At 40.6% G+C, this 72,089-nt stretch overlaps 1 protein-coding gene and 1 long non-coding RNA gene across 4 annotated transcripts; one reads left to right on the top strand and one right to left on the bottom strand.

Moving 5' to 3' along the window:
- Positions 1-29,358: 29,358 nt before the first annotated feature.
- NREP (neuronal regeneration related protein) lies at positions 29,359-50,927 on the bottom strand. Of its 2 annotated transcripts, XM_054186630.1 has the most exons (5): positions 50,795-50,927; positions 50,643-50,690; positions 49,125-49,187; positions 34,969-35,046; positions 29,359-31,054 (listed from the first exon to the last, which is right to left on the bottom strand). In XM_054186630.1, the coding sequence occupies exons 3-5, from the start codon at positions 49,125-49,127 to the stop codon at positions 30,929-30,931; spliced, it is 207 nt and encodes a 68-aa protein (XP_054042605.1). In that variant the 5' UTR covers positions 49,128-49,187; positions 50,643-50,690; positions 50,795-50,927; the 3' UTR covers positions 29,359-30,928. The 2 variants fall into 2 exon arrangements, with proteins under 2 accessions (XP_054042605.1, XP_054042606.1); XM_054186631.1 differs by lacking the exon at positions 50,795-50,927 and having other exon boundaries at positions 50,643-50,783.
- Positions 50,928-52,162: 1,235 nt separating this feature from the next.
- LOC128902876 (uncharacterized) lies at positions 52,163-57,736 on the top strand. Of its 2 annotated transcripts, none has more exons than XR_008463901.1 (3): positions 52,163-52,660; positions 53,362-53,536; positions 57,383-57,736. It is a non-coding gene; the product is annotated as an uncharacterized LOC128902876 (long non-coding RNA). The 2 variants fall into 2 exon arrangements; XR_008463900.1 differs by lacking the exon at positions 57,383-57,736 and adding an exon at positions 56,933-57,122.
- The last annotated feature ends 14,353 nt before the right edge of the window (positions 57,737-72,089 follow it).

Here is a 72,089-nt window from a genome sequence, read left to right as displayed (position 1 = left end):
TGTTTCTTCCAACAGTAGTCAATTAATTTCCCAAAGTAGCCTTCTGTAGAACAAATAAGAATTTGTGATATTCTTTTGTCAAAGATTAACATTAAACCTAAAACTTCCAGTGTTTCAAGAATATAGTTACAATATACAGGACAGTAGAAATTAGACATAAACTAAGTAATCTACTTGTGTTTCATGAAGAGGTAATGTTACTGCAGTACACATTCAGTCCAGCTCATTACCTTTCAGAAAGAGCAGGTCAGTAGTTCAGTGCTGTTAGACTACTGAACTTCCCCTTGCTCTTTAGTTGTTTTGCTTTCTCTAGAAATATTTCACGTCACACATGTTTTCAGAAATTCTGTGGTCTAGGAGGTGCTGTGAGAAACCTAAGATGACTTTGCAAGGTGTCAGAGGAGTTAGTTATGAGGTAGTTTAAAGTTCATGTTCTCAGCTCCTGAGCTCTCTCATCTTGAAACATAAATACTTTGGGGGAGGAATTAACCTGCTTCTGTAAGTATACATGTTTGTAAACATCTAGTGAACCAGCACCAGAGCTACAGAAATTCTGGTAAATTCTTCAGAGTCTGATTTACTCCAATAGGTTTAATAGGCTGGATCATGAATTAAACAGATGGCATGTGTAACGCATTTTCTCATCCATTTAGGGATGGTAAACGCTTGCTCTTCAAACAGTTCTCTACCTCTCCCTCTGTCTTCTTCTCCCCGCTTCACCTATTTTTTTGGCCAGAGCTTTTTCCAGATAATAAGAGATTTACTTGCCTATCATTTGTTTCACATGCTAAGATTGGGAAATATTTTATGTAATCTGTTTTCCCAGAAATGTGGTAAGGGCCATTAGAAACCTTGCTCTTCTATCTCTGCTTTGTATTCATTTGTGTTTGAATTGTTTTGAGAATTTTTTTCCATTTTATTGTGAATCTGACAAGCAGCAGTAGTTAAGTTGCTGTATACTTAATAGTGTTTCTCCCTAGCCAAAGCATTTGCTCTTTCGTAGATTGAACTCCTCGAATGTGAAGAGGCCCTCATTGTAGGTTTAGAAAGCACTTAGTTCATCTTGATGCTACCTAATGGGTTTAAAAAGCATTAACAGTCATTGGGTAGCTTTCTCATCTCTTCAATTTTGACTGTTGATGATCGGAGTCCATTTATATACTGAGTTTTTATAACTGGTTTAACTGGAAATAACGCATGACTGTTTCCCTGTATGAGATACTACCAGTGAAGGTTGGTCTTTTGGACCATTAAAAGACCGCACAGGGAAAAAGAAGTCACAAAATTCTAGTTCCTTTTTTTTTTTTCCAAGGCATTTTTTTAAGAAGGATAGCGAGTTATGGTGTTTTGTACAGGTTTGGTGTGTTTGTGTGTGTGTGTCTTCATATCCTCAGAACAGGATACTATTTTCACTTCTTTCAAACATTTAAATATGGCTCCCTTTTTACCAAACGCTTAAGTTTTGCTCCCATCCTCACATTTAAAGGTAGCACAAACAGGACTTTGTTGGTTTGGATTTCTTTGTAAACTAGTTTGACCTGAACATGTTCAGGCTTGAGCTTTGCATAATGAATTGTGTAGTCCTTAGTAAAGATCTTTGAACTTCCTTGGCTTCCCGTAGCTGCTCCAAAGAGGAGTTGCAAAATCCACAAACGTATTATTCCTCAACGGAAAAAAAACACCTTGCTGCATTGAAAAAAATAAGTAAGTGTCCTCATCACTAGTTGTTGTGTAATTTTCATTCTCAATGGGAAGATCTGCAGGGAAGTTTATGGAGAAAGGCAAGGATGTGACCCTTCTGATATACTCTTTGCCTGTTGAATGCTTATTCTTCAGGAGCCACATTAACTATTGCTTTCAAATAGTGTTATCATTACAACATTTTGCCTAATTTTTTTTCTCATTACTTCCATCAGGTCATACCTTCCTACCACAATGGAAGGATTCATTTGCAGGAGGATGTAAGGAGTTACTGGAAAGCAGCAGATGGAGCTCACGTGTTGTGGCAACAGTATGCAAACCTGGCATTCAAAGGCTCTTTGGTGTCTAGGGTATGTCTGCACGGCAGCCGGGTCTGACTGCAGCCAAAGCTGTGCCAAAGGTGGCAGCAAGCTAGATTTGTTGATACCAATAAGAGAGAAGAATTAGCAGTCATAGGTTCGAGTGCATGAGGCTTGCATAAAGCAGGGGTAGCTGGCCCGTGCTGGAGCCCTCAGTACTGACACTGCTGCTGATACCAGCTTTAAGTGGATTAAAGCTGTCAAAGCTTTTCCTCGGCTCTGTGCACTCACGCTTCTGCTTAGACTGTGGGCATATGCAGTGCGCTGTGTGTGTGCGTGTAAAAACATACGCATGACCCCAGTGTCACTTCCAGGAACTCCTCTGCCTGATTGACTTGCATAGCTGCTAACATGGTAATGTTATGATAACTACAGAATTGAAAATGCCAGCAGGATTTCTGGGCATTTTAATTCCTGCTTTTCTATACTGTGTCTTTAGATGGTTATTTGTCTGATCTTATCACTTTCAGAATTTCTTGCAGATCATTATTCAATCTTTTCTTTAAAAAGTTCCTAGGTATAGCTCTTAAATAAATTTTAAAAGGATCATTAAATCATTTACTTATTAACTGGTGTGAGGGGGAAAATACTGAAAATAGAGAGAATGTTCTGGATTGCACTGATAAGTGCAATGGATTGCATGGATAAAGGAGACATCAAAAGCCTAAAACCATTCATGGGTTACAGATAAAGTCTGCTATATGTGATGGAATAAGAAAGCCAGGGACTAGGTAGGGTAAAGGAGATAGGGACTACAATTCCTGATTGGAGCAAAATGAGGTCACTGTTTCATCAACAGAAGTAGAGCCCTGGGGAAGAAAGGCAGGTGTGCAGACAGTGAGGCTTCTCCTGCCAGAGCACTGATCTCCAAGGGAATTGTGCCCTGGGCGACCTAGGCACAAGCAATGCCAAGTGCACTGGAGTCCTGCAAGACGGTGACAGTGAGTATCTAATCCACCTAATGTCCAGGATCTAGGACTCTAACACAAAGTGATTGTCACCCACTTCAGTGTGTCCCTTTCACTGAGGGTACAGAGATCTAGAAGGAAGTCCCCCCATCTGCTCAGGATACAGGCTGAGGTGGTGATGGTAGCACCTCCTTTTGCCTTGTGTTCTGTATGAATGGGATTGACATCCTATCGCCAGGAGATTGACCAAACTTCCAGGCCATGAGCATCTTTGGTGAGAGCCTTTTCTGCTGTTCCACTCCTTTGAAGCCAAAAATGCAAAAGGCAGGAAAAAAAATGAAGCTGAATGAAAGTTTTATCTGTCCTTGTGATTTGGACATTTCAGTAAGTGTGAAGATGGGAAGGAATAACTCTTTTTTTCTCTCTGCTCCAAGGCAAAAGGAGGCCATGTTTACTTTGCACAAAGCTGAGTTTGGAAGTCCAGTTCTGCCTGTACCAGCCGAGGAGGGATGGAGACTGCTTTTGAAAAGAAAACAGCATAATTTGGTGGTTACAGCATGCTGTGCTTTAATTGAAACCATTTTTCCTTCAGTGCTCATTAGAGAAGGATTTTGTTTCTGGAATGGGCTCTAGATGTTGCTACCACTGCCTGCTTTGTCTTCCTGCAAGCCTTAGACAGTTATTGACACCTTCTCACCCAAAACTATGCTTGCAGGGGAGCTACAAGTGGGATGTGGCCAGTCCTCCAAGCCAGGAGATATCACTCGTTGCTACTCTGCTCAGGCCAGGCTGGTAGTATAGTAGATTAGTAGATATGTCAGCTATTTGTTTTGAAACATTTTATTGTGTCATGTAAAAAGAAAGGGTAGCATATAGAGAAACTTACCCTTGAGTGCCAGCTCAGGATGTTGTTATGTATGTTATCTTTAGCCTTACAACCTAGTTGTTACTGAGGGCTTCTTTTTAATGCAGTAAGGTGAACGTAACGGGAATTTGGGGCACAGCAAAATGCAGACATTAAATTACCGGCCATCAGCAGTGGTTCACACATCTCACCCTCAGGAATCACATTCAGAAATGGCATTGAAGCAGATGAAGGCTTCAGTACCAACTACATGCTTTCTGCTCTGCCATTCTAGGTCTTCTAAATGAGATTATGATGTAGATAATGAATGAAAGATCTTTTCTGAGGTGTTGTATGTGAACAACACTTTGAGCTGTCTCATTGTAACTTGGCTTCCTTTCTTGGCTTTTCCTACTGTGGATATTGTTCTTAATTTCCCTCAGTAGTGACAGTGTGCCGCACATAATAAGGCATTTCTGCCAATGCTAGCAAGAATGGAGGTACACCACTAGAAGTCAAGGTTGTAGGTAACACCATCACCATAAAGATACTATAACCATCTTTACTGCTTCTGTGTGTCTGCGGGTGATGTAATGGTAATGTATTCAGATGGTTCCACATACCCAACAGATGCAGGAGCCACCTCCTAGGGACAAAGCTTAGCTTTTATTTTTCCTTTGAGTCACTTCCAAAGAATTGCATTTGACTGAAGGCAATTCTAAATCAAGATTTATTTAACAGGGAAGTCAAGGTGGTGCATGAGAAGGCAATTTAGAATAACACAAATGTTAGCAGAAAAGATTATAAGCCTTGAACAGATAATGGACACGTTAGTCTTCTCTCTTCCTGTCTGTGGAAAAGAATCATCGAGTGCCCTTTCTGAATCACAGAAACAACTGAACTAGAACCGAGATTCTCCAGGAATGTGTTCTAGTGTGTAACCACTCACACAATGGTGAAAAAATTATTTCCTCTTACCAAGTTGAATAGTCTGCCCTCAGTTCATAGTAATGTAACATGCAATGTATTCTCTCTTTTTATCATAAAGACAGAAATTATATAATATACTTGGTTTGTGCAACTCTGCAGCATTTTTCCCTTGTCTCCACTCTCAGCTTTAATGTTCTAATTATCGGAAAACTTGGGTAGGTATGGAAAAGCACAAACCTTGCAATGCTAAGTGAGGGCTTTGACTTTGATCAGATTAGGAGCTTCAAGAACACATGTAGGACCTTCACAAATCCAATTATACAGTTTAACATGCCAATAGGAAAAGTTTGTTCTCAACATAAGCCTCACAGTCATTAATTCTGACATGAACCATGAATCTATTTTGTATTCTAATTCTGGTTAGTGTAACAGCAAATAACATCTCATTTATAAAAAATGTGTCAGATTTTTTTTAATTAATTTTTATCCAACTAAGTTCTTTGTTTCTCTAACAGAGTGAGGTAGAGGGTACTCAGACTGCATATGATTTGCTTCAGAATGAATTCCTTCTCCTGATTCTAAATTGCTTACTTCTGTATCTTCAGTGGAAGCTCCATTGTTTCATGTCTTATGAAAGCTGGATGGCTGACAGCTGTCTGACCTCCTGACACCGTCTGTTGTAGGGGTGTTTCTATCTGCTCTGCCATTCTTGAGCTAGGACATGTCTAGTGTCCAGACCAGAGACCATTGCAAAAAGCCCTTAACTGCTGCCAAATAATTCTGTCCCAGAAAGGACATAACCCTGTCAGCCTTGCTCTGATCCCAAGCTAAGGAGCCTTGCTCTGAGGGCTAATGAGATTAGGTGTGGCAGCCTACTGACACGGGCTTCCAGATTCAACCTCATATTTCATTTGCGGTTCTGGGGCATCTTACGTGGATGTATGAGCTTTTGAACTTCACCATGACAGAGCCTTATACGACATACAAAGGAGGATTACGCTTTTTCACATGTAGGAGTAATTAAAAAACTACTCCTTGCAATTCCACTTCTGAGTCCTTGCTGCTGAAGCTTATTTGTCTCTTTTCCATGGTGTTTGGCATAGCTAATATTTTTTTGCTTGGCTCAGAAGATGACAGCTACACAGCTGTCTGTTCCTGGGGTGCCAGTCCAGAGAGGACATCCTATCCAAATGCACACTAAAGGTCTCAAAGCTGCATGCAGATGTGGCCAACCCTATCCATACTGTGTACACGGAGTGTCCTGAGACAGCACAGCTATCCCACCAGGCTCTCCCAGCACTTGGCCTGCTCCTGACTTCTCTGATGCCAGCAGGCAGCCTTTAGAAGGGAGTCCTCACACATCCTTGCCACTGATCCTCATGGTCCTCTAGGAAAGCAGGGAAGGCTCGCAGGCAATATAGCACAGCATCAGCCTTCCCACGCTTTGTAGCCCTCATAAGGAAAGCAGACCGGCACCTGACCCCAGCCTTCACGGAGAAGGAGGCTGGGAAACCACACATAGCACTTTGTGAGCCTCACCAAATAAAGGGGGATGGATATGAGCTGTAGGATGGATACGGTTCTGCTCACGATGTTTGGCCAAAGCTTTTCCAAGGCACTTAGTAGCAAGCACGCAGTGGATCCAGCCCTCTGTCCTGCCCTGTGTTGTGTAGCCTAGTTGTCACACAGAGACTTCACTTGGTAGAGGGCTTCTGGCATGGTGAGGACTAGGGAGGCATTATTCAGCTGTCTTGGAAAGTGACTACTGCAAAGAGAGTATTGTAAAGGCTGGGTAAAGCTGTCTGTCTCCAACATACGTACTGACTGGTGGGCTCTCTAGGTGGCAGTCTTTGTGACATGTTGGATACTGCAACAGGACAGTGAAGATGCAGCCATTGTTCCCCTAGTGTAGCTGTCAGGAGATGATTACTCCAAACTCCCTATTGCAAAGCTTACATTCTGGGGTCGATTTTAAATATGAAGGTGTTCAGCCTTGCCCCCTTCCTGTTCTCTCCCTTCCACTGTGGTGCTACACAATAGGAGCCACAGACGCTTACTTTGGTTGCAAAAAAGCTGTTTATCTGTGTTAATTTGGTGCTGGGAGAACCCAGAATCTCCTCCAGCCTACTGAAGTGTTTCCACCACTAGGCTGCTCTCTTTTTCTTTTTGCTCTTTCCATGGAAATATTACCGTATAGTGGAGGAAGGGAGGAAGGTTTAACAAGACAATAGAGGATAGCCTTAACCAACATGACTTTCATTGTGAACATGAGAGGGTTCTTGCCTGGGAATCAGGACTCAGGGCCTACAAATTGTAGCTCATTATCTGGGGCAATGTCATACCCCTTAATTGACCTAGTACTTTCCGTATCTATCTACAGGTTAGAGGATGCCTAAGCAAAGTGCAAGAGACTGAGTTCAGGCCTCAAGAAACTGAAATAAATGGATTTTCAGGTGCCTTCATGAGTCACAGTTGTTTTCTGAGGTTTAAGCACTCACAGTACCAGTTTAGGCAGCTTAAACTCCAGTGTTTCTGGCTGGGCAGCTCTTGATATGTCCCTGCCAGAAAAATTAGCGTCGTGGATTGCCCTTCATGCTCTCACCACTGACTTGAAGGGAGCGTGACCTCAGCCCCTTAAATTGCCTTGTTTGGACAAAGGATTTACAATGCCTGTTTTGGAGGTGCCTCACAGAAGCTGAATACCTAGAGGCCTCATTGTTCTCAGGGAGAGGCATATTTGTAACTACAAACACTAAACAAGCAAACAAAACCAAACCAGTTTGTAAAATGCTAATTTATAGAAAACACAAAAATATAGCAAATATTTCACTCAAGCTTGAGCAATACTTCAGGGTTAAAACTGGGGATATTTCTTAGTGCTAGTATCAGACAAGAAATAAATCAGCCTACATTTGACCCAGGCTTATCAGCAGTAGTTACTGGATAATCAATTCAAACATTACCTTGTTAGTAAACAGAAATATTCTCGTCACCCTCTAGTGCATTCTCAGCCAGATATTACTCAGATAACATTTACTATTTTGCAATATCGTATTGACATGAGAAACAGATTTTTTTTGCATAACTGCAAACTGGTGCATTCTGCTTTTTCCAATAACTTAAGAATAAAGACAATAAATTCTTTTTCAGCATAACTTGACTGATACAAAACTGACCTTGAATTTTTTTCTTTATTTCTTCCACGTTCTTTTCTTTATTTTTTACAAGCAGAGTATTTGTCCTAAAAAAGTCTGCAGTCAGATTTTGAGGCTTTTGAGTAGTGTCTCTCAGAAGCCCTATTTTCCACAGAGGGTGGTACTTTCAGCCTTCTTCACCCTGTGTATCACATGTAGGAACATGGGCCTTAGCTATAAAATCAACCTGATATATATTTAAAATTTTCAAGCTGCATCAGTTTCTTGCAGTAATAATATTGTGTACTTGCCTTTATAAACTTCATACGATTGTTACAATACCAAGAAAAGTTGCCTGTCTAAATAAATACTTTAAAAAAACAGAAGAGGTGACTAACCCTATATGTGAATTCACTACATTCTCATCTGCATTGCTATATAAACATCTGATTTTCTGCAATCATATTAAAAATATATTTCAATAATAATAGATAGTGCTATCTGACTGGTTAAAATTTCAAGTTAATTAACAAGTTAGCTTAACATATGGCCAGTAAATGTCACAATTGCTCTAGCTTAACATTTCTGACTTTTGTCTGGCTTAAACCAGAACATGCAGGACAGTATGGAAAGTTTATATAGCAGCCCTTTGAACCAGTAAAACATTCAATCCAAGTGGAGTCAGCAGGATGGGGGAGACTCAAGTCTGTTCTTATTTTGTGTGTTGTTTACCAGGCTGCCTGTACTGACTGGAAAATTCATTGTACATTAACTTTAGATTCTGCTTTTCCGCCTGAAGAGTGAGTGTGGGCTGTGCGGCAGAGCGCGATGTTACTTTTTATATTCTCTGTCCTATAAACATTAAATACAGTGACTGTTTCTAATGATGGTGTTTCTGATGTTTCTTTTCTTCCTGTTTGTTTATTACAATTTTGGGAGATTTGTTTTGTTTTGTTAACGTTATGCTGTTGGAGCAGAAGCAGATAAAACAAGTTGCAGCAGTAAGCACTCTTCAGAAAATCACTTTATCTTTGAAATTGTTTTTCTATGGTTACTTTGTGTAGTTTTAGTGTCTTCCCTCATTTACTACTTTATCATTACAGTTTGTGTGCTAGGAGCTATATAATACTCAGCTCTGCATCTTTGAATAGAAATTACATAATTAAAAGCCCGGCAGCACCGTGTCCCATCTACGCATTCATGGCTGCTTTAGCTCCCTGATTTCTCAGCTGAAGCCTGCATGCATTTGCTGTTCAGAAACTCGGCATGCCCAAATGTGGCAGGTTTGCTGCGCCACAGCTTGTCTGTGTGGCACTTTGGGCAGTGTCCATTTGGTAGAAGTGCAGTGCTTTATGATGCGCTGGTTTGATCTGCCTGTGGAAGCAAGGATTTGCCCAGGTTTTCTGGGCATCTGCAGCTTATGCTCCAACCAGACACTCTGATCGCCCAGCCAGAAGACCAAAATCCACTATTGCTCCTAGACGTAGCTCCCAAGCAAGAAAAATCATGCATGCAAAGACATTGAAAATGTGGTAGACCTAGATGCACATTTCTGTTTACTAACTTACTGGGTAATAAAACTGCAAGTAGCAGCATTGCTTTTCTCCCTTTTAAAATATTTTCTCTTTGACCTAAGGTCTGTTTACATAGAAAGCTACTTCAAGCAAGTTTTTCCATAGATAGGACATTTCCCATGCAAACACAGCACAGCTGTACTACCTGGCTTTCTGCAAGTGAACAGTCTGCAGTGGAACCGGTTGTTTTAAATGGAGCACGTGAGTAAGTGCTTTGCTGGGACTGTGGCCAGGATGCTTGGAGCATTTCAGTACTCAGCCCTTGTTCTTTTTGGTCTGATAGTTTGTCAAACTCAAAATCAGCCAGTTGTGCATCAAGTTTGTAGTACAATTGAATTGCTCCATAACAAGCAACCAATAATTTTCTGATCTATTCAAGGGAGTTTTTCAAGGGCTGATTAAGAACTTATTGTGGAAACATGCCTAATTTTCAAATGAACATTTAAAAAAATAAGTTTCATGTGCTTTAAACCACTTGTAGTCATCTTAAACATATTGTGATTAGTTTGTTTTTAGAGGTGGGGAAAAAAATCTTTCTTCCTGATAGCAAAACTTGCTGTCCTATTTTTAGATGAAGTATATATGATTGCATAACGGTCTGTGATATTTTGGCATTGCAAAAATATTATCAACCAGAATACCCTGAAGCATTGGAGTCCTCTGCTTGCAGAGTGCTTGGAATGCAGCTGCCTCTAAATCAGATTGCATGACTCTGTAGGTAAGAAGACCTGAAAACAAATACAATTTGGAATTAGTCATGCATACTTGCTCTGGAGGATCAAGAGAGCAAGTGGGGTTGATAGGCCTCAAAAGACATATTTTTGAAGTCATCTAGTTTTCTTTTCCCAGCATAACTCATGAAGATTTGATAAAGAAGTGTAGGGAAAAAAATAAAAATCTCTTCCTCACTGTGGCTAAGCTAACTTTTTAGATGTCTGGCAAAAGCTGGAGCAATTCTTCCAGCACCATTTCTCAAAACCTCTGACTTTTGTTTAGCTTTCATGTCAGGTTATGTTAATGGGTGCTGGTAGTGGAATTTTTACCATTTGAAATAGAATTTCAAGTCAGACCAAAATGTCATATGGTTTAACATCGTAAACAAAATAAATACAGTGAACTAGTGGGACTGATGTGTGCTTACATAGATGCATTGTTCTCATGATGTGAAAAGTGGCTTAGTACTTATCTCTGATTTACCGAATGGAAAGTTGCAGGTAGGCACTATACTCTTGAGGCTGGCAAATGAGATTGGACTTTTGGCATCTCTTTCTCACACAGTTGCCAAGCTGGACAACTTCCTACATAACTGTTGCCTTTTTGGAAAATACTTAAACTATTTCTTGGAAAGTGGTTGAAGGTCAGGCAGAGTTTGTTCTGGGTTTTACAGTATTTATTATTGCATAAGAAGCTTGTGTCCTGCTTCTCATGGAGGTCTGTCTAAAGACTACTGATGAGATGGAGGCATGCTTCCTGACACAAAAGAAACTCTACTGGAGACAGTGAAGGGCAGTATTGCATATGGGTCCCTGTACTTGCTACGCATTTGTATTTACATTTGGGAAATACCTAGTCTAGAATGATCTTTAAAATCCCTCAAATATAGCCACACTGCTGGAATTTTGGGGCTTGAGATGGCATCTCTGATAATGTAGCTTTGAGACCATCCTGAGGAGGGGCCCTCAAGAGTGCAAACCAACGGTGACAGAAGATGATAGTAGAGGCCCTGAGGATACAGGCACAAGGAGGCCAACAGGCCTCCAGACAACAGGAGGCCAAGGGTGGAAGCACAAACGACTGGTCACTAAAGGAGTGCAGCCTGGAGAGCTGGGGAAACTGGTTATAGGGCACGACAAAGAACAAGGAATATGTATCCCACATGTAAAAATCCCATATATGGTAAAAACACAGGAGAAAACAGGGAGGTGTCAAAGATGGTCACAACCCCTAGAAAATGGGAATAAAGGGAGAAAAGAAAAAGAGGAATTGCTCCACTCCTGTGGTCATCTGCTAAAGACACCACTGCCAAAAGGCTTACTATTCAGCACATTTTGCCTGTGTAAAGTGTCTTTATATTGTCACTGGATAAAGTAAATTTGAACTGTACAGAGCACTGTGAGTGTGTGCGTGTGTGTGTACACACACACGTGTGTGTGTGTTTTTATGTGCCCGTTTTCCGCTCCAACCTGCCCACACAACGAAGTAATTGATACAGCAAGCGCTGAGTCAAAATACACTCAGATGCAACAACTCAGTTGAATGAATATGAGAATTTCAAACCTCCTCTCCACGCTCTCCCCCAGATTCTTTGATCTACTCTTAAAAATCCCAGGCCGTCAAAAAATGACTGCATAAATGCTTTTATGCACATAAATAGTCCCAGCAAAGTTAAGGCAACAGAGGGCTGCTCACTGTCCCACTAGAACATTTGATGGAAGACAAACACCTCCCTTTACCTGCACTTTTATTTTTGCCTTACCTGACTTTTGGATTTGTTCCTTGCTTGTTGCTTCCTGCCCCATGCATTTGTACATTACACAGAAGAGTGCAGTTTCAGCCCTGTAAATTATAATTAATTGACTTGTTAGAAAGTATCTGATTCAGAGAGTAATGGTCCTGCTGTAGAGAAAAAGAACCAATTAAAATAAGGAAGAAAAGTACTAGGGTATGTATTGGTATTTCTGTTTTATTTTCTCTTTTAAGGTTAGGGTTTGTCTAATGCTCTATTTTTGTTCAGCATGGATTTAGAAGATTTGTGGGTGGAGGAGAAGCAGTCCATACAATGCCGTGATATTCTTGGGTTTTGGCAAATTAATTTCTCACAATTAATTGAGATTTTACCTTAGAGAAGTGCTGTGATTTGGATTGGAAACTGAGAGATAATAATTAGAAAATTACCAGCTTGTGTTTTTGAGTATTCTGGAAAAAAATAACTTTTTGATATGGTCCGGTTTATGGTTTTTAAGAAGTACTCTGTGCTTGTACAGTAACTGCTCTCCTACATCATCACAATGCAACAGAATCACAGTACTGCAGTTCTGAGGTTGTCCCAATAATTTCACATTATGTTTACCCACAGTAGAAGTCCAAATTCTCTTGACTCAATCTGGAGAGGCAGTCAATAAACTGCCTAAAGTTCGTGGACAAAAGCACAGGTTGTTACATTAAATCCAAATTATGTCATTAGCAGACTGTAAACCTGTGTCTCTAATCTATTCGAAAAGTATGACCGCATATATGCTACTCAGCTGGAGGTGGTCTCCCCCATCTTCTTAAAATTGTCATTGCTAACAGTAATGCAGAGAAGATGTGAATGAGCATGAATGTGAAGGAAAGGTGTAGCACAGATACTCAGATAAAAATGAAAAAAAATTTACTTTGGTGCAGATCAGCTTCTGGGAAAATGGTTGTTTTGTGAAGTATGCAGGGCAGGCCCAGTGAATGACAAAATCTGATAAATTGTCACACATACCATATGTTATGGCCTTGGTTCAAAAGTTCCCCAGAGGCAAGTTTTGAGAAACAGATCACTGCAGGACTGGATGAATTTCCCTCTTTCCTACTCCTCCTGAGTTCTCAACAGACACAAAATGATTTGCAGAACAGGGTCAAATTTGGCAGTGGCTTTAGATTAAAACCAAAACCAAACAGAAAACAACAAAAAACATTGCTGGGAAACATAGATGTTGGGGCTTTTCATTTACATGCATCTCAGAATTAATGGCTGCTTTACTAGCAGTTTCACTTTGTGTTTTTAAATGGCATTGACATTTTAGTTAGAAATTATACAATTGCTTATAAATTCACAAATGTTAACTGAAAAGGTTCTAAAAAGGGTCAGCTTGCTGAAAATGGAGAGACTCTCTGAGTGAAACACAAATGATTTCCTGGCTGAACACTAAAGAGAAAAAGCCCTCTGACTTGAGCTGAAGTCACCAGTTTTAAGATTTTTATTTCATTCAGAATGTCCAGTTTTGCTGTCAATATCTTCATGCCAGACTGATACTGAAAGTATCCTCTGTCAAAACCTGAGGGGCTGATGATGGTCTCTTTGTAATGGTGACCTTTAGGATCCAGGATTTTCTTTGCATGAGATAAACATACACCACAGCAGTGCTCCTGTGAAGCTAGATCAGCAGTATTATCGCTTTCAGAAATCATGCTTAGTCCCCGCTTTTCATAGTGCTGACTCAGTGATGCTCATATTTATTAGCTACTTTTAGAAGTGTAAGTATTCCATCTGAACAATATCTTTAAGGAATAATGTCATGTAATATCCCAGAGTAGAAGTTACTTCTCTTTCATCTCTTATTTTTCCTCACCAGCTGCCACAGATGTAGCCCTGAAACCAGTATGCTTTCATAAAGGATTTCCAGAGAAACAATGACTTCTACTCCCACGAATGTAACTAGGGAGCAAGAACCAATATGCAGTGAATAACATTCGTTATAATTGAACTTTGCCTTTGACATCTAGCTGCACGATTGCATAGTTAGTCTGAAATACCTAGAAACACCAGGCTAATTATATTCCTATGAAGAGTAGCATGCCAAGGTTCAAGAAAATCCTGCTAGAATTTCAAGACAGGTCTGCTTCCTCCATACCGTGCTCATTTTCTCTCTGTTGCAAACTCTCAATCTTTACTGTCCTCTGTAACCACACCATCATTAAACAAAGGGGTGGGGAGGCACATAATCTCTTGACTGTAGAAATGGAAATAATACTTGTTTTGTCCTTTGCTGTAATTTAGGTACAATTCCTGGGAAAACGCAGAGTTCAGGGATTCTAAACAGCTGTTGGCTACATCATTGTATAAAGTGATCAAAGCTGCAGGTGAAAGAAGTCAGTCAGACATCCATTCAGGTCTTGTCAGTTCAGATTTAACTCAAGGAATTGTACTAAAAAACAATATAATGATTACTATATATTGCAAAGGAAATACTGGATGGAAATCTTCTGCTATAACCTCATTTTATATTTCAGACTGTTGGGATAAAATACTTTAAAGCTATTGTAGCATTCATAAAGATGAGCCGTATGAGAATTTGGAGAATTCCCTTCATAATTATGAATTGCATTTTAGCAATTCATTCACGTTGCAGCAGAATCCAGTAAGTTTAGTTTGATGCTAATGCATAGGCACTAAATCAGATCTGAGGCTAATTAGTTGAGTGCGCTGTCTCTTGGAGTGACTAGATGCAGATGCATTTGATAGCCGTGCGAAAAGCAGGCTGGTGGGAAGGTCTTCCCTTTTATCCCAAATAGCAAAAGAAGCTGAACTCATAAAGCGAAGTTAAGAGACACTGTTTGATGGTGGTCCTCTTATCTGCGTGAAAGTCAGTTCTGTAAACCTTCCTAAGTTCTTGGCTTCACCACTGAAGACGAATGCTTACAAAGCTTTCTTTAATGAAGTTCAGTAGTAGCTGGGTTGGCTCTAAAATGAGGAAAACCATACAAAGTACTGTAAGCGCTTAAAAATTCACAAAATGAGGAAAAGCTAAGTGATTGACATAAACTGCTTTCATGTAATATAGAAAACACAAATAATTCTTCGTGTCGAATTTTCCTTGTGGAAAGTCTGCAAAAAAAGAACTTTTTGTTGTTGCAGTTGTTGTTAAAGAACATTTTTTATTTCATTTCAGGACTGAATGTACAATTTCATATCTATCCATCATTTGGTACTGACTGACCCCCTAAAGATACTGGAAGAGCAATCTTCAGGATTAATGGTTCCCAGAAACAGATTTACACTTATGTATTCAGTGAAATGCATAATATATTATTGTCTTTTAAATGTATATGAGTTACTATAATCCTCATGACGATATGATATTAAGTAGCTGATGTGCCAGAGTTAATGGGTAGAATGCAGATGTTACGCAAATGCTTCTGAGATGTGATCTGAATGCTAACATGAAAGTAAAGTTTACTTTTGGACAGACAATTATCCTGGTGGCTACATGTGCCTTGACAAAGCATAAGGCAGCTTGAATGCCACCAGCTGCTCTTGGAGAAACTGTCCTTAGCGTGTTAAGTGTCATGTTGCGTGAGTCAGGAGGAGGCATGCAGGTACACATGTGCTCCCATGTCTCTTCTTCAAAGGGAAGGCAGCTATAGCCAGCATGTCAAGTGGTTTTTGTCCATATAGTAGCCTGTACTGCCTGGTGGAATTTGGAAAGGTGAAGGTTATTTGTAATAAATAGTCAAGTAGATAAGAGCTCCAGCCCCAACTGAAACGATTGCATGTGTCTTGCTTTTTATTGTTTATAACTTGAACAGGTACAAGATTTTGGCAGCTGGTACGGCCACAAAAGTTGTCTTTGGGAACAGTGTTTGGGGCCCCTCAGCAGCCTCACAGTAGACAGGTCTACCCAGTGGTCCATCCGCCATGGTCATAAGCTCCTAACCCATACCTGTGTCCCTGTTGTGAGCTCTTCCATGGTTGCATGCGGTAGAAGTAATTGCAGGAAAAAATTGACACATGGCTTTCACTAGGCACCTCTGTAAGCCCCTGGGAGCCGGGGTGGCTGGCAGGGTGGAGCAGAGGAGACCTGGAGCAGGTAAGCCTCGGGGCGAGCTGCGGTTTGGTCTGTGCTCATCTCCCTTGCACGTGCAGAAAACGGCAGCTGGTCCTGGCTGAAGGGGGAAGGTGGGGAACTGCCTGCGCTTCTTGGCAGCTCATCAGTCGGGTGAGTTGAGGGGAAAAACTGGCTTATTATCTGAGTAGGTGCCTTAAAAGAAACCAAACTTCTTTTTAATTAATTGTTTTCTTAAGGCGGTGAGCTAAAGTGAAAAAGTCATCGTTGAAACAACATAAATACTGTAGGTTGTGGAAATAATGGCAACTGGATGTAGCAGGTTTGATCATGTCAGTTGTGTTTCACTCACTGTTTGTCTTCCCCCTCACATTTGCTACCCTTAATGCATCTTAACTTCAATTAAATCACAGGGTCAGCGGTCCAGAAGCTACAGGCTGCAACTGCTTCTTCTGATGCTGTTATTAGGCTACATGCAGCCACGAAACTAGTAGTTTTAGCCCAGCCCCATCAGAGTGTGACAAGCAAACAGCCATGGTTCAGAGTTTTGCATACTAGTCTGCTTATACCCATGGAAACCAGTGCACTTTAAAATACACTAAGTGTTTTAAATAGAAAGAGAAAGAAAAGATTTGAAGTATAAAGCATTGAAGCCTTCGGTTTATTAACACAGTATTGTATTCCTGTTATTTCTTTTCCATTTGGGTAGAGAGAGATTGTTATAAGGAAAAAAAGCCACACACCTATCAAATCTTGTTCTTTCAGGTATTATTAAAATAACTAAAATTTCCCATTTGACATGAAAACTCAGTTAAGATGTGTTAAGCACCTCTTCTTAGGAATCTTGCATTTATGCCTGGGCAGTGACAGTAAAGTACACATACATAAGAGGGGTCAAGACCCATAGCTTCTCTACCCATTGCCAACAGGTTAGTGAGGCTGGTGCTAGAGAAACCCAGCTCAGCGGAGCACCTCACTAGTCCCACTAAGTCCAGCTACTGCTTGTAGCTGCTGCTGTGGCCACCAGCCAGTCTGCAAAAACCCTTTTTTTAGCTAATAAAAAGTGAGAGGCAAGTGGAAGCGGGGCACAGAGGTGGCACCTTTGGCAGGGCAGGATGCTGCTGCTAGTGTCCAGATGAGCATCGTCACCACCTCCAGAGCAGTCTTGAACATCTCCCCCTTGGCCATACTCGTGTTGTGGCCAGCAAGTGCCCTCCCTGCCGAGCACCTGGGACAGGCATTTGCCACTTTGCATCAGGGGTGGAGCCGCTGCGCCAGGGCAGGCATTTGCTGATGTCCTCCTGAGCCCGAGCTCTGATGTTTCTTCTGCCCAGAGCGACCATGGAAGAAGTGGCTCACTGACTGGGGCAAGCTGGTTTCTAATAGCCTGACCCCATCAGAGCTGGGCTGCCCAGGTGAAGGATGCAAAAGTGCACATGGAAGAAAGGTGTGCAGACTGTGCTTCCCTTTCTGGATGGCGTTCTTAGCTGAGCTGAGCAGCAGCCTCTTTTTCTGGCCACTGAGACCAGAAAGGTGCAGGGGTGTTGGGGTAAACATGAAGATCCCAGGAGACAGAGCAGCTGGGACCACGTTATATTAAAATCAAAAGTTTTAGATCATTAATTCTTCAGCCATTATATGTTTCTCACTAAGTATTTTTTTAAATTATTGCAAAGTGGAACGGAGGCCTGAGCAACCTCAGGGTCTCAAATCTTGCCCCTATCTTTCATCTTTTGTTCCTTTTTGGGTTTTGTTTTTTTTTGCTGTACATGAAATGCAAATGGTTGTTGGTAATTACTAGTCTGGGAAGGTGTCCCAAGAGGTTCAGCCTTCTGCAGCAGTATGAACTACCTGCATGGCTGTCACACTGGTGGGAAAAATTTGTGCAATTTTTCTTGAGTGTATTGAGATTTTCCATTATGTCATGTAGCAGTGGATGAGCTGTTAGAAAACACCTCCTAGCATTAAACCTAAAGCCCCCACCAGGATTTAGGCTCTTCGTTTCCTGCCCTAACTGTCATGGACAAGTAAACAAGATTTTTCCCCAGCCTCTTTGCAGCTGCCTTTTGTATACTTCAGGAGTGTTGTCACGTTCCCCTCACGTTAAATTAAACAGCCCTATTTCTTGCAGTCTTTCCTCACTGAGCACATTTCCTAGACCTCTGGCTATGCTCACTGCTCTCTGCTGGACTCCCTCCATCTTCTCCCCATCTTGAAGGAAGTGCCTTGCCCAAAACTGGATACAGCGGTTCGGCTGAGGTTTTGCAAATGCTGGCTGGAGGGGAACAAGTCCTGTATGAGCCCTGTAGGTTATATCTCTGTTTATATATTTCAGTACAGTATTTGCTTTTATAGCAACAGCAGCAGTTTAACTCCTGCTGGCTTCAGAGCCGCTGTGAGACCCAGATCCTCTTCTACAGAAGTACTACCCCAAAATTTAATTATCTCTCTAAGCACTGGATGACAACACCTGCCAAAAAAGAACGATTTGTCACGGTAATTGTAAGTGTTCATGGTGTTCACCAGTGCCACTGCCTGTACCTTTAGCTCAGTGACTAAAGTTCAATAGGGTTGCTTCCTAGTTCAACATTCTAGTTGCTGAAAATGTTGATTTACACAAAGACAAGGACTTAATCTATGCCTGTGTTTTTATAGTAAATGTCTGAGCACTTTCCTGGTGTGGTTCTCCAATTTTGCTCCCACCCAACAGTTTTTCATCCAGATCTCTTTGCCTACTTTACTTATAAGAAGATGACATCAGCTGATGTCAAAAACATAATGAAAGGCAAGATTTATGGCTCCTATTGTTTATTCACAAGCCTTTTACCTTATTGTAGAGGAAATGAGATTGGTTGGATGTGATTTTGTTCTCAATGAATCCTTGCTGATTGTTAAAATATATTTGTATGATATCAGTAGATCCTTTCATTTCAAACTGTCAGTATTTTTTCTTAAAGCTTTTGCTTATTAGTTAATCTAGTTGGCTAAAGCAAACTTCTCTTAGCATGCACAGCTTAAAGTAAAGACCTCTGCACAGTACCCCACAGTGTAGAGCAGGATTTGGAAACTTGTGTTGCAAGGCATTACTGACTCTAGAGGAAGATCAGCCTACCAAATGATTTTAAGGAATAGATTACTAGACATAGGATAAAGTAACGGCCAAATCCCATACCTCAGGGCCAGCAACAGGAAGAGACTCTTATGCCCTTAGCAAGCAACTCACCCAGGGAGAATAACAAAGGCATAGAAATACTTTAGGCAGTGTATTTACTCTGAGTTTTGATGACCAATAGTAAATATTGTTGTTAAAAGCTGTATCAGGATTTTTGCAATGATGTCTTGGAAAGCCGTGAATAACTTAAACTCTTTAGGTGGTCAGGGAATAGCTTACATTAAGAGTAGACTCAAAAAGTAACAAAACCCAATATGGATACAACAAACATATAGTTGTTCCTGATAAATAAGTCAGAGCTGAGCATATAGGGAGGAGGAAGAGCTCTTGATAAGCCTAGAAAAGCGGAATATAATTCAGGGAAAACCTGTGTGATGAGACAATTGCTGTTAGTTACAGCAAATACTTCATAATTGTAGAGATCTAAAGTGTCAGTACTCAGTCTTTTGAATCATTGTAGTAATAATGTATAGAAAGAAATAACAGCAACTGTTGCACGCATCTTTCGTACTTTGATGAATCAGATCACCACACATTTAGTCTTTCACAGCCAGTAAGGTGTCCCTGCAAGCACTGCTCTGAAGGGTGAAGGTAGAGTTTGATAGAGGAGGTATAACAAAAATAGGCCATGAAGCGGGGGGAGGCATGGTGAGGTGGGGTTGCACATGCGGAGTGCCCAAAAGTACGCTCGAACATGGAACCTGTAGGCGGTTTCTTTTTTCTTCCTCTTTTTTGATATTTTTGTGGTTTAGATCTGACACAGAGTGACTTGCTTCGGTTTGCATAAAAAATCAGTGAACTTGACTGCCTTCCCATGTTTTGTTAGTGTCAGGCTCTGGCCTTTTCGCTATTTTTAATGCACACTTTTAACTTGTCCTCAGAGAACTCTGCAGCCTCTCACCCAATTATCAGTATTATCTCCGTGTACATCTGTGAAAAGGGGGGCACAGAAAAGTTTAAGCCACATTCTCAAAAACAACTTTTTCCCCTGGTGTATCAGGAGCTGTGGCTTGAAGGACTTAAGCATCTGAAACTGTTGCTAGACGGACGGCAGCCGCCGTGCATCCTCCTGGCTCTTCTGCAGTGAGTGGCACAGGCGTGCTGGTGCTCTGGAATAGGCTCTTCTGGGAGGCACAGCTCATTTGCTATCAGGTTGTCTCTCTACTTATTCTTGTGAGTGCTGGGGAATAGGGCAATAAATCAAGAAAATAGCATGGCAGTGGACATACGTGACTGTTCAGATTGGCAATGCGAGTTGCATGCTCCTGCAGAATGCCATGGTCCAAGACAGCGACACACGCACTTTTGTTTCATTGGAAAAAAAAAAAGATATTTTTAGCAACTAGTAGAAGGTAAGGGAGTTCTGAGTGCATTGGATAAAGTAGTTTCTCTGACATACTGCTTCCTTTTTGTTTGCTTTCCTTACAGTAGCGTCCACATATCATTCTGGAAATAGGAATGAAATCAGAAAATCAGTTTGTGGCACACGCTTGGCGTGGAAATGGTGTACTGTGGGGGTAGTACAAGTTGAAGCCTGCCAGATGAAAAGTGAATAGTGCAGTCCCAACTAGCCAGAAATACACGCCTCCAAAATACTGTCAGCGAGAAGCTGATTGCGACCCAGAGCCATTTCAGAAGTCACCCTTCTCCCAGGCGCAAATAAAAGGCACCAGTTGTGGCCTTGACTTACCTTGACACACTGGCACACTGAGGGTACAGCATGCTAATTTGTGACCTCTGTGACCCCAAATTGTCAAAAAGGATCTGTTCCATCGCACAGGAATTGCTTGTGGTACATAGGAAACTGGGAGGTGTCTCGTGCCGTCCACTTTTCTGCCCGCTCCCAGGGGGATGACAGTCGTTCATGTCCTGCTCCTTTGCTGCCTCCCTGTATTGTAAAAGCAAACTCCTGGCTCAGAAATAGGCAACATGAAGCCCTTAATCCGCTTTCCCCTTCCACACTGAACTTGCATAATCCACAAGAGAGCCAGGCCAAATCTGGTTATTTATAATCCAGCAAAACTCTGGCCCACTGTCTGCATTGCCCCAGAGCGGGTGTCCCGAAGTGCAGGACAGGGTGATGTTCACCATCCTGCCTCTGGTCGTTTGCTTTAAGAATATTAGTGCTAGAAATTGTCTACATAAAATGTAGTAACATCTTGTATTTTAATTGCCTGTTTTGCCTCAGATATACCTACCACCCTGTCTGTAGATAGTTTGTTCATTGTGGTGTCAGAAATGTTTGAATGCTCTTATTATATGAGTTAGAGTATTGAAATTATATGTTCTGAAATGAATGTCTCTGCCTATCCCCAGTAGTTCTTTATTGCTGTGAGGCCTCTGGGGAATGTTCTTCTCAGTTTTACATTATATTCCTAATCTAACATATTTCTTAGTGTTTTCTGGGGTTTAAGACTTTAAGGTCAACCACAAAATAGTCTGTTCTTCTCCAAAGGGGAAAAAAAGGGACACAGGTAATATCATATCATCAGTTATCAGTCATAAAAATTCCAGTTACTTAATGGCACTGTATCATCTCAAGAGAGAGTTTATGCGTATGGGGATGATGTGGTCATAGGGTGTGCGGGAGCAGGTCTGGTGCTTCACGTGTAATTCTGAGAGATACGAGGAAGCTCAGCTTTCTGAAAAGGGTTCATGTGTCCTGGTATGAAACAGAAAAAAAGGTTTGCATGATTGTCAGAAGTAGGAACAAACCTTACCCGCCACTGGACGTAATGTTATTGCACTATCCACAAGCAAGATGTTGTCTACTTTCATCATGATGCATAACTTCAATTGCTGTTCACGCTTCTGAGATTAATGTTTACAAATGCAATAGGCGGGAGTTTAAAATAAAAAGGTATTGACTTTGCAGCAGGGCCCAGGCAAGAATCACTACATGGGAAGAGAGTTGTGTCCCCTTTGTGCTTTCCGTGTGGCCCAGCAGAAAAAAGACATGTTCTTGATGCCAGTCCCAGGTTGTCTTCACTTCTCAAGCACATTAGAGCAGTGCAAAGCCTGTTAAAGCAGTTGGGGAAAAATGAGTTTTCAGGCAACCTGCGTTATGACACCTTTCCCTGGGCCATAATCCCTAAGTCAGTCCAAAATTATTCCCTGCTCAAAAAGTACCCAATAGCTGATTAAGTGTGGTTTAGACTTGCAGGTCCCAGAGTGTCCCAGCAGAAGCTGTGCCTCATGCCGTTCTTCCACAACAGAGTGGTGCAGTCTCTGGAGAGGGAACATCACGGCAGAGTCACCTTGAAAGGAAAACCATTAACCATTAGAGTGGTGGCCTCACTTAAAATGCATGAAGAGCTTTAACATCTGGTCAGTAGCAGTCAAGCACCCCAGAAAGCAGAGAAAACTTGAGGTTCACCTTCCAGTATCCCAAGGGAGGGAGAAGGGCAGAGCCCAGCCGAGGGAAGCTCAAAGCCTGTGTGTCTGTAAAACCCCGTCAGTGACACCGTCCTGAGATGGTGAGACCTGAACTATGCGGTTTCAGTCACTCTGCTGAAATGTCTGCTTCACAAGTGCATCAAAAGATTTCTGTCAAGCCCGTGAGCCTGGTTTTGATCTTGTTTGTCCAGCCTAGTAACGACAGTGGAATAGCTCAGGAGTTACAGTTGTGTGAGATCAGACGGTTGGCTTACTGTTTCAACATCCCCGGTGTTTTGGCATGTATTTTAGGCACTCAGTGTTCTTGGATTCTCCTTCTACCTAGTTTCTTGGAAATTAGGATAGATACCATTAATCATAGAAAAGGATTTGATTAAGATCCCTCTTTTTTATCACAGGGAGTCGTTCCCTGCCTTCCAGATCTTTGCCCATCTTCCTATCAGGAACTGGGCTAACCTCACTCCTCTCATTTCCCTTCAGAAAGCTTCTCTGCAACCTCAGGACATCGTGTGCTGTTTTCTCCTGGATTATCAAATGTACCTGGGGGGAGGTGGGTGGTTTATTTGACTCACACAGCTGCTACGCATGGGCTTCTGACGCTAAGACTTACTTCTTTGTGACCCTTTGGGCAGAGGGAACTGAAGAAAAGGAGAGGTGTAGCCCTGGGCTTGAGGTGCCCAGCTCCTCCTTTCTGACTTTAGATGCCAGATCCTTCAGTAAAAGGACAAAGAGCAAATGAAACCTGGGGAAGAGTGCCCTGTTGTTTCCTCTGCTCTCATGTGTGATCTGGCAATGCTCTGAACTTTACCACTTATAGCAAATTGCAAGCCTGCTAACTCAGGGCTCCCCACTGAAAAGAACTTTCTCAAATTTCTCAAATTGATGTATTTCAGAGTGAAAAGCATGAAATACATCTTTTCTCACTTTGTCGATCAAAGTGCACTTTTAAATAGTAGCAATTTTGCACTTTATGTAACTGTTTCCTGCCATGGTTAGCTTTCCAGAATCTGACAGAAATGTTTCCTGCTGCTATGGTTAGCTTACTGCTGTTTATTTACAAATGCAATGTTCAGGCATCCTTTTTATACCCTCCCCCCCCACACTTTCTTTTTTTTGGAGGGTGTTTTTGACCCAGACAGCCCTGTCCTCACACAACCTTCCTGCGAACAGCGCTGCCAGCTCGAGTGGGCCACTGAAGAAACACCAAGGATTTGTTGGGCTTGAAAAGAAAGTGAGTGGACTGCGAATTTTTTAGAGGCTACAGGTGGTTTTGAAGTCTGTGCTGGAAACATTACGGCTCCTGAGCCTCCCAGGGGACTTCACCAGGCAGGGCTCTACTGTTGTGCTACTGACTCATGGGCAGAAACACACCTCTGAGCAAATGGTGGTGAGGAAAAAGTGACCAAGCCAAAATGACTCACAGGGAAATGAAACCTCCAGGGACAAGGCTGCTTTGACAGCCTGCAAACGCACTTAACTCTGGCTGTCAGTACAGACAGCAGCGCAACTGAGTCCATAACTGGTGGGAAAGTAAATCTAGATATAGCCATAAACCTGCAGCAGTCTCGTCCTAAACTTAGCAGCCTCTAGGACTTGCTCTCCAGTAGTTTTATTGCAGAAAGTTGGATGGTCAGTCTGTTGGTAAGTCTTGAGCGGATGGGTACAGAGAATTTTAATAGGAGTATAAAGCACACTGAAGTTTACAGCTAAGAAATGCAGCTTTTGGAAAGATGAGGTACTGAAAGGAGAAATCATGGGACAAAGAGCTTTCTGGTTCTTCTATTTGTTAATGGGAATCTGATGAGATGAACTAAAGACTCGAGGCTGCAAAACCCACCTGAGAATACATGAAAAAATGCGTGAGAAACCCTCTCTGGATGCTCATCTTGAGGAAATGTCTTGGAAGAAAGAAGTCCCTACTGCCGTGACTTCTTGAAACTTTCAGGATCTGTTCTAAGTTACATAAAGCAAATTTCCCAATAATACAATCATCTGTCTGAACAGATTTGTGCGTTTAACTTCAGACACGTGCAATATGAATCCGAAACAGTGCTGTGCAAACAGGACACTCTTTCTTTGTATAAAACATCAGCTGTTGGGTCACATCTCTTCCTCTGGAATCAGCAGCTGGAAAATATTAGGTGAGTCACAAGGAGTTGAGAGCTTTGAAAAGCAGCACACACCAAGTGATATACAGGGTGAAGTCTTTAAACCCACTACTTAAAACACCAAATTGGAGCCTTCAGAGCAGGAATAGAGAGTTAAGCTCCTCTGAAGGGTAATTTATGTTACAAATTGACAAATAAGATCAAGCTAACACACTCAGGCAATATCAGAAAGATTAAGGTAGAAATGAATGCACAAAGAGCGTGAGCATCCTCCTGACTTTTTTTTTTTAAGCAGCGCTGATTCTGCAGTTACACTGCTTCCTGAGATAATTTACACCAGCTTACACAGCACTTTGAGCTCTGGCCGTACCCTGACAGGGAGATGGTAGCTCAGAGCGCTGGATGCACTTGCAAAACAGTTCAGATGAATAGATGTAGGCAGTCGGGATCATCAGGGTTACCTGAGGATTTTAGGTTATGTTTACATAGCAATTAAGCTATAAATGCAGGGTGTATTTTCTCCTTTATTCCGCAGCATAGGTAGGCAAATATTGCCCAAATATTGGGCTTTTTTTTCAGGAGGGTGCAAACTGCGGCATGTCTGCTCTGTTTCGCCGTGTTCCCACACTCACCCTAGGACGAGAGACCCAGTGGTGGCCGTTGTGTGCATGTTGCCAGGCCCGTCCGTGGGCAGAGGCAGTGCCAGGGTCTTGAGGCCCAAGCTGGGCTAAGCGGGCACAGCTGAGGCATCCGGGCATGCCCCTGCTCCCCACACCGCTGGACGAGAGTCTCATCCCCCGCTGCGTCTATTCCCGGTGGGGCTGCCAGCCTGCCCCCTCTCCTGCTGCCCCCCCACTCACAAAATGTGGGGAGAAAACTCCATCAACAGCTGTCCTCCAAAGTCAAGTTCTCTTCCTGCGTGTTTTCAACACGGTATTTCAGAGCTCTGCATCTTAAAATGAAAGTGTCTATTGCAAATTGGAGTGTAATCCTCATGTTTTGTCTCTGCAAAGGTTGCATCTCTTGAGCTCTAGCGCAAGCAGTCACAACTTCTTCCAGGTTTCCTGTTTCCCCTTAATTGCGTGCTATATTCTCTCCGTGTTTCTTTTTTTGCTCCTGGTCTTTCCTGTCTCCCAACTAGTGTGTGAGTTACCCATGTTTTCATGACTGTAGCAGCACAGACCATGTAAGTTCCTGTATTTCTGTCTTTTACTTCACCCGAACTCAAGTGAATCTTAGAAAAGAGGGATGTGAGGGACCACAAGAAGGGGGCTCATGCCTTACCACATAGTTTATGGCCTCCTTAGAATGAGCCTGCAGCATGAGTAAAAAGGGAGGGGGGAATGCCAGTCTCGTGTGGATGGTTTTGGAAACGTGTGGGGCCACGCTGTGTTTGCCAGGGAAGATTTTAAGAAGCCATAAAAAGGCAGAAAATCCTGATTCTAGTCTATCATTACTTCATGATAGGATCAGCTGGCTTTGAGTTACAGGTAATACAAATAATAACAGATATTTGCCAACCTGTTCTGAAAGATCTCAGAAGATGAACATCCCACAGCCTCTCCCTCGGCACATTCCTACCCTTCCACCTCTGAAAGTCTTTTCCAAATGTCTAGGTATTACCTCAACCTCTTTTACGACACTGAAGACTACCCCACTGCTCTGCCCCCCACAAAGGGCAGTTTGTTAGCTTCACTTCGGCCTAAACCAACCCATTTCTTTCGGTCAGCCCCATCAGACACGTTCTCTGCTGTCACTCACTGCATTCCCTTGGACTGTGGCCACTGGGCACCCATCATCTCTGAGCAGGGGTGCCCAAGTCGGATGTCTTATTCCAGCTGTAGCCTTGCCAATGCTGAGCAGTGCTAAACTATTACCTCACTTGGCTTGCTGGTTTATACTCCAGGTTATTCCAGTATCATGTTTGCTTTTTTTTTTTTCTTTATTAACAGGAACATGACGCTGTTGAGACAGATCTGGGCTCTTTTCCATGCTATTTAAATTTGCTTTTTTGAGTTTGAACTTCGTATCTGCAATATTGATTATTTTTTTTCTTTTGTAATATGGTAGTACAGCTTTAGTAGTGGAAATTTAATTGGAGTCTATTTAATTGTAGTCTGGCTTTAAAGTAATATTGATTTAAAACTCTTACTATCCTTTTGCATAGGTTTTATATGCATGCAGAGAGAATTTAGCTAACTTCCACTGAATAAACTTATGAATATGAATAACTTTTTTTAACCCACCTCCTGAGGGTGTTGTTGGCAGTGTAAATTTCAAGGTGTAAGGTTAATGTTTTCTTCATCTTGGCAATTAGCAATGCAGGGTTTTTAGTACTGGAATTTAACTGATAACACGTGCTTTTATGCCCTACTTTTAATTTAAAATGTGATGCTAGGAGGTAGTAATAGCTAGTTCCTAATTAATGATTTTATCTGCATAGCCTAAAATGCTTTGTCAAAAACAGGTATTCATTATTATTATTCTTATTTTGCAGAATTAGTCTTTGGGTTTTTTTCTTGTTTGATTTGCTGAGGCACAAAGATTGGTTCACCAGATCCTCCACAATACATTATTAAAAGGTTTGCAGATAGAACCAACGTTCCCTGGATCAATCTACTTGACCATAATGCTTTAAAAATACTCTCACTAGCCTGTCTATTACACAAATAATTATTTAAAGAGGGGGTTAAAAAGGCAGCTTATCATGCTGCACTGCATCAGCTGCTGACAGACACATATACTGCTTTTTTTTCCCAATTTTTTTAATCAACTCTCCAGCTGCAGGAAGCCGCCCTGCCAACCTGAGGAGCCCCGACCTGCTCCGTTCCCCACACTCGCCCCACCACCACCTCTCCAGCTTTTACACTGCCGATTCTCACATCCAGCTTAAGGTCTCTTTGTGGCACGGGCAAAACTAAAAGCAATGAGAACAGCAGACTTTCTTTCGCCTTTGCTCTCCATGTAGCGACGCTTGGTTGTGCCAGGAGAGATTCCCAGCCTCCTCCCCCGGCTCCCCAGCCCCAAGCCCTGATGTAGGGGTGCAAAGCACACTGCTCACCCCAGCTCCTCACGTGCACGAGGGAGCATGGTTATGTACACCGCACAGCAGCAAACGTGTGATGCGTGCAGCTAATGTCCCGGTCAAGCTGTGTACTTCTCTCAAAACATGTCTCATAATGATGATTCATGGAGCTTTATAGGAAAGACATGTATGAAATGCTTGGGGCATTCCTTAAAATGACCATACCATTGGGTTTGTTGAGTATGGTCACTCTGCAGCTTTTTTCTTTTTTTTTTAAATCTTATGAAGTTCATGCTACATACGTGCCACAGCCACTACTGCTGATGCAAATGTGTATGTCACCTTTGCCTATTTAGGAAGACTCTACTAATGATAATGTATATGAAATCATCTTTGGCAATTTTCAGTTTCTAGAATGTTAGCATATTAAAAGCAGTTTTATACAGTAAGGAATCCTTTGTGTTTATTATTAACAAAAATACCTGTTATTTGTGGTATTCAAGAATGACTTTTCAGTTGTTGTCGTTTGATCAAAGACCCTAATCCACAGATCCTTATTTTTTACTCTTATTTTATACATGCCACAGATCCAGTTTTTACTAAAATGTGGCATGTTGCTGTGAAGATTAAAAGCCAATGCTGAAGGTCAAGCAATCATCATCCCAGGACTGGGATTCAAAGGCCTTTTAATCACCTTTTGTATCTCTTTCAGAAATGGTTCGCTTACTTCCCAAAGCCAGTGGACCACAGGTTAAAAAAATAAGATCAATTAATCATTGCTCTAATTCTATTGACTGTTTCTCATCATTTACATGTATATAGAGATGTCTATATGTATAATGTCCATATGTATATACCTATCCTACAGATAGATAAAACTGCTTTCTAACCAGGGATTTAGCTCTAAGCCCAAACACACTGCTGTCTGTTGTGTTTCCTACGGTGAGATTGGTGGCCATTTGGATCAGGTGCTGTGTGTGCATGGTCAGTTTTCTGTGATGCATCAACCAAACTCAAGCCCCGTGTAAATTCACTCAGAGGGATAGACAGTCAGGGCATTCGTAATTGCACTCATTTGGTCTCATGACTGGAAAAAATCAGGGGCAGACCTACATCTGGTATTAATCGGTAGATCACTGCTTGTGTTTTTTTTTAAACAATGATGCTCTATCTGTTCTCTATGCTAAAATGAAAACAATGTATGTTCTAAAACTTACAAAGGCAGATATTACTTTTTCCCCCAATAAAAGAGTTTTTAAAGAGAGGACTGTATCAATATTCTTTTAAACTATATTACACACGCTAGGAAAACAGCCTTTTAATTCAGTTTATCAGAAGTGGAAAATGAAATATATTGTATTTGCCATGCACAGCCCCAGCCTCCTCCTGGGATTACTAAAAATGGCATCAAGTGTCACGTCTGACCCAGGCACCTAGCAGTCTTGAAAGTGAAGTACACGACTACCATTGTCCGTCAGCTATCATTTCCCAGATCCAGGTCTGGCATTTAGGTTATCTTAATAGCTATTGTTTAGCAGACAACAAAAGGAATCACCTTTTACTTCACCAGATATTCCCAAAAAAAACCCTTCAGAAGTCACGTAAAGAACAGGTGCAAACAAACAGAAAAGGAGCCCTCGCCTTATGGCAATAAGGAAACAGAGACATCACGGCTACCCTTAGAGCTTGCATATTTATTGAACAAATCCTACTAAAATAGCTAAAATACATTGGGTACTTGTAGTGCATTATTAAAGATCACATTGTTACAAAAGCCTGCATTTTCAGCAGTACACAACTGCAACTATACATAAATGCCACAACTGCTGAATATTACTTCTTGCTATATATACAGCACAGTAGACGCATCTAATCTATTCGAAAATAAAATGTACAAGAAAAGGGATACAGAAGGTAGGGAAAGGAAAGAAATCTAGGAAGTGCAGTGCATGCATTGGTATTTAACAGTCAGAAGCTAAAACAGTTCAGAACAAGGCCTGCCCTGTAAAAGGAAGAGCTAAAAGACAGTTATATAAAAAATTAAGGTGGGCTTTCAGACTGTGTCTAACACAACAACACTCCATGAGTAGATGATACTGTTTAGTTTCGTGTTTTGTGTTGTCTTGTATTGATAGGAGTCTGGGAGCAAGAACAAAAATGTAAAGTCCACATGTCGACGGTACCGTGGAAATGTACTCTTCCCCTTTAGGACTTCTCCTCCCAGAAATTTCCTGTGTTTTCCTTATTATATCCCCTATTATATGGATTTGAAGAGGACATTAAAACTTGTCCCATCTTCAAAAAGGCTTTTTTTTAAAAAAAAAAAAAAAAGACAAAACTCAGAAGAAATTTTGAGAGGTTGGCGGAAAATTATTGCTCGTCTTCCTCCGTTAGGTGGATAGGAGTCAGAAAGGAGATTTTACGTAAATTACAGTTTTGTGATTGCTCCCACTATAACTGCATGTTTGTGAGTGGACCCTGATAGGGAATCAGTTCCTCACGTGTACACTATAAGTAGTTACTCACCTACAGCACTGAATAAGAAAGCCACACTGAAGACACAAGTAAACAAGTCAGTCCAGTCTAAAGAACAACATTCAGAAAAACAAAGTACCAACACCTTCTCAGAACATGGAAATAAAAAATAACTCCATCAGAGCTACCTTGCCAAGGAGCATATTTAAAGTCCAAAATAGCACCATTCATCAGTGTCTCAAATCCCGTGGCAGCATCACGATCACTTACCACAAGGAAACCATGAGTTTCATACTACTTCTATACATCAAAAGAGTACATGGATAAAATATAGAGATATACAGACAATCGATGAAAATAAACTACTAGTCTTGTTACATCTAAATGAAAAAAAAGGGGGACTCTCAGCCTCTGCAAGAAGCAGTTTGGGATGGTGGAAATGGAGAGAGCAGTTTACCGGTTGCGTGTGAGCAGTGGAGTTTGAGTAGTGGAAGACATTGCTGTGGTAGAACCAGGCCTGAGGGCCCACCTGTAATGTTTGTAAACATGGATTCACAGTGTGAAATTCTGAGAGCTTTCGCTTGAGTCAGAATGTTAAAAACTATTTTTTATGGTACACGTTTGTCCCCTGTTATTCTCTAAAGCAAGGCTCAGAGTCCCATAGTTTCTTCTTACACTTGATGATTTACACAGAAACAATTCCCAATATATGACACCACGACCTCATCAAACCCATACACCATATGTAATACAAATGGAGAAATTATGATTAAAAACAGTAGAGGTAATTGATTTTGGTGAAATGGTGTCCATAGCCATTTACTGGAACGAGGCATGCCCCTTCCACCTCACTTTTCTTCTTGCGGTTTACTTCCTTCGAGATGGGGAGACTTCCCTGCGGAGAGGAAAAAACAGTATTAGCTGTGCTTCGTCTGTTCATCGGGGTTCTCCCTTTTCCTTTCCTAAGATTTCCATAGTTCCCTAGCTTTAGTTCAGAAGTAAACGTCTACCAAGGATGGCTGAATCAACTACAAACACTAATGCCACAGAGAGAAAAGGATTGTTTAAAAACAAGGCAAGCCTTGCAGCCCCTGAGAAAACGCTTCAGCTGGGGAATCTGGACATTCGTTGCAACTGGGGAGACCCCAATTATCCCAGCAAAGTTACAGGAGAAGAAGCTATGGAGCAACAACCCTTTCTGCAGCTCACCATTGGTTGTACATCCTTACACTATTCCACAAAATTACTTTTCTCACTCCTGACAAACCAAGACATTTCTGTGCCCTTCATAACAGGTGGGACAGCTCGGGTCTAACACTGCACCTGCAGGTGCTGTGTGTGCAGTAGTTCTGGTATATAAACATGGCTGAAAATGAGGAACTACCTGTTTTGCACACGTGAAGCACAGCAGGCAGACACAGTGTCTCAGTGTCATGAATGCAAAATTCATGGCCACGAATCGACAGATGGCACCGAGCTCCCTTGAAAATACAACTCAGTACCAGCTTGGGTAATCAAAAATCTAACGTTAATGGTATTACCTACTGATAAATTAATTTGTTTCCTTGCCTTTTTTAACCCCCAAGCTCTCTTTTATGGCTCCACTTGTCCTTCAACATAAAAATGCGTCTTAGTCATGAAAGGTCATCTTATTATTAAGAGAACCTTTTACAGCTTAGACCTCTCAACTTTTAAACACCTTACAGCTTAAGCAGCTAGCACACACTAACAAGTGACTTTCCTACAGTACTTCATTGAACAAAGCACTCTAAAGACACTGTAGTGTGTTACTTGTCTCTGGACAAGCCAGGAGATGGTGTGCTGTATTAGCCAGCTGCCTCAGGTAGGTTTTCGTTAGCCATACTTAACCATTCACTGGCTAAATTCTATGCCTATTCAGCAAAGGATTTAAATATATGTTTCAGTTTAAGCCTCAGAAGGAAGCCCAAAGGCTAAGCACGTGCTTAAAGTACTTTGCTGATGCTATGCCACTGTGGGATCCTAAACAAAAAGAATTTGTTTAGCTAGTAATATATTGTAAAGTTACGGAAAGTATCTGTGCGTTTTGTGTGTAGGAGATCAGAACTCAGAAGGTGTTTTACTGCTTTTATTGCTTGGGACATGTTTGTTGTACAAGCAGATTGCCTTTAGTTTGTTTAAGAAATTGAAGTTATCTTCTCCAAGTTCAATTTTTCTAATGTGAGAGTTGTGAATTTCTGAATTAAGAATTAAACACACAGTGGTCTCACATCTACTGAGAAAGTGCAATTTTCAGCAATTTTCCTTTCCTGGCTCTGCAAAGCTGTAATTTTCACTGGAATGTCCCTATTTGCTACATTTACTTGTGCTGGGAATTAAGTCAGCCCATGGCTCTCCCACTGTCTTTATCACAGTTTACAGGATAAATTCTGCTTTCAGGTAGATGAACTCCCCCCGGGGTTCTGCATTGCATGCAGCCAGGAGCATTTTTCAGGCTGAAAACAGAGTAAAGTCCCTCTCCATTCTGGGCATCAGAAATGGAGAAACTGAGTAGACTTCCAGTACACATGCAGAAGGGCTCTGCAAGCCAGGGGAAGAAATAGGAGCAGAAACATACCTTGCCTTCCCTACAGCCAAACTGGGGATTTTGCAAGAGACAATTTCAGAATGAAAAAATAACGTTTAAATTTTAGTGACTGCACAAACATGTTTCCTCACAGGACTCTAGAAAATTCCATCCTCGTGATAATATTTTTGCTTTTCTGTTGACTAAATTTGCTACTTGTGTATCATTACAGGATATGAGAAGAAAACTAGAAACTTACACATGCAAACAGGCACACCACACAGACCAAAGGTCTGGGCAAATTTCCAAAAGCATTGTGTTGGGCAGTTCCTTTTCAGCTGTGAAAACAATCTCAGTCCTGAAATCCTGCCATACAATCATAAGATAAAAAGTCCCATATGACCCTTCTAGGTCTAGAAATAAATTGTCTTTAAGAAATGTATCCTTTTATATTTGTTTGTTGCAGGAAAAAAGAAAAAGCACTTCTATCTGAAGTAAGAGTTTCAAAAAATATATTATTTTTACTTTATTCTTTCAGTAGTTCAAACTGTTTAGTACTGAGCATATAAAACTGTTGAGCTGAAGGACTGAGCACTTTCTGCAGTCATCTTCAGCAATTTACCCTGATTAATTTTATAAGATGGATGAAAAAAATTAGATTCCAAAGACACACTGTTTCTGTTAAGGCTGATACTCTGCTGGAAGCTAGATTGTGTGCAGCTAATATTCAAGTTCCTTTTGAAGATCAATTGTGAAATAAAATTTGGAGCTAGTTCTAAAAACTGGTCTTTGTAAGCACATGCCAAGTGTCTTTTGAAGAATTACATAAAGGCTAGAAAAAATGTATCATATTTAAAAAGCAGGAACCCAATCACTTTAAAGGAAAAAAGTATAATATTTTTGCCCAGTTGAGAAACAATTACCCCTTTTGATAATCTTTTTTAAGCTACATACAGCATAAAAGCACGGCTATTCATAAATCCAAGATAATGCAGCATTGTTACTAACTATGCTGCACATAGTTCACAGCTTCATTCCTGTATTTCAGGAGCGACTTTGTATAATGATGAATGACAACTTACTAAAAGCTGCAAACTTAAAATTTTGAATAAAAATCATCTAGTTAACATACAGCTGATGTGTAAAATTGGCAAATTCATTTAATATAAGTATGACCATATATAGCATATTCGCCGTAAACTGGCATTGCTATCAGCCTACTCTGCTGAACTTTTGAAATACTTCAAATGTTAAGAATGGCAGTACTGCCATATATGTTAATTTAAAGATTGGCATGCTGGCACATGAGTCTGGAAATAGCAGACTGCAAATAGCCCAGCTATAAATTTTAGAAGTTCCTTTATAAAGAAAAAGTGGCGAAACTATAGACATAGTGTTATCCAGATGGAATAGCAGAGTTTTGCTAACAAGGAGCTGGGGTGTAGATAACAATTGAAATTTAATCAAAACAATTATCCATGTGCTCTCTCCTTTACTTACCTGCCTATATACATTTTTTTTCTGCCAGATTTTGAGTCAGTAATGAAAGGGAATAGGAAAATAAAACATGTACATTCTGTGGTTCTGAGTAACTGTTTTATTTACCTACTCAAATTTCATATCCAGTTTCACATTTACCAAACCAGCAATGTTAACAGAGCAAAATCTTATGAATCTTGTCTGACAAGCCACATCTTCTGCATTTATGGTGGGGTACTTCTTGTCAAACTCAGATGAAAACTACCGTGCTTTGTATGGTTGTTACTCAAGCCAGGTAAAGCACAAGCAGAAAACTTAACAGAAAAAGAGAAACCGTACCACCTCCTTCCTCCTCCTGCATTATCATGGACTTTCTTATCTGCATTGCTAAGAGAGAATTGCCAAAATCAAGTATTCAAAACTCAGATGTCAAGCTTGTAAAATCATGAGACAGGCTTAAGAAATATGAGCTCTTGAAAATTAGTATGTTTTCTTTCTGGTATGTAGCCAGCAAGAGTCCATGTTTTCTGCAAGCCTGAAGGCTAAAAACATCTTTTTAAAATGAAAGCTGAAATTCCCAGTTAACTGCCTGGCTCAAGGAGCCAAGGCTTTAAGAAAAACAGAATACCATGAGACTCGTGATGAAATCATGAGAGCTGGCTACTCTCTTGAAGCAGTCATAAAATAAAATCCATTCAACTTTCAGTGGTTAGGGTGGTTTTTTTTCAAAAAAACCTTCATGTTAGTAAACTAATAGATGAAAGAAATTACACAAATGACTTTACCTTTGGAAATCCCCCATCCCCTTGGCTGGTTGGAAAGATTTTCTGGCTTACCCAAATCGTTAACCTTGGTTGATAAACCTGTAGTGACATAAATATATACAATTTCTTACTAACAAAGACAGATTCATTGAATGCAATCAAATGGTGTTCATGTGACAGACCGCGTTACTAAAAATGAGTCTAATGTCAGCTTGGCCCAGAGATCTAGCTGCATTTTATGCTCCATACATATTTTTGAGTACCCATGACAACAAGATCTGTCCATAGAGTATTTCAACTACACTTTTTATGGCAATCTGCATTCAACAGGCTTTTTTAAAAAATCATAGGATTTTCTTTAAATCTCTTTAAGAAATTCTCTATAAGAGGATGTCCATACTAATGAAATTACTGGCGATATTGTGAGACCACATGCCCATTCTCTTCTGCCAGAAGTGACTGGCAAAAGACTATTTGTTGAAGATTATTTACTTTTGCTGATAACTGCAGGAGACAAGTGCAACACACCTTTGATAATCCTTTTACAATGAACTGTTAACTAGAACTTATTATTTTCTAAGATCATTGACACAGCTATAATTCTGTATTACCATCCTATATTTTAGACATTGAAGGAATTCCAACACATTATAAAAGACATAGGATAAAATAGCTGGCAGCAGGATTTAATGTTTAAGGTACTGGACTATGACTGCTATTGGAAAATTTTACTATGGAAAATGGGTAAGATCCAAAGATGGCCATTGACTACAGTGGGAAGCTAGAGTGAATAACCTTAATTACAGAGAATCTGAGCTGGAAACCTCCTGTGCTTCAGTTTCTCAACTTCAGGGTTTAGATCAGAGCATTTCTTCATCTTGCTCTCATTAAACACTGAAGTGGTCAGCTACAAATTGCATACGATGCCAAAGATGTTAAATGTATTCTCCTGCTTGGTCTGCCTCCTGGGCCTTTGGATTTTTGTGATTGAGCTCTTCTTTCCGCACAATAACTGAATGTCAAACTGTCAATGTTTTGCGCTGAACATTATAAATCACACCATTCAAGCTTGTTTTCACTTTGGGAATCAAAACTTGCCTTGTTACTTAAATTTCTATTGGACTGGCTTTACTTAGCTGCTTAATATTGTATTTATATTCAAACCTGAGGAATGTGTTCACTTCTGTGCAGTTGCATGTTGACTATTAGATGTCACAACTGGACCAGACGTAGCTTGGAGAAACTTTCAGAAGATTACTTGAATCATTTTTCCAAGAGAAAATCCTGAACTCTACTATAAAGTACGAAACAGAGGAGGGAAATTTAAAACACAGAGCCTAAGGCAGTGCCTGCCTTACACTCTCCCATGATTTTCCAGAGTGCTTTCTACCGATTAAAGCATCGGATTTTATTTTGTATTTTAGATTACCATATGATCCCAGACAACCCAGCTAAGCTCTCTGGGTATGGCTGGCATAGAATAACTAACACACAAGACAGGGCACTCTGTTAATTCATCAGTTACTGTTCACATGGAATATTTGAGACACTTGAATGAAAGACACCAAGTAATCCATGAGCTCTCCTGTTGCTATTTATAATCACTGACTACCCATCCTGAGAATATTTGCCTTGATTTTATTGGGTAGTCATGTTCTTTGTATGAAAACTCGTAGTGGGAAACAGTGATAACTGTTCAGCTCTACCACAGGAAAGTATACAAAAATGTGTATTTTCCAATAGGAGGAAGGAATAAGCATCAGAATACAATATTACTCATTATAATGAATATGAGCTTCTGTATTTTCCATGGAGTCTGAGATGTAGTCAGGCTAGCCTATAGGCCTTGTCATCCCTATTAATAATTTAATAGGAATAAAATAAGCACCTGCAGTTGTATGACAAAGAACGGATCCTCAAATTCATAAGAACATAGAGGGACTGCAGTCTGAGGGTGGATTTTGGGAATGGAGCAGAAGGAAAAAGGTATAAATCATAAAGTATACTCACAACTATGCTCCAGGGTTAAAAAAAAAACCCCAAACCAAAACACAGCCAAACCCACCACCACGAAAAAACCCTACACAACCTCCCCAGCTATCTTTCACAGTAATTTTCTGTGGAGAAAAAAAATCAGTAATGTTCCGTTTTCTTAGTATCTCTTCAAAAACAACTACCGTGGCCAATATTGGTAGATAATAATCATGTGGACCTACTCCACATGCAGTAACTATTCTGCTATAATTGTACCAAAGCCCTGAATGGGCAGCCAAAGGATTTTAAGTATCTGCCTTGTGAGCAACGCTGAAAAGCCTGGGAATCATGGTTTGGATCCTGGCTAAGTCAAGGAAGATTCTGGAATGGAAAAAACATGCTGGTGTAGAAAAATCCACTCAGGACTTACTACAATCTGACAGGAGGAAAAAAAAAGAAAAAAAAAAAGGACCTCTTGCTGTGCTACATGCTTGTAAAATGCAGAAACTACTTAGATGTTCAAATATACTGAAAACTAGGGTATTAGAAAAACACAGCAAAAACTTTTAGTCAATTACAGCAGCTCAAAACAACTGATATTTATGTTGCAAGATGAGCTATATGGAGAGAAAAAGTGCAAAGCAATGCACGATTACAGAGTAGGATGTAAGGCTTACAACATTACAGCTGTTAGTATGAAGCAAACACTTCTAAATAAATGCTTCCATTGATACACACCATATTTTCATTTCTTCGTACTTCCTGTGTGACTTATGTGAGCACAGGCTTGGTTTACCAATCCTACCGAAGTATCAGGATTCAGAACAGAATTAATGAACTTTAGGATGGACTAAAAACCAAAGTTACTGCGAATCTATACAATGCATAAAAGTTGTATGCTAACTCAAATTGATAGCCTCAGTATCTGATAATCATGAGGAAAAAAATCAAGCCAGTAAACTTCATCCATAAATTATCAGAGTGGATCACCTCTAAACATCTGACTAACAGAATTACTACCCTTGGAAGCTTGCCTTCCTGGCAGAACATGTGATACACAAAACCATTCACTCCCACTTTGAGAAGTCAGGGGGAAAGAAACCCACTGATCTGGGAAGTGCTGTCTGAGACACTGTTTTACAACAACAAGCAATTCTGCCGAAACATCGAGGCCAACTTGAAACAGGGAATTATAATCTATGAAGAATATGTTTTCAATTCTTTAGCCTTTACTCTCTTGAAAATATACAAATAATAAAAATTAAGATTAAAAATCAGAAAAAGTAAATGTGGAGGAAAATAAATGCCTGGTGTGTTCATCAGCTTTTACAGGATCCAGACTCCAGAACTACTTACTGGTACTTCTTTTTTTTTTTTCCAAAACCAGAAGGATTTCTAGAATAGACTCTTATTTTCTCCTCTGCCCAACAAACTGAGAAACTTTTTTTTTGCTATTGCAAAGGCTCTGTTTAACCAGCATTTCAAAACTTCAATGCCTATTCTTCCATTTTAAGCCACGTCCTCTTTAAGAGCAATAGTAGGGGAGCACAAATTTTGCCCAGCTTTAAAACAAATACATAAAATAATTTTAACAGAGATGGACTAAATCTACTGCAGCAATCACACAAAAATGCTAAAATTAATTTCTTACTACCCACTCTTCATTCCTACTCACTAAGAGCATCTTTCAAACATTCAGACACATCCATCAGGAACAAAAAAAACACCCAGATTTAAGGCATACTAAACTTAGTAAAATAAGCACACTCCTCTTAAGGTTTTCATAGTTAAGAAACAAGAAAAGCCCTGGGACTTACTTTTCCTATCTGGTTGTTTTGATTTGGTTTGGGTTGGGGTTTTTTTGTTTGGTTGGTTGGTTGGTTTGTTTGGGTTTGTTTTGTTTTGTTTTGTTTTATGAGGACCACAACTGAATTCTTGTTTATCAAGTCTCATTCAAGACTTACAGGAGTTGAATTACACTGCAGTCTGGATTTCCAAACTACAAGCTTAATGAAGAAGATTAACTGCTATGAGTACATTGGAAACCACCTTTTGAGAAGTTTCAGGTAACTTCTTTATCATAGAAACCAATTCTGTAGGGAGAAAAAATGAAGGAAAAAAAAAAAAAGGAAATTACAAGTACTCTAGAAATTCCCAATTCCAAATAAAAGGTGAACATCTCTAGTAATTCTGCACTAGCCTACCTAGGAGAGGAAAAAACAAAAAGAAAAGAAAGAGGAAAAGCTTTACTGTATGGATTAGCAGTCTAATCGCAGACACAGATGGCCGTGTACTGAGGAACAGGGGAGTAAAACAGTAAAGGTGTGTGTTGAAGAGGAGGAAAGAAAGGGGCATGCTCTTCCCCTCCGCAGCACTACAGCTGCGCTCGTGCAGGTGTGGGCAGTGAGGGCCCTGTGTGTCTGTAGTGCCTAATCCGGAACAGAGTGCGGCCACCCTCTTGCCGTGCTCTCCTGGGGATGGGCCACGCAGCCAGAAAGGAATGCTGCTCCTCACTTCTGTACCTATATCTCTTTATCCCTATATTTCAGGCATTTTTCACCACCATTGCTCTGTGTTGCAATGACACAATCAATGGTATTAAGGCTCCTAGAGGAAAAGTTGTAGATTGCTTCTTTTGCAGCTAGTCTCAGCATCACTGAATGTGTCTTTCAGATTTTCTTTCCAAATTGAGTCCTGATACACTTTCCTTTGAAAAATATTATAACATAGTTGCCTGCTAACTTGAAACAGTTATAACTTTGCAGGGTTTTTTTAAAGTTTCTTAGTTACCAGCTGGTTTGAGCTGTAGTGTGTTTTCCCAGCACATTCTACCATGCCTTCTCAATCCGCCAAATGCCTCCCACTGCAGTAAAAAGTTCTCTCCATAACCAGCAGCCCACCGTTACAATCCAGATGCATAAACAGCAAATCTTACTGCACCACTGCTTGAACACCAAATAAATCATTGTTAAAAGAACTAATTCATTTTAAACAAAACTGGAAGGAAATCTTGTGCTAGGATCAATGCATTTGCTTCAGTGCAAGTGGTAAACTAATGCTCCCATCTGCAGCAGTTTATTTTTAACACTGTGAGGGGAACATTATGAAAGCATATAATATTAATGTCCACCGTGTTCCAAACCTAGCGCACAGGATTTGATAGAGGCACTGTCAGCTGAATGGTTGGTGCTTCTCAAGAGTTTAGTTGGGTGGCAGTCTGCTATCAATCAGCTTTGTCTTCTGAACCTTGTGGAGCAGGCAATGACAGAGCTACATCAAGAGAGCTCATCACTACTCCTTATTTCAAAGAGTCAGTGAAGTTTTGATGAACCTTTGTTATATTTAAGAAGTTGTACTCACGATCAAATGGGACGCTGCTGTCGTGACAGGCTGACTCTGAAACAGGCTCAGTGAGGAAGCTTTCCCTATTGAAACACCAGAAACCACAACTTGCCCAAATTAATTATCTTAGCTTAATTATTTAAAGATACTGTGAACATGTGGTTTAGCAGGTGTGAGGCCTGCCAATTTTGTAAACTTGATCGCTTTTTTTTGTGTGTGGCTCCACATTACAAGTCTGAGCCTCTGTTTAAGATGCAGTGACAGTTACGCCCAATAACCTGCCTGCACATTTTCGGTACACTGACAGGGCAGCAGGTTTTTTTATCAGTCCTGCTTTCCACATCAGTGCCATGAACATCCAAAAATCAGCAGGGAGATAAAAAAAATCATTTACAATCATTTCACCTGGTTATTTCCACACAGCAGATAAAGACAGATAAATGGTTTGAGAGAACTGATGAAGAATTACATGATCATTACTTCTGCTGGCCCAACTTTGTGGTGAGCCTCTACCTGCCATTACAGTAAGAACTGATACGTGGTAGCAGAACAGTAAATCAGCAGAACATAGAAGGACAACTGCACACCTGAACTTGCCTTTGACTTCTGTGCGTCAGCATCCTTTGCTGGTTCTGCCTTTTCTTGGGGAAGATATTACTGCTGCTTTTTATTCCTCCCCATCTGATGACTCAAACTCACAGCCACATAGAGATGAAAAAGCCTAAATGAGACAAGTATGCTTTTCCTTGCATCCCCCTCTCCATGCTGAACATGAATTAGCAAGTTTATTCATTAGGGTTTTTCTGCAGTCCTTGTTCATCACTTCTTCAATTTCTGTCAGTTTCACAGAATAGCATGTCATCTGCTCCTTGCCTACACAACATAAGGAAGTGACCTTGGAAGAGTTTTTTCTGGATTTTAAGTACAAAACTTCTCATATAAAGCCATCTTCATTCACTGTTCCTTTCATTGTTCTTACAGCTTCTATTCTCCAGGGTACGCTGAAGTGTCTGCTCCTATGTAGTCTCCTACCTTAGCTCATCTGCATTGCCTTCTTCAAAGAATTCACTCCTGTCCTCATCCATACCATATACCTTGCATCTTTTATATGTGTACTTGCAGAATCCCATGACATATATAAGAAAATTATCTGAGTGACTGCGCAAAATTTTCTAAACCATGCTTTTAAGACTAATGGGCTCTACTGCTGCAGAGACCTTCACTGCAGGAAAGGATGCTGGTAGACGGTAAGCACTTGGAGCGGGCATGTTTTTCCAAGAGGTCTCTTACGTGACTACTGGCCTCCAAAACTGACTGAGTATGGTGTTGAGGAGTGGGAAAACACAACCTAATCTAGCTTGAGTGTATAGTCAGCATACTCCTGCCAAATTCTTTAGCTGGTAACAACCCTCAACAGAAACTTTGTCTTCTGGCACACATGACTGAAGGAGGTTAGTTATAGAAAACATTAGAAAACATATAGAAAAGATTCCTGGAGAGGAATCCTCCCCACGCCACCTGAGTGTAATGCAATTTTTAGGCAGAGAGATTAATTTGCACTTTCCTGCACTAGTCAGGATGAATCTAGTTTGTGTGTTACAAGTGCTCTCATGCTGCTTTTTTACTTCATTAATATGCAAAAAAACATTGCAAAGCTTTGTTAATATTTACCACGCATATGAAGAGTAAAAGAAACCAAGTGCTACATTGTGAATACTGTCATAAACGTTCATCCAATTTCTGACTGAATTAATGAATTTAACAAAGATACTCATTACAAGAGTATCACACTCCTTGAAAGGAAAAGAAATGCAATTATTCCAGAACAACAATAAGAAACCAATGTATATTATACAGAAAGTTCCATTAACCAATGCAATGACTGCAAACTACTTTATTCCACCAGTAAATTTCTGTGCATGGACTCTGAAACTGTAAAACATTTCAGAAACTGAAATAACCAAATAAGCCCTCCAGAAAACCAAACTCAAAACCCAGTGCAACCCAGCACCTTTTCCACTTCATTTTATTTGACCAGTGGTCAAAGCTAGCACTAGTGGTAGCTTTTGTTATTTCACTTAACATGCACACAGAGAAAAACAACAGTAACAAGCCCGATAATTGAAATGGTATTTGAGTTTTCTGTCAATGACATATGAGTTTGTAATTTGCTCTTCAAATGCAATAAGGTAATGAAAATTTTCATTAGTAACCATTTGTATCTACACCTAAAGGTAACATCAGAACAAGAGTAGAGGCAAGTTTCTTGTTACAAAATCAGATGAACATGCAGCATGAAAGCAAAATTCAGGACCAAAGGCTGCACAGTGAAGTTCTTCAGGTGGTTTCATACCTAACACTGACAAATTACTGGAGCAACAGAGGAGAAAGAAAAGCAGCATGGTCACAGGATTACCAAAAGTCCATTTAGCCCAGTCCTCTCGCTCCATTGAGTTTTGATCTTAAGGGAAAGACCAGCAAGAACAGTGGCCAGTAGGGGAATCCTGAAGAAAGAATAAGAACAGAGACAGCCCAGAATAATGCTCTCCTGTGTGCTCTCTGAGTTCCCACCTTCCAGTTTTGGGGTATACAAAATGTATACACCAAGCTGAAACGCAAGACATGTTTCATTTTTTTAATTCCCTATAAATTTTCTAAATTAATGGTCTGAATACTGTAACTTACAGAAGACTTCATACACTGCTTTGGATGAAAACTGTTTTGTTTGTTTATTTAAATTTCTCACATACCAGAAAGATGACCAGAAATCCAACAAGCGATGCTGTTCTCCAAGTGGCGGCAAACTCACTGCCTCTGCCGACTGCTTTCCTGCAGAGCCCAGCCACAAAACCCTTTCCCCTCATGAGACATCAACGTCTTGCCCAACCAGCGTATTTCAGGCAAGTATTTAAAGCCCCAGTGGTACTCTTGGAAATGGGAGACAGAGGCACATTGTACAGCCAGCACTTACCTCATTAAAAGAGATGTAATGACCACAGCTGATGGTATTGTAACAGGTGCTGTAAAGCATTATGGTACATTTACCTGTAGTCACCATGTCACCAGCATCTAGCATCATTTAATGTAGCTTAACTGCTACTCCAAATACAGAAACACAAACTGTATCATATATGTTCTGTAGGCTGAAATTAATAAAATACCCATGAGTTCTGGGACTCCTCTAAAGAGGAGACACACAGGAAAAGAACTGTTCCTGACAAGTATTGTTTCTGGGTTTTGCTCATATTGCCATATATAATTACTTAGCTGAGAAATTTAGGGTAAGGACATTTACCAATATTTCTACAGGATTTTCTTCTGCCAGCAGGAATAGAGTTATTTAAACTCATACTCTTTCACAATGGAGATTTATCACAGATACAGTCATGTTAAATCAAAGAAGGAAGATTTGCTCCTCTCTAACTTAATCACTTTAAGAAGCATTATGATGCCAATGTGTGCCTTCTAAATGCCGTAAGAATTCAGGAGTTCTTTCTGATAATGTACATACTAAGGAAGGCTTATAGCACCTTCAGTGAAAACACACAAATTTCTTGTAACTTTTTCAACTTATATTCCCACACAGGTATGCTACCCTAGTAGAGAGACGATAAGGTTAGTGTTAACAAAATTAATCCAGAAACATTTCTTCCTGCAGGATGAGAAAGTGCTACCTGCTCTGAGGGTGTTTTTCTGAAAAAAAATATGCAGTATTTACGAAGGAAACATCACGAATCCTCCCAGGAACTTCTACATAGGGATTCATTCACTAGTGCTACCACGAATTTGACAGACCAGCAGTCTAATTTGAAAGTCATATAACACTCAAACAATGATTCATAGTATCATTCTACATTAAACATTTGAAAAGAACATCTTTGCACCTTTCCAGATTGCACCCTCAACCAATATGGTCTAATGAGGTGAATAAATATTTGAAATAAAAACAAAATACAAATATTTAAAAATATTTTTATTAAAGTATCCTGTCCTAGTCAAAGATACTAACTGAATTATGTTTTATTAAGTTGTTCTAGGGCTATTAAACGTAGTTCCTCTCCCTCTTTTTAGCCATACACACAAGGGTCAGAGCTCAGCAGTGGGGCAGCAGTATTCTGATACAGAAAAAGACAAAAGATTGTTGGTGTGGGATTTAGACACCAAGACTTAAAAATCAATGTCATGACTGCAGAATTTCAAGCCATACATTAACTCTTATTTCTGATTTTCCAAGATTTCAGCCTTTGCGAAAAAAGTTGAGTAAAGCTTTGTCCTGGACAAAGCATTACATAAACCTCCAATTCCATGTGTCAACACAGTTCTGTTCAGATAAAGTATGCCAGTGCATAGTTAAAAAATCTTAGCACCCAGAGCATGCATGTTTGTGACTGGGTAGAAACACATATATAGAGAGCTTTTGTCTTTTAATGTGTATATGAACTATATCACAGAAATATCCACAGTATCTACAGCTTTTGACAAAAACCTACTTTTTTTTAACCTCCACTTCAAATTTTTCTAGTCATAATCAAGTAAAGGTGTTATTTGCTGCACAGCTGAACAGCTGACTTGGCAGAAATATTGCAAAAAGTGAGTTTGTATTTCTGATGATCATTTTGTAAGTTGGAGTCTTTAATTCTCCCTAACTTTTCAGGAATCAAGTAGTGTTGAGCAAACTGCACCCAATGTGTTCTTTGTGCACAATACATAAACATAATAAAAAAGCACAACATATGCATTCGAATGTCCCTCTTAAATACTTCTCTTGACCAAATTCTGCCCATGGCTACACATGAACAGAAGAGGATCTGATCTAGACCTATAGCTCCTATGCAGTTTTGAACTACCATAAAGAAGTTCCAGTTCCAGATTGGGTAATAATCAATAAAGAATTATGAGTTTTCTCATGCCAGACCAGGAGCTGCATTTGTCCACAGTGTATCTAGTGTTAGGCTGGACATAATGTCTTATCCTAGCGTCTTGTTCTTCTTATTCTTCAGAGCATATAAAAGGTTCAAAATGATGTTTGCCTCTGCCAGACCAATCCCAGGCTCTGTTCTCCACAGATAATCCCGAAGTTACGAACAGTTGTTCCAACTACAGTGAAATATTTTATAGACACAGAAAATTACAGAATGTGTAAAGATATCTGCATATAACTCACTGGATGAAGGTTTGTAATGCCTAAACTTGGATGAAATCTTAAATATAAGCGTTTTAAATATCTTTACCGAACTTAAGTGATCTTACAGATTTCTCTATGAACTGCAGAAAAAGAAATGGGATGGTGATTTTTTTTTTCTCTTCAACTAAATGCAGGTTATCGTTTCTTTCTCTCAGACTTGACGAAAAGCTTCTCCCCAACTCTTTTGTCTCTGAAAGGTCATCATCCCATTTTTCTCTTTTTTCCCCTCAAGTAACTACAAAATGCAGAGAATGCAAATGACAGAATAACCTCAAAACTGATCCAGTTCAGGCAAGGGTATGCTACAGCAAGTGTTGAGCCCAAATGACCTCCTTCCAGGGCCTTTTCGCTTTGGGATGACATAGATATACTGTACACACCTAGCCTAGACATTTCACACCACTAGTGCTTAAGAAGACCTCTAATTGTGGTAAATTCATGAGCTGCTCTAGAATATCTTTTGTTTATTTTCAGGTAGGTCAAAATTAAATGATTAAGGCCATATCTGTTTACTGATATACACTGTTATTAGTGTTATTAAATTCCTTAGCACCTGCACTGCAAACTCTCACAGATGAACTTGAAGTCCAAAAATGAACTGCAATGTGAGCAGGAGAAAAGGACAAACCTGAGTGCTTCAGAAGAAAACAAACAGACCATTTTGTCAAGTGTCTAAAATGCCTGTTTGGTTTTCTTTCTTTAAAAACAAACATTTACCATTAAAAAAATCCTTTCCTGATTTTGTTAAAAGTCTTCTTTCAGGTCACAGAAAACTGGAATTAAGACTTCCTTACTCTCACTCTTTTGACAAGATCCTTTCAATGACTGGATTACATAGGCCGAATAAACTTTAAAAGCAATTCTTTTTTTTTTCCTTTTTAGTTAGAGACCTTTTTTTTCCTTAATTAGCACTAAAATCTAAATGTGTATTTTATGACACACAGCACCTTCCTTGAAGGTGGTATACAGAAATTTTAGCATTTCAAATAAAAAGAGCAATTAAAATCAGGATTTTATGCATTGCACAAAAATATAGAAGATTCTTTCTTCTTTTAGGCAGTCACTTAAGGAAATATACACAAGTAAGGACAGATCCTCAAATGGCAGGTGCTCTTGAGTAAGATGGCTGAAAATGTCCATGAGTTAAAATTATAAGAATAGAAAGTACTCTTCTGCCTTTCTGTTTCTCTTTACATTATTGATGAGGATATTATTATAAGGTCCAAGAAAGACTAATTAACAAGGTACGAGGAAATCCTAATTCTAAGTCTAGAAAAAGGAGAAGCAGCATTGAAAACTAACCTGCTAAGTTATTTGCTTTTACTTGGAAGCAGTTTAAGAATAAAAACATTAAGAACTAAGAAGGTAAGACAGTGAAGTTAAACCAAGAATTCATTTGTTCTCACTCAACAAGTTTATTCTAGTCACTCTTAATTTTGCTGTAAGCTTAACTAAATAAATAATGAACTTTCCTAGCAAAGGAATAAGGCAGCCATTTTCCCCCTTTTTTAAGATTCAGTTCAGCCTGGTAAAATGTAACAGCTAAATTTTTACTGACCAGTGAGAGCAGAGTAGAGCCTTTGCATATGCTGTTGTATTACAAAAAAAAGTAAGCACTTTTACAATTGGGTATTTCAATGTGGAAATTGTTGACATGTAAAGAACAATTTTTCCTGAAAATTAGAATGACTAAGGAGACACTTGCAATAAATACAAGAAATATGCCAAAAACCAGTGCATCCACTACTGCAAGGAAAGTATGTCAGTTGTCTGACTAAAAATTATATTTGCTGTTACTGTGCCAAAACTGAAAAAAAGGGGAAAAAATGGTGATGGTAGAGGAAGAGATTCTGCCAAGTATCACATCTTAAGCAAACTTGCAAACTGGGGCAAAATCTATTCTTTCTTACATTGACATTCTGATCAACAGTCACAAAAAACCACACAATTGGGCCTTTTTCATAACAAATAAAAAACTTTTCAAAAACAGCCAAATTAAATTTTTATTTATGCTACACTGCAAAACAAACAATAGGACTAAACAGGTGGGGAACTACATTTTATTTTCTGCATTTGGATAGTTTTAAATTGTATTTTATGTTCTGGTCCAGAGACAGGCTTTACAAAACTGATTTCATTGACTACTACAGGAACCTTGCTAGATTTATAGAACCATCTGCTGGTAAAAATCAGTGACTATTTTATGCCTAAGTAAACTTAAAATAATCTTTTGTTCCATAGATAGGCATATATTGCACATAACAGCCTGCATACCATCTAAAAATGTGGGCTGATTGTCACCTTGGTGTTGGTAGGAAAACAGTTGCCTTATCCAATATTCCACAGTTGTGTGAACAAAATGTATTTTATCATGATTTCTATTCACAGTATAAGTGAATCATTTCCCTTTTAATTCCCCACCCCCAACTATTCATTTATACACAGATAAGCAAAGCACTTTGATGAAAGTAGGTTCCAGAATAGACTAAAATTCCAGAATTTGCAAGTTTATTTTTGCAGATAGGAATGATATAAAACAAGGAGCCAAAAAGAAAAAAACCCTTATAAGATTACATATTTGCTTATTTTAAACATCCTTTGATCATCCCTCCCTCCCAAATCAAAACAACCCCAAAGATCCAGACAAGGATAATACAATTAATGCAATTAATTTAACCCAGTCTTAGTAAGAATACGTCCCTGAGAAGCTCACACTTTGGAAAATATTCTGTGCTACTGTACACCCTATGCAATGCTACTTCAGACAAGCTATTGTCCCATACAAATAAACAGATTTTTCACCATGGTATTATCATGTAGTACCCAAAATACATGCATTCAGACATGCTTCAGTGATAGCTGCATCTTCAATCAAGAATGCTATATGACTACACAGCATCTAAACTAATTATAGCTACTTTATGTACTTTTTCTGTAAAAAACAATTTTATTTCTCCTGCTGATTCTGAGACCATCCTTCTCAGAGATTACCGTATTTAGAGAGTATTTGAACGTATAATGTTTCGTCCTTCAGATTACATATTTGTCAGCACTAGTATCTCAGAGTATAACAAATGGGCTTTAATCAGTAAGAACATAAACACAATTAGCACTGAAGGAAACAGGTCATTGTTGAATATTGTTCAATAAATACATTCCAAATAAGTGCCTGTAACTTCAGTTAGGCTGAGGCCTAGCCATTTTTTCTAGAACAGATTTGTATCACAAAGGAAGGCTAACCTTCTGAAAAAAATTACCAAATAATAAGAAAATTTAGTTTGCATCTTATGTACTTCCCTGGCAGATTAACATTAAATCTGCTTCACATAGTAAGTGCAATGACCTATTTCTTCTTTTTGGGCTGAAATTATTGGATGTTGTTTTGTCTACATGTATTCCTACATGTGTTATGATGTGTATTTTTCATAATAACCTGAACAATTCTCGTTTCAATTAAATAAGCCTTACTGCACAAAGAGGGATTTCAGATTTTTATTCAAAGAATGCAACACACGAGGTATTCAGAGTACATCTGTCATTGTATGGCAAGTCCCCACAGCCTCAAAAAGTATGTCTTATAAAGGTCATAACTATAAATGGGTATTGGGGATGGGGAAAGAAGGTTTGTATTTATACAAGAAATTATTGATTCTTTGCTAAAGCAACTAATTCTTACCATTTTTAGATTCTGTTAAGTCTTGGGATTGCAGTTTCTCTCAAGTAGCACAAGGAGAACAATCTGAAAACAATTTCAAAAAATAAAAAATGAAAAAAAAAGTAATTCCAACTGTCACAATATTTAAAGGTATTTTTTGCCAGCATAACAGTGGGTGAGCCAACTATAAGCTTCAGTGGTTAAGATTAAACTCATGCAAATTATTCTAACCACATGTGCACTTATATATCATGCATCTCTGCACTTCAGTGGTCCGTAGGCTTAAATATAGGACAAAGGAATCCCTGGTACCTGGATTTGCAGAACCCTATGCTATTCTTAGAGCTTGGTGCATCTCTGAAGAGCACAATAGTTAATGGTGAGCACACCAAAAAAATCAGTCAAGAGGACACAAAACCGTCATCCTATGCTTACTGTAAAGGTGGACCATTGTTCCCAGGCATGCTACAAAGTGTGTTTTTTTGCAATCAAGAGACAAGTATAACAGTGTCAGGCTTTCACTATGTAATGGCCCAGAGAATAGGTATTTTTGGAAATGGCACTGCATTACATAACCTCCAGTTTTCTCTCTCTCTCTGTTCCACACACCCCCCTATTTTAAATAGGGAGAGGAAAAAAAAAAAGAGTAGGTCCTACCTCATTTAAATGGTACCTTAAATTACCACTCTCTTAACTGACTGAATTTGTAGCATGCCTCTTTTATCAGTTTTCATACACTGATAAAAATTAAAGTTCTCTTCTATTGATTTCTTACCTATAGTGTGCATGTATGAAATGCAATTAGGTATGAGTCATATGTTTACACAGAAACACAAACATACATATTGGATTTAAAACTGCAAACTCATATATCTATAAATGTACACAGAAACGTTTGAAAGAAAGCACATCACTAAATGTTCACCAAAATATGGTTGGTTTTGTGGGTTTTTTTCTGAAAAGAACCACCCAAAATTTAACTGCTGCACATGCAAAAATGCAGAAGGCTGTTGCAAGAATGACTGCTTTCTAAAAATAAACCCCAGCAGCCTGAGAGGAATCCAGTGTCAGGGCGGAGAAGAGGGAGATTCGTTTTACAAGAGAGAAGAAAAGAGATGAAAAACCAATCCTAGAGCCCTGCATGCATGCTAAAAAAGCTAAGTGCATTAGGTTCAGAAATGCATTTTGGTGTTTGTGGAGTGCAAAAGCGAGAAAAAGGAAACAGTTTTAGAAAAACACTTCTCATCTCCCCTTGCATGTGTGCAGAAAAATCCCCAGCCTAGAAATGCAGCCTTAAAGCATAAAGACAAAGAGTTAAATACATATACTGCACGTTTTCTCATCTTCTTTAAGAAAGGCTGTTTGGAAATGTGCACCGAGAGGGGGAAAGGCAGCTGCAGCAAAGTCCAGCTAAGGACAAAAGGAAATGAAAAGAAACAAAGAGAGAGAGAGAGAGAGGGAGAGAGAGAGAGAGAGAAAGAGAGAGGATTAATTAAAAAAAAAAATAAAATTCTGTGGATTGGAATTGCATATACTTACAGACAAAAGCCCCCGCTCCCTGCTCACTTTCTGTCCTTTCTACATGATCTGAAACACAAATGTGGATTAAAAAAGGGCAGCATGCTACAGAAGGGAATTTATAGTTGGGGGAGTGGAGAGAGGGTAGGGGGTGTGGGGAAGAATGACTGCACCTCTTCCAAAGTGCAGCCTTGGAGAAAAAAGAAAAAGGGGTGGGGGTGGCTGGGGGAAAGTCTCTCTCTCGCTCCCTCTCTCTCAGGCTGGATTTTGGTTGCCAGCGCTGGTTATATTGAACAATGAGCTAATTCTGATGGCAGCTGGCTGGCTGCCAGCTCTCCCCCACACCCCCCCCCCTCCTCCATCACCTCCCCCCCGTCCCCTCCTTACACATACACACTCCCCCCGCCTGCCCGCCCGCTCCAGCCCGCCTTCCCCCCCCCCCGCCCGCTGCTGCAGCGCCAGACTGCTTAGTCTGCAATAATCCGCAGCCCCACGTTCCCCCCCTCTCCGGGGCTGTCTGGGAGCCAGGGCACCGACCGCCCCGCCGCCGGCCGGCCGCGCTCCGCCGGGCCGCGCCGGGGCCCATGGCGGCGCCCCCTGAGGCGCTGAGGGAAGGGGGGGGGGGTGGGAGCCGTTAAGCCGTTAACCGTTAGCCGTTGGCGCGCGGCCGTTGGTGTCCCCGCACCCCCCTGGCAGCGGCGCGGCGCGGGGCCGGGCGGCGGCCAGGCGCGGAGCGGGGCCAAGGCGCTGCACAGCGGCGGCGGGCGGCCAGCGGGGCGGGGGGGGAAGGCAGCAGCCACATACTGTAGTAATAACCCTGCAGCGGCAGCAAAGGGCATCTGAGGAGAAGGGGAGGGAGACGGGAGGCAGCCGCTCGCCGCCTCGCCTCGCCTGCGCCTGTCTGGGAGGGGGAAGAAAATGGTGGGCGGGGAGGAGGGGGCGCCGCGGCGTGACACAGGCGGGCGGGGACCGGACCCCGGCAGCCGGGCCAGGCGTGGGGGGGTCCGCCCGGGGCTCTCCGCTTCTCCCCCCCGGCTGCCTGCGGGGAGGTCGGCCGTCCGCCGCGCCAGCCGGGGAGGCGCGATGCTGCTGGGGCTGAGGAGCGCGGAGAAAGGCGGGAGAGAGCGCGGGGCGGCCCTGGGAGGGCGTGAGGGGAGAGCGGGCGCTGGCCGCGGCCCCGCAGGTGCAGCCGGGACCCGCGGCAGGCCCGGCTCAGGCACCGCCGGGGGTGGAGGGGGGCGTGAGGCCGTGACACTGCGTGGAGGGACCAGGGGCTCGTCCCGCAGTGCGGGCACACGCCAGCGCTGCAAGGGTAGCCTGCCTGCCCCACGTGTACCTGCGGGACGGGGAGAGGCGCAGCCCAGCGGCATGGCGCGGGCGATGTATGCCGGGTCTGTCAGGGAGGGGTCCCAGGAGGTCTGCAGGAGCCGTGTCAGTTCATACGTTATCGGAAGCCGCCCCGGTTGTGGGCGCAGGGGCATAGGAGGAGGGATGGGAACAGCCAAGTGAAGTGCTGCGTCGCGCAAACAAAAGGCTGGGGCTACAAAGGCACCAGGGGGAAACGGAGCAGTGTAGGCACGGCGCGTTAATGAAGAGCGGCGGTAGACGGTACGCTGCTGCACAGTCTCTCCCTAAAATGCCGTACAGTGACATGGCCAAAAAATAGAGAACCAAGTGGTAAGAAGCAGATGCCCTGTTACCCTGCAGCGTGTGTAGGTACCTTCCTCAAGGTTAAAATGAACGGGGCAAGGGTGATTAAAATGGTATGAAATCATACAATGCTGCAGGCTAATAGATTAGACCTTCTCTGTTAGGCCCAGGTTTTGAGCAGCTTTTTTATTTAGCTCCCCATGAAACTGTATTTTGATGTGGTCCACATAGGACTTCCATTTGTTGAGTGGAATCAGCTTGCTAGCATGTGTCTGCACCTTCCCGGCCAGCTTCTACGTCTCTGGGAATGCTTTGCAAGCCTGTCAGTTTAAGGAGAATTCAGCAGCTGGAAGGGAGAAATATGAAAGCCCCTGATATTTAAACCCCTGGTAAGCTATAACTAATTCTGACTTCAATGCATTAGGATCAGATCATTAGCCTCAGAAATACATAGTTACTACTGCTCATGTCAGTTCTCCTGCCTGCCTCCTCCACAGGTTGTCACCTACCAACTGCTAGGACTGAAGCAAGTTAGAGGTTGTACATTTAAACTTTTTCTTGAGATAGTAGTATTCTTTTACTGAATAACAAATACTGGTCCAGTGCGGGTAGCAGCCCTTCATGGCACACACTCGGGTAAAAGTAATGGGTTCCCTTTGGCTTAAAGTGCATCTTCTGACTTGAGGAGTATGTGTCCTAGCTGCTGAAGTGTCAGAAATTCACCACCTGTAGAGGTTTGGCACTGGGGAATGAAACTAGATACCAAAGACATAACTGTGCAGGAGGTGGGAAGCCCCTAAGAATGCTGTCACCTGACACTAAGGGGACAGATGGGTTCTTTTAGGGATCCTTGGCAGAACGATTATGGCACTAAATCATAGTTACAATTAAAGCTTTATATTCTTAATAGGATATTATGATTAGTATAGCACAGAATTGATTATTAGAATGGCACAAGATTTCTACGAGCAGGATCAATATAGTACAATCTATAAGTAGCGTAATACAGAATTTATAATACAGAATAACTTATAATTTCTTATTACCTAGATCCTAACTTATGACTTCTCATCACTTGAATCCTTTGCAGATCAAGCCAGACCTTAATACATGGTTTGCTGTATCAGTATAACAATCATAATCTAGACTTGAAAATCATATGAAAGAATATGAGTCAGTAACTCGATCCATGGAGGATGTAGATGACGGTGGAGGCGTCCCTGGCCACCAGAGGGTCCTGAGTCTCACTGTTGTCCTGGTTTGAGGTAAAACAGAACCAATTTTCTGATTTGTAATTTTACTTTTTAGCTGGGCCTCTTCTAACTGACTAAAGTCTGAAATTAACAGCATATTGTTCAGACACTGTTCACTCTCAGAGTGATAAGACCCGATTATACCAAGGGATGGTACGCAGAGAGGCTCTTGCTTTTACTTATTGCTATAACAACCAAGGTCAGCTCACTTCGCTGTTTGCCCCGTTAGGGGTTCAGAAGCGGAGAAGCGTAGAGGGGTCTCACCTGCAGGGAGGAGCAAACGGGGCAGGTGACCCAAAACTGACCAACAGGGTATTCCATCATGTGCATCACGCTTAGTATAAAAGCTGAGGGATCAAGGGGCAAGGCTGCTCTGGCTTGCTCTTTCTTCAATGGCCAACGTCTGAGGAGGTCTCAGAGCCTCGGTTCGTCTGCCTTTGATCCCGATCCGAGCGTTCCTGACTCTAGTTCCGTAATTCAGCTCCTGTCCGTCGCTGACTCCAGTTTGGGACTTTCCCTGTGTCTGCTGGTGACGTAATTGTCATCCTGGGAGCTGGATACAGTTTTTTATATATTGTATAATTTTTTTCTTGTTTAATTTTTATTATTCTATTATTATTTACTATTTTCTTATTTATTATTATTTTCATTAAATTAGGTTAGTTCTTTTCTAAACTCATAAATCTCCTTATCTCTTCCTCTCCTCTCTGAGGAGAGTTGGGGGAGAGGGCCATCTGTCGTTCTGATTGGCCAATCTGTCCAAAACCACGACAACTGTCCAGCAGCAGCTCCGGTCCAAGTTCCCCACTTAGAACTCGTAACTTGTTGATTTTATAGACCGTGTGGTGGGTGCTGTTATGCTGCCCTGTTCTGTCATAGGGTCATCACCACCACCGGGTTGGCCGGCTGCCTGGGGCCTTCAAGGCTGGTAAGGAAGGAATAATCGCCCTGGCACCCGGGAGCCTTCAGGCCAGCAGGGAGGGGAAGAAGAAATCTGTTTGGTTTGTCAACTTGGTGCACAGGACCTTCAGAGCCTGATAATGAGGGGGAGGGAATGAATATGTGACCACCTGGTCACAGAGAATGGCTGCTTGCCTTATGAAATGGCTTTAGTTATGCTGACCACATTACCAGGGGTTGGGAGCAGGGGATACGAGTCACAAATGCTGAAGTGCACTGAACATGCTAAAGCTAGTAGAAAGCACATTGGTGTGGGGAGGAGAGAGGTTAGCTCCCAGCTAAAGCTGTGGTGTCTTTCTCCCTCCCCTGCTGCCTCAAAACCCTGTGTGCCCAGCTGCTGTAGTCCTTTCTCCATATATACCCCTTCCCTTCGCACACCCTATGTGGGTAGTAAGAAACTACCCACAGCCTAAAGCTCCTCTTGGAATGTTGTGGATGGGTGTAAACATCCATCTGAGCCCTTAAAGCCTTCATTTTTTTCCCAGTGACTTGGTTTCTAAGCCCAGGTAAGCAACCTGGTTTGCTGTGCTGTTTGTACTTCACTGTATCTGGGAAGTCCTTCCTGTTTGTTGCCTGTGACAAGCTAAGTTGCTAGGATCTGCTCAAAGTCTGCACTGTTTAGTTCAGCTGCAGTGTCTTAAATTTCCTTTCCCTTAGCCAGCTTCCATTAGCAGCTCTGATGGAAACTAGGAACAAGAGGCCAAAAGCCTGCATGGGAGAAGAAAAATGCCTTACTGAAATTATTAGTCAAGAAATACATTAAAAGAAATACAGTTTTTGATCATGTCTTTGTTAAAAGAGGTAAAGAGCATTAGGATGCTGAGAAGCACCGATAGGTGACCAGCCTATTGGGAAAAAATATTGCCCTTTCTAAAACGCTGTGTTGTGAGGAAGTGGAAATCTTTTTGCTCCTGCAGCTAGGACCTTCAACCTGACTGTGAGCCCAGTGCCAGCCTTCCCTCTTTTAGTTTCTAATCACTCATATAAAACTTCATTATTACAAATGTGGCATTCAGGTAAATTGTCCTCCTGTCCTCAGGAAAATAGGTTTAACCCGAAGCCTGATTTCTATACCCTGCGGTTACCTAAACCAGTCTGATTTTCTTCTGCAGTGAATTGTAGATGGGGAGGAAAAGTTTGTTCCTTTGCTGCCTTTCATCTGTGACTATTTTCTTTGATTCTTTTTCCCTTTATTTCTTTCTTTGGCCTGCCATATAAACCCTAAGTTTGATAAAGCCCTGACCTACAAAGCATTATGATTATACAAATAGCCTAAAATGGTTTACTTGCAAAGCAGACAGAGCAGAACAGGCCCTTACGGCTGAGGGGAAGGTAAAAGCAGCAGAAGTTGGAAAGATTTACTCTTGATAAACCAGCAAGCTATGGGAAACACCATAGCTTGCAATGAATAGGCATAAAATAGTCACCAAACTATCCTTCACTCTATCACTCATCTATCACTCCCAAGTTGTCCTTCCCAGTTCTGACAGGGAGCAGAGAAGCTGTATCCTACACTATGGGCCACAATTCCCACTCATCTTTTCACCTCCATCCTTCAGACATCCAATTCCAACATTGTGCACAAAGTGAAACTAGCAAGACTCTGGCCTGGAAATGGGTCGGATTCAAGCCTGACAGAGGCAGAGAGCTGCCTGCTCTTGTAATGAATTGGTTGTGGATTGCCTGGAGTACCTGAAATAAGAAGGTGGGAGGAGGGCATGTGAGATGCTGGGTGAAGCTAGGGGTTTGGCAGCTGGAGCCAGGTCATGCATGCAACCTATTGTAAAACTATCCAAAACCCCAAATTCAGTTATACTTGTTTGCAGTTTTTGTGAATATGCAGCTTCCATTAATGGTATCTGCACCACTGCAGCACTTCCATGAATATATCTTAAAAGCACCACATAACACTAAAAAGAAACTCACCATGTAGGCATAAAGATGCAGCATATAATGACAGCTTTCATTTCTTCCAGATTTTTCTGCCTCTTGTGCTATTCCTGCTCTTAAGTTCTTATTCATCAATAAATTAATTCAAGGAAGAAAGTACATAATTGCATTGCTGCAGAAAAAAACTTCAACAGACTTTCATAGTCATAAAGGGGGCACTGTAGATTATAAACTAGCTATCAGAAATTATGTATGTTGTTTCTGTGGCAACTGGATTGAAGTTAGAGGGGAAGACTATCCATTAACTGACTTTTTAAAGAGACATAAACTGTGTCTCTATATCCATTTTAGTTTTCTGGGGGCTGGATTCAGAGGGTTTCTTTTTCCTGCTTATCTCCAAACCTATGAGATTTTTGTTTTCATTTATTTTTATTACCAAACAAAATGAGCTATGCATAAATAACTGATGAAACCAAGTTTTCTGGAAGATTTCCAGGTAAGATTAGTTTATCATTAAATAAACCAAATGTTAAGGATTTTTTACTGGTGCTCCAACAGAGGACAGCTTTGCTGGAAGAACTACACATCAGCTGCTATGTGAACACGTTCACTTCTAACAAACTGAAGTTCCTCACACTTCCAGAATGGATCATTGGCTCACCTATTGCAGTTCCTCTGCAATAATAACTGACGCTGAACACTTCACAGGAAGATGTAACATATGCAAAATACTTCAGAAATGTACTAAGGGAAGGAAAATCATGGCAGGCCTGTACAGTTAGATTAGTCCCCTTGTGTTCAATGAAGCTACCTACATGTGTATGGTTACGTACCCTGCTGAGGTTAAGCCTATCAAAGTTAAAGGGAAATTCTAGATCCACTAAAATTCTCAGGGATTTTGCTGTGGACTGGGATAAAGTGTTTTTTCCGTTAGACCAGACAGAGAATTAATTCGAGAACGTTGTAGAGGAAAAAGCAGTATGATTTGATAATGATTTGCGGTTACAGAGAGAAAAAAATGTAAAAATGGAGCAAATTTCACCCCTGAGACACCATGAAGTGAGCAGAGCTCCAAAAGCAACAGGAAAGAGAGCTGCTATAGAAGGGAAGAAAAAGATACAGAAATGCAAATGGACGAAATGGTTACAAAATGCAGAAATGGACAATTATCTGAATTAGTGAATTGTAACAAAACCTAGAATCTGTTGGTTGATCTAATTTATCTTTTCAGAGCACAAGCATTTTAATTCTGGGACATTTTGGTTTATTTGTTATCAGCTCCATTCATACAAATATTTGTACCAAAATACTAAACCTTGGTAAATCAAAAGACATATTCATGGCCAGTGGATTAAATTTTGAAGAAACTTTGCATACTAACCAAGAATTGCATGAATAAATATTTAGAACTTGGCTTGACCTTGACCTTATGTTTTCTTATAAAATCAGTAAGTCCTTCAGTTGTACAGCTGGATTGCCAAAATATTCAAACCAATATCTGCACATAGGGAACATGGAATCTCCTGAGTTCAAAAGAAGATCCTTATGTGTGGTCACTCTCAAACACATAGCTTGCTTTGTTGTATGACATTGCCATTGTAGTATCTGAATGTTACAAAAACACCACTAACTGAAGTTCTGTGGAGCACAGTACTTCATTGCCTCATTTTATAGTAAGGAAATTATGATAAATTACTTGAACGAGACAGAAAGATTCAGAAACTTGCAAAAGAATTTACGGCTTGACTTTGACTCATTAGAAACTCAGGTGCTTTAGTGTGGAAAACAGTGGCAAAACCTCTAATTCTGACTAAGAGTTACTGGGAAGTGCTAGTTCTGCCAACTAGGATAAAGAATTAGGATGTCCTCCCTGGAGAGAAAGATCGAGAGCAGACAGGCGAGACAGCGGAGAAATTCTTAGACATTATCAAACTTCATAAGAAAAGTTAAAATGGAGCTCACAGGATATGTTGTTGTTAAGTAGCCAGCGAAGTCGCATCCCAAGCAGGTAGCAGTTTGAACAGTACATATGTGTACTTTGCTTAAACCAACACGAGACCTTTCTTAACATTCTGTGAATGTCACTCTGATAGATATACTTGCAGTGTTATCATCCTTGCATTGTTGAAGAGACATGAGTTGAAGCCTAACTCTGTAACTCTCACTTCTGAAGTAGCATTTATTCACACTAGTGGTTGCACAGAAGACAATGTGTTAAATGCTGTTCCAAGTAATAGTTCAAGAGATGAGCCTTGCTACTCAAGTCAATTAAATAATCGCAGTACACTTAATTTAAATTCATGAGAATTCATTTAATTAAAAATGCAAGCTACAGTTTTTCTTTTATGGGCCATGCATTCAATTATTCTCAGCAATTTAGTGAGAACCTACAAGATTACCTTAATAAACACTAGATGAGTTTAAACCCAATTTAAGCCTATCTATAAAGCTGAGTTTAAGATTAAATTTAATTAGACTGGAATGCAAGAACAGAGGATTGACTGTTGCTAGTTCACCAGTTCTTGAAAAGCAGGATTGAGAGATCGGAGTTTGATTTGAATCAATTCTGTCAGCTTATTTTCAAATGTCTGGATTTTTATTGTTTTTTCTCACTACAATGAATGTAAATACATTCAATCGAGGAAATTTCATTCCAGATTAAGTACAAAAACACTCAGGTTCACCACTGCCAATCATGCTGACAGTTTCGATGATCTGGGCACACTGTATTACAGCAACAGCATTGTGATTATATTAGAAAACAATTAAATATCCCTGAAGTTTCTGCACCCAGACCTGGAAAACAGGGTCTGTAAAAGTAATTGTAAAAGGGTCAGACACAGTTTTGGTCAGACAAAAATATATATATTTGTGTCTGGGGAATATATAAAGGGAAAAAAATCAGCCAATGTACCCAACTGTACCTAGGGAATAAGTAGAATTGTGCAGTTTAGGGACCCCTTAATGCTGTATTATAGGCCATAACGTTTCCTTTAGAGTGTTTCAAGACTTTTATCAACAAAATGTGAAGCTGTGGAACTTAGGGGCATAGAATTAATTACATTTTTTTTTGCTAGCTTCACAGGCATAAAACCAAAAATTAAATTTTTCCTTTAACCATAATGAGTTATAACTTTCTTACTACAGAAAGAGGTGGTCAGAATTTGATTGCCTCACATTTCTCCTTTTTTCATTTTTTTCAAAGCATTGCACTATGCTTTCTATCACAAACTGTATCATAATTTACTTTTTTCCTCTTTCAAGTGCCTGCAGGGTATATCTGGAACTTTACTTAAAGCCATATTGTTTTACTCTGCATGAAAGAGTCACGACTCTGTTCACCAGCAACACATCTCCCATTCATTTTGAAGAGAGTCAGCTTCAGTCCATTATCCTTCATCTAATAATTCTCTCTTTTTTCTGGTATTTCTCATAATAGTGACCAAAGAACCAGGCAGTAAAAGATTAAAGTTAGAAAAAAAAGTTAAAAGATCCCTTTTAAATTGGTGAACACAGCTGCTTCCTTGAAGACACTTGTGTGTGTGTGTCACAGAACTCAGTCTTTCTGTTTTACCACTTCGATGGAACCTGGAATTCAGCAATCCCAGCATGTAATAAAAAAGAAATCATCCATTTTTAACAAACAAACAAACAAAAAATCCTAATGACAAAATCCTTCCTCAATATACAGATGAGTTCAGTTATGCCATATTTTACCCTGCTTGATGAAAATCCAGTTCTGGCCCCGGAGAGTAATTACCACACCTGGCATCTGCCAAATATTGTGTGTAGAATATCAGACATGCTTTTCTTGTTCATATATTGTCTTCCCTACATGCCTGCTTTGCCACTGTCAGAGACAGTGCTGGGTTAAGTAAACTTTTGATCCGATACCAAAAAAACTGTGATCACTCTTTCATTCTTAATTTATAATATAGCCCTAAAAATACAATATGCTGCTTCCTTCAATCTACTGGCTTATTTTTAACTGCCTAATATTTTTATCAATGCTAATCGTGGTTAGTTCCTCTTAAAACTAGCACTTCCTCCTCTTGAACATCTGCAACTGAGGTATTTAAGTGATGTGCGGGAGATGGAGGGCTGGGGGCAGCTGCACGTTACAAGCCAGAGTGTTGTCACCTCTGCAGATGGCAAAGGGTACTTGCTATTAATAAGTCAATAATGCATTTCAAGTGGCTTTTGGTGGAAGTTATCTTGGTTTGTATCTGGCACTACTCAAAAAGAGCTTTGCTCATGATCGTCCTTTTGGTGGTGTCTTTTTTTAACTCAGCAAGTGCACTCTGCCATTATATGGAGCTATTCCAGAAGCACATCTAAACTCTGATGAGTGTTCAATGCTTATTATTTACCACTATGAAAAAAAATTACACAGCTGAGGGGAATTTCCAACTTAAAAAAAAAAAACAACCCAACAACAAAACACCTTTATGAGAAAGTTTAGGATGGAAATGCGAAAGAATGGCCTCAGAACTGTGGAATAATATTTGACGAGCAGTAGGAAAGATTCAATGTTACATATTGGATGTTAACAATGTTAAATTTCCTCCTTTGGCCCCACTCAGTCATTCATACATAGCATGTCTGACAATCGTTCTGTCTTTGTGAACACTCTATGATCACATTATGCAGTTTGCGTCATTTGCAAAGATGTATACTCTCAGAGCAGAACCCTCTTAAACAGCAGTAATGAAGGGTTCCAGAATTTTAAAGTTATTCTGAGTGTTATTTTTATGAAGAACTAATAAGAAACACATTTGAAAACTATAAGCCCTTTAAAAAAAGAACTTTAAAAATATTATACTTTCTCCCAAATGAAAAACATACTTCCTTTCACAGTCTTAAATCTCAAAAACATCTTGTCAAATTAATTTCCAACCTTTCTTGGGGAAATGCATCTTGGTCCAGAGGCTGCTCATGAGAAACAAGAACAAGGGAGTTTTTTAAAAGGTGGTGTAGTCAACATTGGGCTTGTCATGAAAAATAATTACTCATCTCCACTAAGAGGTTTACTGCAGAATTTTCAGTCTAGCTGTGGAATTCATGAAGCTGTGCTTCCCTTCAGTTCTGTGGTTTTGTAAATGGCTAGTTTTAATCATAATTCTTATTTTGAAAAACAAAGGCAGAGCCATAGATACGCAAGCTGGCAATTAACAGTGGAGGTTTTTCATCGTGGATTTTCCTGTGGTGTCCAAAGGCTCTTTCTTGATTACTGTGCTGCCGCCGATGGGGGCAGAGGCAGCACACAGGGACATGAAGCAGTGGAGAACTGCCAGAGGCGATGGGCATGGCTGGCACCAGCTTCTCCTTGAAGGACTGTGCAGAGCAGGACAAGCGCCTCTGCTAAGAGGCCAACATGGGAATAGCTGATTAGACTGAAAAGCAGTTTTTTCAAGTGAAGTAACCAGTGGAGAGAACAATGGGAGGGTCTGAAGTTATACACCTACAAAGTGACTTGATTTGTAAAGCCAATGAACAGGTACCATCTTTCTTCACTTCATTAAAAACTATGTTTTTTTCTGTTTTTGAAAACTGGTGCATATCTTGACCCAGTTGTGCCTGATGAAGGATTTAAGATCCTGATTCTAATTAACATCTGGGCACTTTATGCATTTCTAAAGCAAACGTGACTAAGGCTCACTTCAAGGTCTGTTTACACTGACAGAGAGGTAAACTGTTATTTTACATATGGGAACTTGATATAGTTGTTTGACTGAGACTACAGTTTGGCTGATAAAGCAAATAAAGTTGATGCAATGACTTCTGTTTGGCATTTGACTTGGCGCTCACAATGTTTTGATTAAAGAGCGAGAGAAATTCAAAATCCCCATGGCCTGGACGCAACCCCAGCTAACTGCTAGCAATCCGAATGCAATTGTGCACAAATAAATGGGTATGTTCTGAAAGGCAATGTGGCTGTTGGCCTTTCTTCTGCTTAACATAGCAGAGATTCACTCAGGATGTGGATTAACTGCTTAACATAGATCAGAGATTTTGTATCTAGAACTAGAAGAGCTGCTATTAAAGTTTGCAAGGAGTCGTGCATGATGCAGGGGAAGCATCAGACGAGCAGAGTTATTGGTGCTGCACCTCATCATTCCCCAGTGTTATGTCTCTAGTTAACAAAGAGGCACAGGATTAAGCCACTGTGATGACAGTCACTGCTCTGTCTAAACCTTAGTCAGGAGAGTCTCAAGGAAGGTGCTGGCATCCAAGCAGCTGGAGGGTATTCTTTTTAAATATTAGTGTGGGTTGATGTAAGAGACCTCACCTCCGAGGACTCAGCTACCGACAGACCTAGGTTACATAGACAAGCTCACCAGCTACTGTTACAACACCTATTGGAAATGAAAGAACTTGCCATACAGCTGACCAAGGTGGTGTTGGTGGGATTGCCAAATTCACCATGCCTGCGAGGACACAGCAAGTGCTGAAGGAAAGAGGAGGCAGCTTTCCACTAGGCTGTCCTGTCACGTTGATGAGATAAAATGCAAGGAAGCCTGGAGGAGTGGAGGAAGAAGCACTGCTTATCTCTCCTCCTGCGACTGGTAAGGCCACTCTCCCTTATGGCAGAGCGGCTAACCAAACCAGCGATGTGCATGTTGCTATAGTCCAGGAGTCTAGGTATGAATGTAAATGTGGCACTAATTCAGTCAAGCCCTATAACCTGTGTAATAAAAGAGGCTCAGATGGTTGATCGTAACAGTTCTTCTTGCTGCTATTATATTTCTCTCCTTTAAACCAATCTTTGTATCATTTTTCTTTTATCCCTAGGGCACTAACTGGTTCCATGCCCAACCACTTATTGATTTTAGGAATGTTGGAGTGCCATATATAATCTTGAAGAATCCACTTTGTAACTTAATACTGAGATAGCTACTTAGTGAGAACCCTGTCATATCTTTTTGTTATTTGCTGATTTTTGTTTGTTCCCCTACTGTTTTAAAATCTGAACTCCAGCTGTCAAATAAGAGAAAGACTTTTATCTGATGTGCTCTTCATTGACACTTCAATGCAGAAGTAACAGAAACAATATGAAGACTAAGATGTTAATACCATATTGAAAAAATGTTTACATGTTTATTTCTAAAAAAAAAGTCGTGCTCTTCATTTTTTTCTGTAATTGTATTGGTAATGCAGTTTATTTTGAGGGTGTAGTTCTGGCACTGTGCTCATGCTCTACTAATGTCAGTGATGTAACTGTGAAATGACCCTGTCCCTTATAGTACCATGTTTTGCTTTGTGTTGTCTAACAGTGCGCTTTCATTATTTTCTTCAAAGAAACCATGTGGTAACTGAGCTCACTGATGAAATACTTTTAAAAGTATTTAAAATTGATCAAGCTGATATTCCGATAAAACATGACACAATAGAATTGAATCTGAAGAATTTTGGCTCCATGCCTTTGCTGGGATAAAGAATGGCTGGTGACTGCTCAAGTGAATAGGCAAAGCTGAGGTTTGAAGGGTTACATTCAGTCCCACATTTATAGTATCACATCATATTACATTGTTCTGTAATATTGTACTGTTTAACATTTTCATTAGTGACCTGCATGATGGGGCAGAGTGCACCCTCAGCCAGTTTGCTGATCACACCAAACTGGGAGGAGGGGCTGGTACACCAGAGGGTCGTGCTGCCATCCAGAGGGACGTGGACAGGCTGGAGAAATGAGCCGACAAGAACCTCATGCGGTTCAACAAGCAGAAGTGCACCTGAGGGGAGGAACAACCCCAGGCATCAGTACAGGCTTAGGGCTGTCCAGCAGCTTGGAAGAAAAAGGTTTGGGTTCAAGTTGAACATGAGGCAGCAACGTGCCCTTTCAGCAAAGGCCAATAATGGCCTGGACTGCATTAGGAGGAGTGTTGCCAGCAGGTCAGGGGAGGTGATCCTTCCCTACTCAGCACTGGTGGGGCCGCACTTGGAGTGCTGTGTTCAGTTCCGAGCTCCCCAGTACAAGAGAGACATGGACATACTGGAGAGAGTCCAGCAAAGGGCCACCAAGATGATGAAGGGACTGGAGCATCTCCCACACGAGGAAAGGCTGAGGGAGCTGGGACTGTTCAGCCTGGAGAGGAGAAGACACGGTGGGAATCTCATCAATGTATATAAATACCTGCAGGGAGGGTGCACAGAGGACAGAGCCAGGCTCTTTTCAGTGATGCCCAGTGACAGGACCACAGGCAATGGGCATACACTGAAACACAGGAGGTTCCTCCTGAACATCAGGAAACACTTTTTCACTGTGAGGGTGACCAAGACCTGCACAGGTTGCCCAAGGAGTTTGTGGGGTCTCCATCCTTGGAAATACCCCTTCTGCGATTCTGTGATATATTGCACTAAGACAGGATGCAAAGGTGATATTGAAGAGCTGCTACTGAATATCGTGAAGTGTTTTAATACCTTTTATATGATTAAAGTGTCCTATGTTAATTTCATTGGATACTTTTTTATCTCACCTGAAAAATGGTGTAGATACTGACTCCATGTATCCACATGACGTCTGGCTCTTTGATTTGGTATAGGTCTGCAAAACAGTACAGTTTGATAAGAATGTACAAGTCTCTTTTTGCTTCACCAATGAGAAATTAACTGTTCATCTGCAGTCGGTCATGTTTGAATTTAAGGCCAAAGTGCCACATTTTAAAGAAAATTTTGTTCTCCTGGGGAAAAAGAGGAAATTTGAAAGGCCAGGATTGTGAAGAGATCTAAGGAAGAAAAAATCAACCAAGCAGCAAAGTTTAGTATTTAACCATATGTTATGGAGATCTTCAGTAGATTACTCTTCTTGAATCTAGCCAGAATATCATCTGACACAAGGTTAACAACGGTGTGTGAAAGACTTGGTGGATCAGTTTAGTTCATAATTGATATTATTTCACTCAATCCTTGCAATCAGGAGCAACTGGCATTCTCATTTCCTGACATAGTAAGATGGTGGACTAAAAAGCAATGCAGACAAATTGAGAAAGTCGCTTCAGGTCAGTGGCGTGACACTCCATCAGCAGTACAGAGGGACACGTAACCATGTGCCTTTTGCTTTTGTCTTGTCTTTTGTAATGGATCCTGACTGTCTCACTGCCCTCTTCTCTTACCCCACTATGTATCATGAAATGTTGTATTATCCCAATAAAGGCATTGTTCCCAAACTTTAAACACAGAATACATACTATTGTATGTTTTTCTTTCACTTTTACTGCAATATTTGTTTTTTAAATAAGTGCTTTCCATCACTGTTCAGATTCTGCTGCTTGATCCTATGGTGAAGTCATAATCCTGAATTTACATCATCACAGTCTGTTGCCCTGGAAATGGCTAATGGTGAAGTTCAGACTTTGTACTCCCACACAACAGCAATTTAAAGATAGATTATATAGATTAAAATCTCATTTTGTGTGTTTAACAACCATGGTTTCTCTCTTAAACTTCTTTACAATGACCAAGAAAAATAGCGTGAAGTCATAGATTTATAAGGAATATTCAGACTTCAGACTGATCACAGTTTTAAAATTATCATTTAGTTACTTTAGATCCCACGTTAAAAGTGAGTAGCAATTTTTCTAAGGTCAGCTTGAAAATAGTAACAGTATAGTTACTTTTTTCTGAGAGTCAAGTTCTTTCCAGGACTGCTCTAAAATTCTGGATAATATTTTTCAAAGTTGCTCAGCAAAATGGTATTTGAAAAAAAAAAAATCCATCTATTTTGATTTGAAACATTCTGCATCTATGAAAACAAAGTGTGAAAAAAGAAATAGTAAAGAATATCTTAATATTTTTATTTTTAAACAAACTAACTGAACTCTTAGCTCTTCCATCTGATATTTCTCCTTACAGGTTGTAACCGTGTAAGGCAACACCTCGCAAGAACATGTTTTTTCCAAAATACACCACAGTTCATACTGATTAAGTACAGACTGATCTGTCACAGATGAACTCGTCACATTCCCCATTTAATCTGGATTTAAATATGTGGCTGGGAGAAAAGTACTGGGTGATTTTGCCTACAGTACTTTCATTATGGCAACACTCTTATCTGGCAGCTTGCTTCTGCATCATCTGAACTCAATGGGGCTTTCAATCAAGCCCTTAGTCTCATCTCCAGCAAAACAACTCGAGGTCTCCCTTTCCAGCTGCCTGAGAGTGACAGGTGCTCAGCTGCAAGCTGCTCAGCTCAAATTCACCCCATGTAAAATGGAAGTCATGCAACCTGATAGGCAGAGTGATGTATATCTGCCCAACTAATGAAGGGCTCATTATTCTTATCTCAGAGTGGTTTGCAGACCCAGGATTTTACTGGAATAATAACTATAGCTTGAATTTGAAGGTAACCATGGTGACTTTAAATACTTCACTCTGTTTATGAGCCAAGAGACTGCCTTATCCAGAAATGGTCACCTTAGTGCACTTCTGCAGCTCTGTCTCATTGGACTGCGATGTATTTTGCTGTTAATTAGGTTTGAAAAGAACTGAAGGCTTCAAATAGTGTTTACCACAGCAGCTCACCTCTTGCCTGGAGTGGACTTCTGTGTTTCTCTACTTCTTAGATACAGTGGCCTGTATTTCTTCCTCCATGTTATAATTCACAAGTCTGAATTTCTGCAATATCTAAATTTCTTCAAGTTTTGATTCCTTCAGAAACTTTTCCTTACCTATGTGTTTCTTGCCTGCAGGATGATGATCGAGATGTGTTTGCACTTGTCTCCTAGAAGAGAAATATTCACAAGCAGACTGTGTGTATGTTCATAGCAGAATGATCATGCCATGCAAGCTGCTTTACTTCATATCTGGTTGTCACCTTCATAATATGTCCGTCAGGGCATGGTGTGAGGCACCTCTAATTAAATCTTACCTGCCTGGCAGGGAGAGGGGATCTGTTTGCTGGTAGATTCTCTCAAAGCTGTAAAATTGGTGTGAACTCTGTGTTTATTTTTATTTCAGATCATATAATTGCAAAATAATTCAGGCTGGAAGGGACTTCAGGAGATCTCTAGTCCATCCTCCTGCTCAAAGCAGGGTCAGTGACTGAGGTCAGACAGGGCCTTCTCCGGGCAGGGCTCGAAACCCTCCAAGGACAGATGGGCAAGCTCCAGGCAGGCTCTGCCACTGCTTGACTGTCCTCATGGGGGAAGAAGTTTTTTCTTAAATCCAGCCTGGGCCACTCATTTCAACTCATGCCCCTTGTCTCTCATCCTCTTCCCATGCAGCACTGGGAAGGAGCTGGCTGCATCTTCTTATTTGGTTGTTTACTCAGCCCTAAGACACCATACACATTTTACAATGGGCAAAGGAAACCAACAGTGTCAGAATCGTAATTCCAGTGTGGCAGCAGCAGAACTCACATTTCTATCAGCTGATAAATGAAAAAATATTTTTTCAAGCAATATTGCAGCATGTGCCATAAATTTTACTACTGAGCTCATAATAACTCTTGTTATCTGAAGGCTATGTTGTCTGCAAGCTTCTGAAGCATTTTTAGTCAATTTGAGGACTTTCAGTTATTTGTATTGTTCCAAGGTTGCGGAGTTCAACAACAAACCCATCACACAGCAGAAGAGACAGACACTAATTTTAATGGCAGAAGAGATAACTGATCTTCCTGGAGCTTCTCTAGATAAAAAATAAAAATTTGAATCGTGCTAGAACCATCGTTAACCACAACAGATACCATGAGCCACCTCTAAGCAGGTGGAAGAGAAAGACGATTTTCAGAGTTGCTTCTACAGATTAAATGTGTTTTTGGAAAAGCTCACTCCAAAGAGTAAGTAGATACTAATGGCACTGCTGACCTTCAGAATGAGCCAAGACTGGAGATTAAGGTTGCAGAGACAGAGAGCAGGAGACAGGAGGCCATTTGAGTCAAAGGACAGCATTTTCACCCCAGTGGAGAAGTGCTGCTCGCAGGTGGTCTGGTCGGGGCACTCTCTGGGGTGGCAAACAGCAAGCTGGAGAAGATGCAGCCAGAGATGTGCCAGGAACAAATGCAAGTTTCTGGTGCAACCTCTTCCACAGAAGTGGTGGGAGTAAAGGGCATCACCAACAGTTAATACAGGATTTGATACATTTCTGAAAGAGAGATTATGTGTTGTGACACCTGTCACAGAGAAAGGCTAGACTCAATAAGCCTGGAGGTTCGTTTCTCTGCCATTTTCCTCTGCGCCTTCTCCCAATTTGTCTCTTCATTCCTTGTCTTAAACTTTTTCAGAAACTGGAACACTGATTTTTTTCTCTATTTCTTATTATCAGCTGACAGAGATATTAAAGGGTGGGACAGAAAAGCATGAAAGAGTGGGAAAGCATCCTGTAGAAAGCGGGAAGGATGCCACAGCTGGTGAGTATTATTTCTGAGGCATCTGCTATTACATGGCCTGCCTTGCTTCTGGAACTGAAAGAGAAGTTTTCACAATGTATCAGTCTCTCCACTACTCTCTTTCTCATTTGTCCTTTCCAGAATGCCAAAAGAAAGAGGGTCAGGGTTGGACTCAAATGGCCAAGAGGTGGTGGTGAACAGAGGGTTGAATACATTTCCAGCTATGCACTGGAGTAAAGGGCAAAAATCACACATTGAATAGCCTTTTTCCAGAAAAGTCAATGAAAAGATATCTAAAGCATTCTATGTAAAACAAGGCACATGAGTTTTTAGGAAGCATACAAGGTCTCTACCATAATCATTGATTTACATGAAGCCACCTGTATATTTGGAAGTGTATATTATACTTGTGTTTCCCTGAAGTAAATTCCTGTTTCTTTTCCTCTCCTCTGAGAACCGATCAGTGCTAAATGAAACAACCCAGAAAAACTTGTCTTAAGAGTTTATTGCATACCATTTCTGGCAGTACTATTGGTGCTGGGATAAACCAGCTGGTACTGTAGGAATACACAGGAACCACGGCTCCTTCCTCAGGTGTACACTTAAAAGTACTCAGTAAAACAGTGGACCTCTTCAGTTAGTGAATCATTTACGTTTCACCTTGGACCTAGTCTGAAACTCATTTAAACTGACCGAATTCTTGTTGACTTCAATAACTTGGGATGAGACTTTCAGCAATCATTACATTTTACATACCTGAGAGAGCTCTTCTTTTCTCTTACAGAACTGCGAGCAAAATAAACTGATCTCCAAAATAGGTTATCCAAGCAGATGCAAAACCTACCTGAAAATAGCATAGGCTGGGGAAAACAATGATTCCTTTACCAATAGTGTTTTTTAAAAAAGACTTTGTAGGACCTTTGTAGAAATTATGTAGAAACTTTTGTAGTTGTATTATGAAAGGCTGATCAAAATGCATTGCTTCTATTTCCACTTCTGTTGACAAAAGATTCAAATCAGTTTAGAAAGTTTAGGCTGTAATAAATTAGAATATGAATCTTAGAAGCCAAAGAAAAATAGTATTTAAAATACTATAAATTCTAGTGAAGGTAAGTCAAAGTCACTGACAAACCAGAAGTACTTTGGTAAATGCTCATATACTGAGAAATATTCATATAAATATATTCACCAACCAAGTGTACCTAAAATACTACTACTGTGCCAAAAATTGTTCGAATTTAGTAACATGTCGAAATCAGGGGCATGCATAGGGACCTAGCAATTTTTATTATGAGTTTGGAAAATTCTAAGCACAGGTCAAAACCGAGGCCTTTACATAGACACTGTTTCTCATTTTGCACAAAATCAGCTTGTGAACAGCTTTGAAAATCATAGAGTCTCAAGGACTTTGAAAATAAGGTTTTGATATATACTGTAAATACATAATCTGGAAGTGTGTGTTGTATGTCCCCTCTTGTCCTCCCCCCAGTGTTTACGATTTGTAACAATGGAGCTAATCCTTGAACAGTGGCATTTATTGGAAATAATGGTGGTAGATATTGCAGTGTTTAATAAGCTTGCTCTTGCAGAGTGGATGGATACATCCTCAGTAACAGCAAAATGCCCACGTACATTATGAAGTTACTAACCAGGGTATTTATAGTTCAGTAGGAACACTGACAATATTTAACATACTCCTGAGGAAAATATCCTTAACTTCCAAGTTTACCCAACCCTGTAGTAGTGTATCTGAGCAGGAGTGACAAGTTTCAGTTCTCTCTGTACGTATCCAGTTCCGAGGCGCGGGCCACATCAGCAAGTTGTTTTAGCCACGTAACTACATTGGCAAGGAGCCAGGAAAGCATACATACCTCATCAACTGTGCCATGGCCACAGAAAGGTTTTTACAGATGCAGTTATCCTGTCCCAAAAGTTTTTTTCAGTGATACAAGTTGTACTCCTTAGGGACCTGTTTTAGGGTATACTGGGAAGAAAACCCTGCCTTTCCTACGATCAGCCATAGCAATTTCCACACATCTCACTCTACCTACGAGCCTTCTTAAATGTACACCAATAATAGCAAACTTTTGATGCCGGTCAAAAGCTAACATGAGAAATGGGTGGGAAGAGTAATCTCTAATAGTAGGCATTTCATACCAGTTAGCATCCAAACATTAATAAAACTAGATTTGTGGTTGGGAAGACATTGGTATTTTATCCATATGTACTAACAAGCATCTTCACTACTTAAGCTAATTTTTAATCCTTTAGTTCTAAAGTATTTGCAAATATTATCATGACTGAGTGGTCTAGACCAATCTATGTAACTGTCAGTCTGTTCCCTGGAATTTTCAGGAGACTTATAACCCCTATGATTCCCCTTTTGAAGTGAAACTTCCAGAAACAGTCAGCTTATTCACCTCCCTTTGAAGTAAAGAGGCAGCACTGTGGTCAAGCATACACCTCAGTTAGAGGAGTTTAAGGCATCTGGGCTTCTATGTGTATTTTTGCTCCTGAAATCTGGGAGCCCACATCTGCCCATCTCTGAAACAGAGAAAAGTTCCACCTTATAGATGAAAAATTTGGGACTGAGACTAAATGTGGTGATTTAATATTTGTTTCAACTTGTTCTATTAGGAAAATATTGTCCCTGTGTCTTACAGGCTTGTGTACATTAACATGTGCATTAAAATATACAGCTTAGTTATGTCTAACAGTCTGATATAAAAATTATGCAAAAGGGATAAAGAGAAAAGGAACTCATAAGCATGCCATAATATCATCTGAAATGCCGCTTCCTTGCTTTATTACCTCCAAGCATAATTATGTTGCAATATTTTTCTCTTCAGTGAAGCATATTTCAGGAATTTCAGATGGAAATAAAAACAATTTGCGTAGGAAACATGCCATGTGCACATCGTGCTTGGCTTCCCTTACAACTACGAAGGGTTTATACTGGACCCCATGCCACCAGGCGTGGAGCGAGGTGGGGGGTGTGAGCCATGGAGGGGCTGCAGCGGTGTGTGTCCCTGGCACCACCGCGGCAGGGGCGGCTGGGGAGGGGGAGACGGCGGGATGTGCTGCTGCTTCAAGGCGGCTTTCCCTGCCCCTTGGCAGCCCGCAAACGGATCGCCGTAGCTTAACTTCTTCCATGAGCAATGAGAGGTGTTTTTGTCTTCATGTTATGCAATAGAGCGAAAAGGGGAAAGATTTTTCACTTGAATCTTTGTTACAGTGAGAAAAATCTCGTGGTTTCTCTTGGAGCCTGCCCCAGCAATTCCCTGGCGCTGCTGTTTCAGTCAAAAATGGTGTGAAAACTGGAAAGGGCTTTATGGGCCCCTCTAACAGTGAAAAACTACCACCTGTTAAGTTAAAACTTCATCATAAACT

Source organism: Rissa tridactyla, chromosome Z, assembly GCF_028500815.1.
Source record: "Rissa tridactyla isolate bRisTri1 chromosome Z, bRisTri1.patW.cur.20221130, whole genome shotgun sequence".
Lineage (NCBI taxonomy): Eukaryota > Metazoa > Chordata > Aves > Charadriiformes > Laridae > Rissa > Rissa tridactyla.
Note: the sequence above shows the minus strand (reverse complement) of the source record. Positions and strands in the feature narration are given on the sequence as shown.

Coding starts and splice junctions, on each gene's coding strand:
- NREP (XM_054186630.1), bottom strand. Junction 31,055..34,968: donor GGGATGGGGGATTTCCAAAG/GTAAAGTCATTT, acceptor TCCTCTCCGCAG/GGAAGTCTCCCCATCTCGAA.